Below are 71,058 nucleotides of genomic sequence, written 5' to 3' on the forward strand. Positions count from 1 at the left end.
TGCATATTCGCGCTGGGTGGAGCTCATCCTCATGAGATCCACCACAGCGGAGGCCACGATCAGAGAACTGACTAGGCTTTTCGCCACCCATGGCGTGCCGGACGTCATTGTCTCTGATAACGGGCCTCAATTTGCATCCACCGCGTTCCAGCTGTTCCTGGCTTCTCAGGGTATCCGCCATGCCCCAGTCGCCCCATACCATCCGGCTAGCAATGGCCGGGCGGAAAGGGCGGTCCGCTCGGCCAAGGAGGCGTTGGGCAGGATGGATGGGGCTGACTGGCCTTCAAGGGTGGCTGCTTACCTCTTGGTACAGCATGCCACTCCTTGCCCCCTGACCGGGAAGTCTCCGGCTGAGCTGCTGATGGGCCGGCGCCTGCGGACCACCTTGGATAGGTTGCACCCACTCTATTCAAGTGAACAGCCTGGCAACCTGGGGCCCCCTTCCCGCGTGTTTGTCCTGGGCGATACTGTTTGGGCTCAGGCATTCTCAGGGGCGGTTAGGTGGGTGCCTGCCACCATCACCGCCATAACCGGCCCCTGTTCTTACAGGGTCCAGCTACATGATGGGACCGAATGGCGGCGGCACCTGGATCAACTGAGGCGCCGCCTGCCCAGCACCAGCGACAACACCCCTGCAAGGTCGACCATCAACGTCGCTGCGCCTGAGCCCTCCAACGTTCTGTTCCCTGGTGCCCTTCCACCAGAAAACGTCCGCCCGATCCAGCTGCCCAGAGTTTTTCCGTCCCCGGACGCCGCCTGCCGGCCGTCCATTGTTGAGGGGGTGTCGCCCGTTTGGCGTCCCCCTCCGGGGTTCCAAATGGCCTTCCCCGAGTCAGGCCAGGCCTACCAACAAGTGCCCAGCTCAAGCCCGCCTTCGGCCGCGCCCCCTCGGCCCTGCCTACCTGGTCCTGGGGCTTCTCCGTCTGGGGCGGGCCTCCAAGATGGCGACCGGAGCTCCACTCCCTTGCGGGAGGAGCTTCAACGGACACCACCTTCCTCTCCGACGCCTCCAGTCGCACTGAGGCGTTCTGGGCGGGTCCGGCGCCGCCCAGACTATTTACGTGACTACGTTTGTGCGTCTCATGCACATGCGCAGTCACTGGGGGGGAAGGAGTGTTGTGTCCGGGCAGATGACGTCAGGGAGTTTCCTCTGACAGCCGGCATCTGCACTAGCAACAGCCAGGTCGCGTCTGATTGGCCAAGACGCGACCTGGCTGAGAGCGGGGAAACCCTGGCTTGGGGATTGGCTGGTTCGTCTGACAGCTTCGTATAAATAGCTGTCAGACGAACCCGGCTTCGATTCTCTCCTGTATTTGACTGTGAACTGTCCTGTTAATAAAAGTTGGTTGAATTCTCCTCACGACTCGGCTCGCCTTTCGTTCGCATTTAACAGTTAGGCTAGCTTGGACTCCCATCTGGGGTGCCAATTGTTGAAAGAAATGTCCTTCTGGGTTCGGCTCTAAGTGGGAAAAAAGAGACTGGAGACATGGAGGCTGCTTGGAAAGATGGTTTTAATGGTGGACAGGACCGCATGGCTTGAGTCCTGAACAGAAAAGGTGAACACATGCTTCAATGTTGGTGGAGAAAAGGAGAAGGAAGGACTGAGATGCTGAGTCCCTGGTTTTATGCCCTCTCTGGCCTTTGATCTTGAGCTTGTATTCTGATTGGTTGTCAGACTCCCATGGGGCCATGCAGGGGCAACTCTCTAGGCTGTGTTTTGAATCCAGGTTTGGTTGAGTTCTCAGATGCCATGTGGTGAGTTGGGTAAAGGGCCAATATTATGCCTAAATTCCCCTGGAGCTGAAGGGGAGAAATGTTTATTATGTAAAGGGACTAGCTTGGCCATCTTAATGGCCCATTGAGAAACGGGATGGGGGCAGGAAGCTGCAGGGAGTTATTCTCTCTTTAAAGCATGTTTCTTATTATTTTATTTTATTTATTTTATTTATTTATTATTAGCACTTATATACCGCCCCCTCTCCCGAAAGGGACTCGGGGCGGTGTACAGTCCGTATTAAAAAACACCAAATAAAATACATGTATGCATAGGAGGAGGATAAAATTCTTCCTTTTCACATTCAGGGAAATATTCTGCCTTTTCAATATTTCCTAGGATATTTCATTTTTCTGGGAGAGTGATGCGTTTTAACTTCCTACAACACTTTAGGATAAATATAATTCCATATACTGTATTTCTTTTATACCTAATTAACAGGCCTGCATGAATAAAAGACACTTCTTCTATATTTAATGTATTGACAGACTCATACCATGTGTTTTTTTATTTTGCATGTACTTATATGACTACGGTATGTGCAATACAAAAATATCTCAAATACTGATATATCATTTATAAAACATCCACAATTTTTATAATAATTAGAATATAAGATCACAACTAAAATATATATAGGCTTCTGTTCAACTCAATGGTGCGTTTCAAATTGTTTGGTGGGTATGGCTTGGTGGGCATGGCGTTGCTTGGCCTGGGGTATGTCATGTGATCTAGTGGGCATGGCCAACTCAATGTCACAGCAAGGTGGGGTGGCACTACCCCACCAAGCCACGTTAACCAAACCATGCCCACAGAACCCACAGAACCCACCAAAAAGTTCAGCCAAGTCTTCAAGCGTTCAACCTGACTGCTTCTCGCTTTCTTCTCATGTTTGCTCTGTGTGTATGAGCCCCAGAAGGAGGAGAGAAGCAACCATATTGAATGCTGCAGCAGAGAGAAGCCAAATTTTCTGCCTCCCTTTGCAGTGGAGATACTCAGAAGGCAGATCCTGCTGTTGCCTGTCCCTTTATGGTCCCCCCTCCCTCACCACATCGAAATACCTTAAGGATTAGGCTGGCGGCACTACCAGATCATGGGCAGTGGCTCCAGGGTCTTGGTGTGGGCAGTTGCTCCAGGGTCTTGGGGAATGGCGTGTCCCTGGGGCCTCGACCCCTGACCCAAGGCGAAGAGCAAGCAGGTGGCATGCTTACTTACCTTGGTGAGTTGAGCAGAGCGGGCAAGGCCCAGAGGCAATTGGCGATGTGCGTAGCTGGGCCACGTGGTGAAGCAAAGGCAACAAATATAGGGCTGGTATGGGCAGGGCGAGCATCAGGTGGGCGGGGTGAGTGAGCACTGAGTGAGCATTGAGCATAGGGGCGAGCGAGGAGCGAGTGGTTCAGGGGCATAGTCAACCAGCGGTCACTACCTGCAACTCAGGCCAAATTTCTACTACCAGTTCGCGTGAACTGGTGCGAACTGGCTGAATGCCACCTCTGGTTCAACTGTTCCCAATTCTCAGAGACTTCCTGGACAGGTCCCTGCAGGTTTTTTTGGCTAGGCTTTTTAGAAGTGGCTTGCCCTCGCCTGCTTCCTAGAAATGAGAGAAAATGACCAGCCCAATCTTACTCAGCTGGTTTGTATCTAAGGTGGGACTAGAACACATATCTATCCAATTGTCTAGCCTGATGAATTCACAATCAAGAAATTCCGGATCGTAAATAAATCTTTTATTCACAGAAGTCAGTTATGCATGCAACACCGAGCACCAACAGAAAGAGAATTTGTCAAGACAGACAACAGAAATTAGGTGTATTAAAGAGCACATGATGGAACAGGCAACTGATGACTAACAGCTCTCCTTAACAGTTATTGAAAGAAATGTCCTTCTGGGTTCAGGTCCAAGTGGGGGAAAAGACACTGGATTCATGGAAGTTGCTTGGAAAGAAGATTTATTGATGATGGACAGAACTGCATAGTTTGAGGTCCTGGGAGGGGGCGGGGAGGAAGAGATGCTGAGAATGTCTGAGTTTTATACCCTCTCTGGGGTTTTGAATTTTAGCTGGTATTCTGATAGGTTGTCAGAATTCCATGGGGCCATGCAGGGGCAACTCTGTAGGCTGTCTTGAGTCCCAGGCTTGGTTGAGCCTTTCTGGATGATGTAATCTTCCCAAGTGCCATGTGGTGAGATGCCCAAAGCCAATTCTTACTATGGCTCTGCTTGAAGGGGGTAGATCTTTGTTATGTAGTAATGGTATGTAGACTGGCTCAGGCCTTAATGGCCCATTGACAAAGGTGTGCGTGTGTGGGGGGGGTAAGTTTCTGCCTGCCTTTTAAGGGAAATATTCTGCTCTTTTAATATTTCCTAAAATATTTCATTTTTCTAGGAGAGGAGTAGGTGGTGACTTCCTACAACAACCCTCCCTTTTTTCCCTCCAAAACATGTAAGTGGGATATACATGCTCTTGGCAAAAGATTAAAAATTGATCAGATGAGGGAGACTTGATAGGTGCTTTTAATTTTTCTGATGCAAATGGGAAGGCACAGATAGAGGCAGAAGAAGAAGGATTCCTTCAGTGTCTCCCAAAAGGAGAGCTTCCAACCACGAAAGTCTAGCAGACAGGGCAAAAGTTCTGGAAAGAAATTTTCAGTATCCAATTTTCTATTCCAATTTCAGATGTCAGATATCACTTTCTGTGAGCTTCCAATCAATTTCAAGCAAGCACAACTCCCAAACTTCTTCACAGCCATGGTTTTGCTTTTAAAGCAGGGGTGTCCAAACTTGGGAACTTTAAGACTTGTGGACTTCAACTCCCAGAATTCCCCAGCCAGCTGGCTGGGGAATTCTGGGAGTTGAAGTCCACAAGTCTTAAAGTTCCCAAGTTTGGACACCCCTGCTTTAAATTATAGGCTGTCCATTTCCAAGGGATGGTTTACTAAACCTGCCCTAACTCTTACTTTAGTGCATCCAGGATTTGTGAGTCCAAATTTAGGTTAGCCAGTGTGCAATCCAGGCTATTTAATATTTTTAAAAAATGACACACAATGAGCCTTGGGACTCCTACTAATGAGACCACCATATCCTGCTTTATTGGGCAACTGGGCAGAATCATTTGTGAGTCCCAGTCAGGGCTTAGGAGATCTCTTTTCTGCTATCTCCTCAAGTGAGGGAATTGTTTGAGGGGACGGTCCCCTCCCCCATGGGATTAGCATGGAGTGACTGCTTGGGCTTTAGTGCCACAGAGCAAAAAGGAGAAGGTTTGTGAGGAAGTAGGTGATTAGATAGTTTCAATCTAATTCTGAATGGGGTGTCTCTTTGTGTGTGCGTGTGTATGCAGCTACTTTTACAATACAAACAATTCAAAAATGCTGGACAAATTTCCCTACCACTAGACAGAAATCCAAGGTGTTCAGAGCTTGCTATTTCAACCACTCCCAAATACAATATCTACATTAATCCATTTAACTGATCAGTTACAATTATGAATGAAGAAAACTGCTCCCCCCCCCCCCGGAAAGGTCTCCAGAGCTGGAAATAGGCTTGTTTCTGGACTTCTGGAACCTCTGGTAGGCCTGTTTCCCCACTCCTCGAGCCTCCGTGTGGGCCCTGCACTTACCTGGCTTGATGAATGAGCTGCGTGGAGACTCCTGGGAGGGGTGCAGTGGGCAAGGTCAGCCAGGGGTGGCATTTGGGGGTTTGCCGAACTGAGCTAGAGAATCACCTGAACCCGTGTGAACCCCCAGCAGCCCACCCCTGAATGTGGTGGTAGAAAAGTTATGGGAATTATGGGCCCTGTTGCAAATTTATCAGTGTTGAAAGAAAGACAGATGGCTGTATCTAATGAATATGTCTAATGAGAGTCAGTTTGGTCCAGTGGTTAAGGTACAGGCTAGAAACAGGAGCTTGTGAATTCTAGTCACACTTTAGGCATGAAAGGCAGCTGGATGATATTGGACAAATCAGTAGATGGTGAGTTCTAATCCTGCTTTAGGCATGAAATGGGCTGAGTGGCCTTGGGCCAATCACTCCCTCTTAATCCAACTCTTTCAGAGTTGTTGTGTGAAAAACAGGAGTAGAGTATTGTGTTTGCTGCCTTGCTATTTATAAAAAAAATAAAGGCAGGAAATAAATATAAACTCATGCTTTTGCCTGCTTTCTTATCTGAAAGTAACAACTGGGTATATGGCAGAAATATAAAAGTAATGTTGGAAGAAATGTCCTTCTGGGTTCGGCTCCAAGTGGGGAAAAAGGCACTGGAGACATGGAGGCTGCTTGGAAAGATGGTTTTAATGGTGGACAGGACCACATGGCTTGAGTCCTGAACAGAAAAGGTGATCACATGCTTCAACGTTGGTGGAGAAGAAGAGAAGGGAAGAGAAGAGAAGAGAAGAAGGGCTTGCAGGGCTTTTTATAATCTGTTCGGCCCCACCTATCTGTTTCCTGTTCCTGTGTAAGAAATGTATTCTGATTGGTTGTCAGACTCCCATGGGCCCATGCAAGGGCAACTTCTAGGCTGAGTTTTGAATCCAGGTTTGGTTGAGTTCAGATGCCATGTGGGGAGTTGGGTAAAGGGTAATATTATCATGCCTTAATCCCATCCCCCTGGAACTGATGGGGAGAACTCTTTATTATGTAAAGTGGCCTACCTTGGCCATTTTAGTGTTCCATTGACAAAGTGGGGATGGGCAGGAAGCTGCAGGAATTTACTTTGTGTTTAAAATGTGTTCCTTTTTCACATCCAGGAAAATATAATAATCTGCCCCTTTAATATTTCCCAGGATATTTCATTTCTCTGGGAGAGGACTGGGTGAGTTGAAAGCCAGGTGAATGAGATGTGTATGTGACAAAGTACAACAGCCAGAATGAGTGAATGGATGCTGAATGAATTTAGACTAAATCAAAATAAGTACACCATGTGGTTTGGTGATAATAAAAGAGCGTGAATTATATTAATTGGAAAAATAATTTTTTGAAGATGAAAGCAAAGATTGAGACCAACATGGTGGAATTAAAATTTATCATATTCTGAAAACATTACATCTGTTTAGAAAATGTCTCAAAATCCATTTTGATTTTTCACTAGTCGACTAACATAGTTGTTCTCTTAGAATGAAAATATAGAAGACAGAAAAATAGATTTTAATAATTTATTCCCCTTTCCTTTTCTAGCTTTAAAGGTTTTTTTTTACTATATCTCATGCCTTTTCTGCTTTTTTGATTGTTGCTTTTTCAAAAAAGCGTGATATGCAAAGTAGGTTTATCTCATAAAGTTTCAGAGAAAGCAACACTATCAGGCTGATCGGTCATAACTAAGTTTCATCCTGCATCGAACGGTTTCTTATCTCTCTAACGAGATGTAATAAATCAATTAAGTTAACTCGGAAGCTTGGTTTCTTAACAAAGGAATGTCTCTCTACATTTGCCTTACGTTACGTGCGCGGTGTTAACGTAACCATAGAGAGGTAGAATTGCCCGGATTTCCCTTTCCCGGGCTTATTCTTTCGTTCCCATAGTTCTTTGCGCGTCGGCGATCTCTTCCGGTCTCTTTTTTTTCCGGCGGTGCCGACGCCACCATGGTAAGGGTTGAGAGGGAAGGGTGCGGGGTTGTTGAATCGGTTGTAATCTTCTCCGGGGAAGCCGCCTGGAGAGCAGGTTATGTTGTGTTGGTAAAGAGGGAAGCATACAAGTCCTGGAAGCCCAGGATTGAACCCCGATGCTAGGGAGCCTGCCCGCAGAGGGCGGTTGTTGTTGCAGGATGGAGTTCGGGCCTAAGAAAGCTCCCAGTTTGCGGGCTCTCCTAAAAGTCGGGCAGAGAAAGAGGCCCGAGCACGTGCGCGCGCGGCAAGACAGGGTTGAATTCTAAAATTTCACCTCTGTACTTGTAATAAAGTAGCGTTGGATGAAAAACGGGGAGTCTAATGTCATTAAAGTTTGTTTCAAATATCCTCTAAAGCAGAGGTCCCCAAACTTGGCAATTTTAAGTCTTGTGGACTTCAATTCCCAGAATTTTGGGAGTTGAAATCCAGGAGTTTTAAAGTTGCCAAGTTTGAAGACCTCTGCTCTAAAGCAGGACGTTATTTTGGAAAAATGTAGTTTTGGTGCAAGGTGAGTATTATAAAATAATGGTGGTGGAATAAAGGACCTGGGCCTTTTATTAACATTTGTCTGTTGTTGTTCGAGCAAACTAATTGAGAGGCATAGAATCCGTAGATGTCATCCAACCAGATCTGATAATACCCAGCGTAGTAGCAGTAGGCAGAAAGACACTTTTCTGCATATGGGAATAAATAACAGTATAGAACAAGAGAAAACTCGTTGAAAATCAGTTGGTGAACCTAATGTTGGTACTAAAGTGAAAACAAAAAACAGGGTAGGCCCTTTTGTCATGAAAGGTAGTTAAACATGAAGGGTGGTGATGCACAAAGAAAAGACAGATAACATAGTATATTCTAGTGTACAGGTAGGTCAATTTATGACCATAATTGTGGCCAAAATGTGTACTGCTAAGTATATTTGTTTTGCCCCATTTTATGATTTTTCTTGCCACATTTGTTTAAGTGAATCACTGCAGTTGTTAAAAGTAGTAAAATTGTTGTTATATGAATCTGGTTTCCCCATTGATTTTATTTGTCAGGTTGCAAAGGTGACCTCAGGGCACTGCAACCGTCATAAATGCGAGTCAGTTGTCAAGCATCCAGATGTAGATCATATGACCATGGGGATGCTGCAACAGTCATAAGTGTGAAAAATGGTCATAAGTCACTTTTTTTGTGCCGCTGTGACTTTGAACAGTCGCTAAGCAAACTGTCCTAAGTTGAGAACTACATATAGTTCAGTTTAGTTTATGGCTGTCACCTTCTGTGTGCTTCCTAGGCTGAGAGAATGACAGGGCTAAATCTCTTTTGTACTTAAAGCAAGACTGGATCTCCCGATTTTCCAGATTTCTATCCCAATGCATGAATCGCTACACTAAACTCAAGTACATTTTTTAAAAATGCAATTATTGAATAGTATTGGAATCTTAACAATAATAAATGGAACTACGAAACGCTAAATGTGAATAACATTTTAAAAATGAAATAAAACTGACTAGCTTGACTGGAAAAAAAAGTCCTTTACTTATTGGTATGTTGTGGTACCTAGCTGTATTCATTGAGACAGCAAATGAGTGAAATCAATGCTTCTCAAGCTCATCAATTTTAAGATGGGTGGACTTCAACTCCCAGAATTCCCCAGCCAGCATTTGACTAGGGCATTTTGGAAATTGAAATCCATGCATCTTAAAAGCTCTTGAGGTTGAGAAATAATGGGTTAGATAGTAATGGATATAGATAAAATAAGTCTGAATAACTGACACTTGTAAAAAAAAAACACGATATGTGAAATAGCATAATAATATGGTGCAACTGAATGTTGCTGTTGTGCCATATCTCATTCTGATGCATTTTACATTTTGTTCACATGGTTTTTACATATCCTAACCCTTGTCAGACAGATATGCAAAACAGTATCTGAGAGGGAGATTGTCATTCACAGTTCAGTTTTATAAATGCTTAACGACAGAAGATCTTATAATTACAGATAGTTCTTGACTTACAACAGTTCATTTAGTGACTGTTAAAAGTTACAGCATGTGAGTTATGGATATTTTTCACACTTACGTCTGTTGCAGCATTCTGGTGGCCAAGTGATCAAAATTCAGACGCTTGGCAACTGATTCATATTTATGACCTGTGTCCTGGGTTCATGTGATCTCCTTTTCCGACCTTCTGACCAACAAAGACAATGGGGAAGTCAGATTCACTTAACAACTGTGTTACTAACTTAACAGCAATGATTCACTTAACGATGATGGCAAGAAAGGTCATAAAATGGAGGGAAACGAAGGAAATCTCACAACATAATTTTTTGGCTCAAATTCTGTGGTTTGCTCTCAAAATAAAGTATATATCTATACATAACACATGCTATATACATACACACATATAAATACACACACACAAGTCGAGGCCTACTTGTGTAGGAAAGCAAACAAGTCTTGAGATTTTTCATAGACTATATATAACCTTCCATGTTAGAACCACCAAAAGGCTTCTGTGCTTCGGATCAGGATCAGCCAGTGATGTCACCATTGCCTGGGGGATGCCCAGCTTCAAATATGGCCCTTCAAATTTGTCAACCCAGCCTGCTTACCATGTGACTCAATGTGTTCCTTATAGACTAGATCCATGATGGTGAACCTATGTCATGCGTGCCACAGGTGTCACACGGAACATATCTGAGGGCACGCAAGGCATTGCCCTATGTCAGCTCCAGCGCACCGTGGGGAGGGCTGTTTTCGCCCTCCCCAGGCTTCAGAAAAGTCTTCTGAAGCCTGGGGAGGGCGAAGTTCAGAAATGAAAAGGTTGGTCATCACTTGACTAGATGTTATTGTACTGGAAAGTAGATTTTGATACAAACAGACATTTGGGGGAATTTGAATGCCTGCTCTGGCAGCAGTCCCTGATTTTTTTTTGCAGATCCTGATTAGAGTTTAATTAGAGCACTTTGATTTTGTCCAAGCTAAACTCTTGACACCAGAAGTTTATATAATAAATATAATGCCAAAACACAGTCCTTGACTTATCTCCACAGTCGAACCCAAAATTTCTGTTGTTAAATGAGACAATTGTTAAGTGAGTTTTGTCCCATTTTACCACCTTTCTTGCCACAGTTGTTAAGTGAATCACTGCAGTTGGTAAGCTAATAACCCAGTTGTTAAGTGAAACTGGCTTCTCCATTGACTTTGCTTGTGAGAAGGTCACAGAAGGGGATCACATGACCTTGGGACATGGCAACTGTCATAAATATGAACCAGTTGCCAAGGATCTGAATTTTGATCACATGATCATGGGGATGATGTGAAAAAATGGCTATAACTCACTTTTTTCAGTGTCATTATAACTCTGAACAGTCATTAAATGAATGGTTGACTACCTGTATAAAGAAACAAGATATCTCTTTAGTTGTCAGGGAAAGGTATATATGAGATATTTCCACTAACCTAAATGTTTCTCTTTATTTGTCACAAGGGAATTGATATTCGCCACAACAAGGACCGTAAGGTTCGGCGTAAGGAGCCCAAGAGTCAGGATATTTATCTTCGTCTCTTAGTCAAGGTGAGAGCCAAGTTTTGCATTTACACGAAGAAGTGTAAAGACATATGGGTATTGCGGGGGGGGGAGGAGTTACACTTGACAGCAGTGTGTTGTATATATAAAGGTTCTAGGTATCATTGATCACTTTTGCACAATATGATTCTTAGTTTCTAGGAATCCATTAGCAGCATTTAGATTTAATTTTAGACCATTCATTGCTTGAATCTATATTGGAATATACAGGGGTAACCCAGGGTATGCTGATGCAATTAAGTATTTCAGCTTTGTCTCCTTTCAGTCCAGCATTTTGCATCTGGATCCATTGGCTCTTTCATAATCATTCAGGCGATATTAGGAGATAGTGGGCTGTACTTTGTGGTGATATTTGAAAAAAGGCTGGCCTTTATTTGGAAAGGTCTTGTATTGAATAAGTGAGCTATAAAATGCTCTGGATTTGAGGCTAATTTCCAGGTGCCCTGGGGCAGCAGGAGAGAGTAACATGGCAGTATATTTGGAGGTTTAATTCCCACCTTCTCAGCTCTACAGATTCCTGGCTCGCCGAACCAATGCCAAATTCAACAAGGTGATACTGAAACGGCTATTCATGAGCCGCACCAACCGGCCTCCATTGTCCGTGTCTCGCTTGGTAAGTGCAAGCCTTCAATTCCCTTATTGCTTTTCTCTTTCTTCTTGGTCCTTCAGTTACTCCTCAGTTTTAGTTCTCTCTCTCTTTGCTTTGATACCATTGTTCTTTTCCCTGTTAAAGGAACAAGTGGTCCCCCCTCTGCTGTGGCTTTGACCAAATGGAGAAAAAAGAAATTGGTATCAGTGATGAATTCAAGAGCAGAACCGCAGTAATATCCTAACAGAAGAGATTATTAATAACGGGGATGGTGGTGGTGGTGGTGGATCCTGAGCTCAGTTTCTCTTGCAGACGTTTCATTATCCAACTAAAAATGTCAGCAGGAAAACAATGAAGCTCAGAGAGCACAGCAACATTCCCCTCCTGATTAGCAATAGCATTTAGACTTATATACCACGTCAAGGTGCTTTTACAGCTCTCTCTAAGCGGTTTACAGAGTCAGCAAATTGCCCCCCAACAATCTATTAGGTAGTTTGTAGTTAAAAGCAATGCTGCTAAAGGACCAGTGAAACATTTGTTGATAAAGGCAAATTGGTCAAGACTTGCATGCTAACTTGATCACTCTTTTACTCTCTAGATCCGTAAAATGAAGCTCCAAGGGCGGGAAAACAAAACTGCTGTTGTGGTGGGTACAGTGACGGATGATGTTCGCATCCAGGAAATTCCCAAACTGAAGGTATCCTGACTGGTGGGAGAATAAGTCTTCAGATGGGAGGAGATGTAGAGCAAGGCGACAGGTTTCTTGACAGCTCAGATTTCATAAACTAGAGGAAAATGCTATATATAGGAAGTGTACAGTAAATACAGAGCTGTATCCAAAAAAATGGTGTATCTCTTCAGTAAATATTTATAGTATAAATTATCCATCAGAACATCTGAATTGAGTTTGATGAACCATTGATCAAAGCTTTGCGCTTCAGAAAGAGAATGCTTGTTTTTTTTTTTAGATAAACTGCTTTGCTGTTGGTCCTATCCAAAGCAGAAATGCAATTTTTATGAGTACTTTTCTTGATATTTTTAATATTCTGAACCTTAGCTTCCTGACTAACCATGGAGTTGTCTCATTGTAGTCAATTGATTAAAGGTATTTGATTCCTAGTTACAACAACTGAGATGTAGGTGAGATTGTAAATAAAAATGTCTTTTATCATTTGCATGGGTTCAATACCTATCTGTTACACAAAGGAAACAGTTAAAAAACGTTATTCATGTGCACAAGCTTGTCTGCCATTTTATCTGTATGCAAAATAATCTAACATGAATACATAAAACCCTTTCCTCAGGCAACATGGTCTCATATTTTCCAAATGTGGATAAGCCAGTTTGGTGTAGCAGTTAAGGCACCATGCTAGAAACCAGAAGATTGAGTTCTAATCCTACCATAGGCACAAAAGCCAGCTGGGTCACCCTTTCACTCTCAGTCCAGTCCACCTCACAAAGTCGTTGTGGGGAAAATAGGAGGAAGGAGCATTAGATATGTTCATGCCTTGATTTATTATTAAAGTAATAAAGTTGGGACAAAAATTAAAATAATGATCCCCGTGGCTAATGAGGGCTGCCTGTGCTTGCTTTTTTTAAAAAAATTTGAGCATTCTCACGTTGTAAACTTTTTTTCTCTTCCCCAGATTTGTGCCCTCAGAGTCACACAGGGAGCCCGCCGACGCATCTTGAAATCTGGAGGCCAGATCATGACTTTTGACCAGTTAGCCATGGCTGCCCCTAAGGGACAGGGGACTGTTTTACTTTCTGGTGAGTCAGGAGAGGACATTACACTTTCCTGAGTTGTGAAGTTTTTATTAGTCTTAATGCTGCTGATATCTCAGTCTGACTGAAAGATCTCTCTGAACTTGCCTTCTGCAGGACCCAGAAAGGCCCGCCAAGTTTATCGGCATTTTGGCAAGGCTCCTGGCACCCCCCACAGCCACACTAAGTGAGTATTCCAGACTATTAGGTTTTCTTCTGGGCATTTTGCTCTTACCCTATTCTGTCTCTGATTTTCAAAGTCGTACGGTGGTTCAAAATCATGACTGCTTTATAAAAGATTTAATTTGAGCAGAATTCGTGCTTTTGCTCATTACTTACTCTTCTGCACTAGCATTTTTGCTTTCTAAGTATACAGGTAATCCTTGACTTATCACCACAATTGAGCCCAGAATTTCGTTTGCTAAGCAACACAGTTGTTAAGTGAGTTTTGCCCCCTTTGTTAAGTGAATAACTGTAGTTGTTAAGTCGGTAACACAGTTGCTAAGTGAATCTGGCTTCCCCATTGAGTTTGCTGGCCACTGTCACAAAAGGTGATCACATGAATCCTGGGACACTGAAACCCTCATAAATTCCTGCCAGTTGCCAAGCATACAAATTCTGATCACGTGACCATAGGAATACTGCAACGGTGATGTGAAAACGTTATAAGTCATTTTTTTCAGTGCTGTTATTACTGAACGGTCACTAAACGGTTGTAAGTCAAGGACTAACTTTAATGCTTGCTCCACCTGATCTGGCTCACTCTTTTTCTGATGCTTTTTGTCCACCTTGTTTGGAAAGCATTGAAAGGGGACACACAGCGAAGTGGGGAGGCAGAAGTAAGAAGTGTCTTCCAGGAGACACAGCAGCAGTGCCTTCTGGAAGGGGTGGGGGGAACTATTTTTCCTGCGTATCTGCGAGGTTCATGGTACTTCTGGAACAGTCAGTAACACTGTTGTGCATACACCACATCTAGGAACAGCCACTGTGGGTCAGTTGTGTTAAGCATTCTGAAAGGCAGGGCTGTTTGAAGGAGAGATGCTTTGTGAAGTTCTATTTTCAGGTTTTCAAGGAAATCTTAACTCACATAATGCTCCAATGGTTGTCCTGAAAAGGACGGTTAACCTAATGGGCAGTGATGGCGAACCTTTCAACACTAAGTGGCCAAAGTGGAACATGCGTGTGTGCAAGTGTGTGCATGCCGGAGCCCTGGAAACTTGAAGACCAGCATGCGCACCGGCCACCTGGTCTTTGCATGTGCCAGAGCACCAGAAACATGAAGAGCAGCTGGCGATGGTGCATGTGCCTACAGAGGGCTCTGCGTGCCACCTCGGGCACCTGTGCCACAGGTTCGCCATCACAGCTCTAGGGTAATACTTTGAAATTGGAAGGAATTTTCAAAGTTTCCCCGAATGATTAAATATATTAGGAAGATTTGAGAAAGTGACTCCAAAATAGTAGAATGGCACCAGAAGGTTATTTCTTAGGTCTTGGATATACAGGTGGTACTCCACTTACAACCAGTTGCTGAATGACCATTTGAAACTACAAATTGGTAAAGGACTTCCGGCTGTCAACAGAAGTGGTGTGCCAACACAAATAGGGTCATGTGACTGTATTTCAGGTGCTTGGCAATCAGTTTGCCTTTACCACTGGTTGCACTGTTCCAGTGACATGACCATGATTTGCTATATTTTTTGCCAGTTTCTGGCCCCATTCAGAAGATTGGTTTCACACTTATGACCATGAGGTTTGCATAACAGCTGCAGATCCGCCTAATGATTTTCACAAAAAGATTGTAAAATTGTGTCCCATCACTTGGGCGTCTCAACCATCCTAATGACTTATGACTGGAAATCCAGTCCCAATTACAGTAGTATGTTGAGTGCCATAAATGCAGTCATGTGACTGTTGGCATGATATTTTATGACCGCCAGAAGTTCTTTACAAACTTGCAATTTCAAATGGTTATTTAGCAACCAGTGTAAGTTCATCGTTTTTATAGTGTTATCAATGAGAAATTTGCTCTTAAAGTGAAAGCTGAGGATTTCCCCCCCCCCAAAAATAATAAGTACCTGAATGGAAAAGTCTGCTTTAAATTCCTGAGAAAAAATCGGGTTCTGTAATTTACACCACCAAAGTGTTAGATAAACTAAAGCTTTAATCCTCTGCTCATATTTTTCTTTGGGGACAACATTTGTATTCTATGGGATTAATACCAGGATAGACCTGCTCAGAACTAAGTTGAAAGAGATATTTTTGTCTCTTCGTCTTTGAATCTCAGTATATTTTTAGATCATCTCAGAAAATGTTAGTGAATCTTCCAGCTTTGCTGGAAAGTAGGATGGAAATTTTATGGTATGTTTACATACGCCAGTGTTGCTGTTATTTGTATATTTTGTAGGATCTTTAAAAAGAGGTGCTTAACATAAATTGAAAATCTATGATTTGGAATTACTTGTTTCCTGTAATATATTAAGGGATTTTCCCCCCAATCTTAACATGTGGAAAAATGAATTGTGCTTAGTAATATCTGCAGCCATTGAACCCTCTCAACTTATTAACAGGTTTAGGCTGCAATTCTTACATAATTTTCCATGATCTACTGGCTAAGTGTTTTAGGAATAAGACAAATCCCACCGAACACTTATCTAGGAATTAGAGGAATTCTTAAAGGCTAAAAATTAAATAATTTGAAAGGTAGAAACTATAGTTACTTGTTTTTCCACTTAAGAGAGAATCCTGTTGGATTAGGGTGCTGAAGAAAAATGACTGGAAATACGAAGCAACATTTTGTGGCTTTTTTAGGAATTTCAAAACACATGTTTTTGTGCTCTGCATAAAAGTGGGATGCAACAATAGGCCACTTACATTCCCCCCACCCCCTTTTCTCTTTTTCCAGGCCATATGTCCGATCCAAGGGGCGAAAATTTGAACGAGCTCGAGGTCGTCGTGCCAGTCGAGGCTACAAAAACTAGAATGTTTGATAAAAAAATGTAAAAGCCACATTAAATTTTTTCCGCTCAAATTAATATTCTGACAGCATCAGTTTGTTTTGCTGAGAGTCCAGCAGGCAAAGGTCCTGTTGAGTCACAACAGAATTCGAGATTTCACTTTAAAATACATTCTTCTCCCAAGAAATCCTTACCTTATGTAATTAATAATTCACATGGTAAGCAGGGTCGTAAAAAGGCAGTTATTGTAAGAAGTTTGTGTTAGCTAGTTAAGGACCAGATAAGCATGATAAAAAGTGGCACTTTGGTGGTTCGAAAAACTTGAAATTTCAATAAATTTCAGAGCATAGAGATTTCCTTGGAAGATTTTTTTTTTTAAAAATAGAAATAGCTGATCAACCTAATTTTAAGCACTAATTTGGTAGCCACAGGAGACCCAGAATTAGAGGCAGTATCTGAAAATCAGTGTGAAAGAACAGATTGAAAAAAAAAAAAGGAATGAAATTTATCACGTTTGAACCTGGAAGTTAAAACTGTTTGCTTTAAAAAGAACAAGATGATAAAAAGACCCAGAGATAAAAAGACCCAAAAGACTCTAGTGGTGGAGGTAGCATCCAGGTTGGGTTGACCTTCATCTACTCATTGCGAGGACTGAGCCTGACAGTTAATTGAAACCACGCCCCTGTCACTAGGCAAAGCCCAGTTCCGACTCAGTCCCTCAATGAGGATGGATGCATCATCGCCTTTGTGAGTATTGAGATCGTATTGATTTGATTCCATTATGCAGGAGTGACCCTGGCTGACTAAAGCTCCTCACAGAGTTAAAGAGCCTTCGTGGGTCGGTGCCTTTGAGCCCTTTCAGGGAGTGACTGCTTTATCAGGTGAAGGCTGTTTAAAATGCTCATTTGCGGTTTGAAAAAGCGAGAGTGGCTTGAATTACTATATTGCCTGCAAGGTTAACGTCTTTCAAGTCCACCACTGCCGCGCATCCCTGCCTTCACCACTGATCCCTCTCCGCTTACGCTCTGGACCTGTCAGCTTCCCCTGTGAGCTCTGGACATTCCATCACGCCAGGAAATGCTCCTACGCTCCTGCTTGCAGTAGAGTGGTGAACCGCGGTAGCCTTGATTGATTGGTAGTCACTTGAGCGTCCTTTAGTTACTGCGGAGCAACCCGAGCCTTCAAAAGCAGGGAATTCAGCTTGCGGAGCAGCGCCCGATTAAACGAACCACCTTGCTTTCAGTGACCGGGACTGTTGGAAAAAAGGCGTGAAGCGCCATTTTTGTATTTGCACCTTTTCTCCTGTCAAAATGGCGGCTGCCATTGCCTCTGAAGCAACGGACGTTAATGAGATTACTGGCGAGGCTAGCATTCCCCAGATGATGGAGGAACAAGTGGGCACTCAATCCCCCCCACCTCTGCCTCTGACACCACCAGGGGGCACAAGAAGCTCTTAAAGACCTCAGCAAAAACTGGCAAGTCTAAGAAATCTTCTAAACCTGCTTCTCATTATGAGAAGCAGAAGGAGAAGGCGTTAGAACGCATTTACATAAAGTCTGCTTCCAAGAGGCTTCCCTCCTCTCATCCTACTGATTGGCCTCAGCTTGCCCAGATGCAATTGGCTTTACAGCTCTCCTGGGGATAGACAGGGCAGGGTGGCTTCCTTTAACCCTTTTCCCCATCGATGTGTCAGGCATCTGGGAGCCAAAGCAGGAGATACATTCAGCTGTGACACCTGCAGCATCACTAGCGCCTTCCACTTTGCAGAAGGTAGGCAGTATTCCATCTACTTCTGCAGGCATTGGCCAACCTAATCCCCTCTGCATGGTCAACTTCCAAGACGACATTGCAACTGCCATTTCACAGGGCATTGCAGCTGGTTTGCAGCAAAGGGGGATGCTCAATCCAACAAGCAGCCAGCCCAAACGCAGCCATCTGATTGACCTGCGGTGCCTCCACCCTTGGTAGAACCTTCGGCACCGGATGAGGAGGCATCATCACTCCTCTGAATCCGAGGAAGGAAATTAAAGAGGCCGAAATGTCTGAGGATGAGGGGAGGGAACCGGACCAGAAGACCTTTTCTGGCCTTTTTACACCAACCCTGTTCCCTTCATTACTATACAAGGCCAAAATGGCTTCAAATTTTGGCACACAGCCGGTGACCACCACCCCTCGCCCGGCGACTGTGTCCGCAGACACCCTGTCTTCCGAGCAGGCTCCTCCATCAGAAACAATACCTGCCCCAAAGATCTTCATTGACCTGGTACAGTGTTGGTGGGAAACTCCCACCTCAGGTCCAACTCCATCGGCTTCTGACAAATTCTTCAACATGGCCAATGAATTGGCTCCATTCCTGTCGATCCCAGCTATCGACGCCCCGGTAACTGCCCTTTACACTTCATCCAATATGCCGTAGGGGGAGGGGGGGCAGAAGATGTCCTCAAACCGGAGGACAAGAAAGCAGATTTTGCTCTGCAAGGTGGCCACCAGGCATGGGCAGTCTGGGCCACAACCACTGCTTCATTTTTTCACCTGTTCCTGGCTGCAGGACCTGTAACAGCGTATCCCCACCGCAGACCTCTGTGCCCATTAAGATATCATCAAACTGGTGGCGGCGGTTCAGTTTACGCTACCCTCTCGTCTGCCAGATTCGCCTCCCGAGCCATGGCATCTTCTGTGGCATCTCGCAGATTGTTGTGGGTTTGCCAATGGCAGGCAGATGTGCGCCACAAGTGGCGTTTGGCCTCGGCCCCTTTTAAGGGCAAATCTATCTTTGGGGACGCATTGGATCCTTTTTTCATCGAGAACAAGGAAAAGAGAAAGGTTCTCCCTAGAGTGCCCAAGAAAGGGTTCTCCTGCTCCCCACCCCAGGCAGTCTTCATTTTGGGACCAAGATGGGGGGGGGGGTCGTCCTTTTGGAACCAAGATTATGGTTTGTCCTTTCGGGGGCGGACTACGGCAACCAGGGGTATAGGCAACAGGGAGGATATTCCTCTAGGCAAAGGGGGCAGTCAGACTGCTACCAGAGGGGTAAGACCTACAAGCGCCCCTTTCGCGGGGGCGGGGGACGTTTTTACCGCCAGACCTAATTTACCGGCATCTACTGTGGGGGTTCCCCTTCACTGTCCCAATTACCCACGGTACATCTTTTCCTTAAGGGGGCTTCTAACCTTAAACCACCAGCGGTGCACAGATATCCTTCATGGGATTTACCCAGGGTCCTGGATGCTCTTCTATCAGCCCCATTTGAAGCCCTTCGAGAAACTTCCCTTAGGTTCTTGACTTTGAAGGTATCCTTTCTGGTGGCCATTACCTCCGCCAAGAGGATCTCTGAACTACAAGTGCTCTCGATCAGAGAAGACCTGTGTGTTTTCCATCCGGACCGTATGGTGCTACGGCTGGATCCCTCCTTCATTCCCAAGGTGTGCTCCTGTTTCCACCGAGCACAGGAACTTGTATTACCCAACTTCTGCCCCCGTCCTGCTCATCCTTTGGAACACAAGTGGCACACCTTGGACGTGAGGAGGGCTCTAAAGATCTATTTGAAAAGAACTCAGCCCTTTCGATCCTCAGAGTCACTTTTCGTATCTTTCCAGCCGTCATCTCTGGGGAGGAAGGTGTCCACCACTATAGGCAGGTGGTTGCGGGCCTGTATAGCTACGGCATACCAATCCCACTCTGTTCCAATTCCACGCGGATTGACCGCACATTCTATAAGGAGTGCTGCTGCTTTGGCGGCCTGGGCGGCGATTTGTAGGGCGGCGACATGGCTACCCCATCCCCTTTCATCAAGAATTATAACTTGGATGTTTTTGCATCTGCGGATGCAGCTTTTGGCCGGTGGGTGCTTCAGTTGGTCCACAGGACTGGCACTCTGCAGAACCAATTATCCCACCCGAGGGACGGATACTGCTTTGGTACGTCCCAGCCTGGAAGCTACTTCTACCATTATGGAGAAAGGGCGTTGGTCCTTACCTGAGACGCCTCTTCTCATAGGGTGGAGGTAGCATCCAGCCCCTCCCAAGGCAGGACTGGTTCCTTTGTTTAACTTTTTCCTTGTTATAGTTTTTTATCTCATTGTGGTTTGTTATTATGTACGTTTCTTTTGTGGCTGACTGTTGCTTTAGAATTCAATATAGTACTTAACCTGCATCAGATGATTGACATTTGACGGATTGGATCTCGGGAAGCGATGATGCATTGAGTCTGATTTCCTTCGTCGGAACTGGGATTTGCCTAGTGACAGGAGCATGGTTTCAATTAACTGTCAGGATCAGTCTTTGCCATGAGTGGATGAAGGTCAACCCAGCCTGGATGCTACCTCCATCCTATGAGAAGAGGCATCTCAGGTAAGGGCCAACGCCCTTTTAAGCTACCAGGCTAGAAACAAATAACTGAGTCCTAGTCCTGTCTTGAATAGGAAGCTAGCTGATAACCTGGGACCAGCTAGGCCTAGGAAAAATAATAATAATAATAATAAATTGAATTTATTAGCCGCTCCCTTTCCAAGTAGGACTCGGGGCGGCGTACAATGGAGCATATAAAACATAGAAAATGTATAAAAAACACATAGACATACATACATACCAAACACATATACACATACACGGACACGGACACGGAGGAGGTAACAAATTACATCATATAGACAGTTAAAATTAACATTAAAATACCCCAATTGTAAGAACCCAATATGTAATTAAAAATTTAACGTTTAAAAGACAATTTAAAAAACAGTTAGGAGGAATAAGAGAAAAATTACGATTGAGCCAGGCCAGATAATTGAAAGAGGTGGGTCTTCAGCTGTACACGGAAGGAGCGGAGATCGGACGTAATCCTAATGTCACGGGGGAGGTCATTCCACAGGGCTGGGCCCATCACAGAGAAGGCTCTGCTCCTGGGTGTCGCCCCCCGGCACTGTTTGGCGGACGGCACCCGGAGAAGTCCCTCTCTGTGTGAGCGAATCGGTCGTAGGGATGTGTGGGGCAGGATGCGATCCTGCATGTAACTAGGCCCTATGCCATGAAGCGCTTTAAAGATCATAATCAAAACCTTGAAACGCACTCGGAAGACCACAGGAAGCCAGTGCAGCTCGCGCAGGAGAGGTGTTACAGGGGAGTATCTAGTCCTCCCCATAATCACCCGCGCGGCCGCGTTCTGGACCAACTGTAGTCTCCGAGTGCATCTCAAGGGAAGCCCCATGTAGAGAGCATTGCAGTAATCCAGGCGAGACGTCACTAGCGCATGGGTGACTGTGCGTAGGGCATCCCGGTCCAATAAGGGGCGCAATTGGCGCATCAGGCGGACCTGATGGAACGCCCCCCTTGCCACGGCTGTTACATGATCATCCATGGACAGCCGGGCATCTAGGAGGACGCCCAAATTGCGCACCTGTTCCATGGGGGCTAGTTGGACGCCCCCAATGGCCAGAGATGGAAGCACCTGGTTGAACCGGGAGGCCGGAAGCCACAGCCACTCCGTCTTGGAAGGGTTGAGTTTTAGTCGGTTGCCATCCATCCAGACCCGTACGGCCTCCAGACACCGGGACATCATTTCGACGGCCTCATTGGGGTGGTTCGGGGTGGAAATGTATAGCTGAGTATCATCAGCATACAGATGATATCCCACCCCAAAACCACGGATGATCTCGCCCAGCGGTTTCATATATGTGTTGAACAGGAGAGGCGAGAGCACCGATCCCTGTGGCACTCCACATGTGAGTGGCCTCCGGGTCGAACTCTGCTCCCCTGCCAACACACGTTGCGTCCGATCAGAGAGGTAGGAGCCAAACCACCGTAAAACGGTGCCCCTGACTCCCAGCCCCTCTAGCCGGTGCAACAGGATACCATGGTCGATGGTATCGAACGCCGCCAAGAGATCTAATAGGACCAGGATAGAGGAACAACCCCTATCTCTGGCCCTCCAGAGATCATCAACCAATGCGACCAAGGCCGTCTCAGTGCTGTGCCCGGGTCGGAAGCCGGACTGGCGCGGGTCTAGATAATCATTTTCCTCCAGGTGACGAGGGAACTGCTGTGCCACCACACTCTCTACAACCTTCGCTAAAAAAGGAAGGTTGGAGACCGGACGATAATTGACTAGGTCCGTTGGGTCCAGGGAAGGCTTCTTGAGCAGGGGCCTCACCACCGCCTCTTTCAAGGCGGCCGGTAGGGACCCCTCACCCAACGAGGCGTTCACCAGGCCCAGGAGCCAGTCGCGCGTAACCTCCCAGGATGCCAGTACAAGCCAGGAGGGACACGGGTCCAATAAACATGTGGTGGGTCGCAGACGTCCACGCAACCTGTCCAAATCCTCGATGGCAACCGAGTCGAACTCCTCCCAAAGCGGTCCCTCAAGACTCGCCACGGGCGTCTCTACTGGACCACTGAAAGGGGCCCATCCCGTCCGGATTTGAGCGACTTTGTCCTGTAGATATTTCCCAAACTCCTCTGCTCTGCCCTGTAGTGGGGCTTCCCGTGGTCTCTCAAACAAGAGGGAACGGGTCACCCGAAACAGGGCGGCAGGGCGGTTATCTGCAGACGCAATAAGAGCGGCACAATGTTGACGTTTGGCCGCTCTTAATGCCACGAGGTACGTCTTCAAATATGCTCGTACCTGTGCTCGGTCAAATTCGGAACGGGAGGATCTCCAACGACTCTCTAGGCGTCTCTTGTGGCGTTTCATCACCCTTAGCTCCTCGGTAAACCAAGGTGCCAGGGTGGTTCGTCGCCGCAGGAGAGGCCGCAGAGGCGCCATCCGGTCTAGGGCCCCGGTAGTCGCACTATTCCATGCGTCTACCAGGTCCTCCACCCGGGGGCGGGTCAGGTCCACAGGGGGTGGCCCAAGTTCCGTCTGGAACCTATCTGGTTCCATCAGGCGCTTGGGGCGGAACCATCTAATACCTTCCAGTTCCGCCTCCTCGCGGCGGGGGGTAGCACCAGGGAAGTCCAGCCGGAGAAGTGAGTGATCCGACCATGACAGGGGAATAATGTCTAGATCCCCTATTCCCAGATCACTCGTCCACTGGCCAGAGACAAAAACAAGGTCCAGGGTGTGGCCTCCCTCGTGAGTAGGGCCCTGAATTAACTGGGTCAGGTCCATGGCTGTCATGGAAGCCATGAACTCCCGCACCCCCTCAGACGCTTCTCCCATCGACGGCAGGTTAAAATCCCCCATCACTAAAAGTTTGGGGGTCTCAACCGCCACCGATGAGATCAGCTCAAGGAGTTCGGGCAGGGCCGCTGATGTATAGCGAGGAGCCAGGTATACTATCAGCAGGCCCAACTGCCTCCCTGGGCCCCATCTCACGACGAGGGACTCACACCCGGATGTCTGCGGCACGGTGAACTCTCTCGGCTCTAAGTCTTCCCGGATAATCACTGCTACCCCACCGCCCCTTCCCTGGGCCCGAGGCTGGTGAAATGCTCGATAACCTGGTGGGCACATTTCCACAAGGGGTAGACCTCCCTCGTGGCCCAACCAGGTCTCGGTTATTCCGGCGAGGTCCGGCTCCCCCTCCAAAATTAGATCGTAGATGAGGGGGGCCTTATTGACAACGGACCTCGCGTTGCATAACAGCAGTCTCAGGCCTTGGGTCTGTAGATCCTGACCACCTAGTATGCAGGGGTTGGTACAAACGACCGGGAATGACCAAAAGCCCCGGTCTCCCAACCGACTACGCGTTCTTAAATTGTCCTCACACCTGCCCCTCCCCACGACCGTTGGTATTAAGGAGCCCTGAACAGGAATGCTATCTTCCCTCTCCTCCCCCACTCCGCTCCCTCCTCTTTCGACCACACCTAAGTGCCTGGCTCTACCATCCCTCCTAACCGGTTCCCCCCCCCCACCCCTAGAACCCCTTACAATTTTTAAAAAAGAATTTATTAAAAAACCCCTCAATGTGCGCTTCCTCCACCTCTCTGGGTTAATAAACCCGTCCTCGAGGTGGGTCCTAGAAAGGGCAGGAGGACATAACTGCGAGAGGGGGGATTCCCGCAATAAAATAAGATCAGACCTCGCATACATAACAAATAGTAGATAGTAAATACACCGGGCTAAAGATGGATTCTGGGTGCTGAGGTGTTAAATAAGTCTACACGTAAAAATCATAACAGAACGGCAACCAAAATAACAAAATGGGAAAAGGAGGGATGGAGAAAGAAATAGGTAGAAGTAGCTAAAAATAAGTAGGGCCCATAGTAGGGATTAGGCAGTTCTTAAAAGTCCATAAGAGGGTGAGCAGATGATTCATAGCGGCGGGGGGGGGGGGGAGATCAAATAGTTCCCCGCAGTTCTTCCAAGCCCCAGATGGTAAGAGTTCTCAGAGTCTATACGAAGTCAAGTGAACAATCCCTAATGGGGAGGGTGGTGGTGTCAGCGGCTCACCGTGCACCTTTCAAGCTCCAGCGTCGCCTCCGCGCCATTTCAGGAGGCCTCTGTTATTCATTCCGGCGCCCTCAACAAATCCGACATCCCCGGCGACTCAGATGTTTCACAACAGATGTTTCACGCCCAGCTCCAACCTCCCACGATCTCCACTGGGCTTCTAGAAGGCTCGGGGCTTCCGGCGGGTCCAGCGGGTCGGGGGATTGATGTTTAAAGCCCCCCGATGGTTTTCCGGGCCGCCTCTGCCACCAACACCTCCCCCCACCTTCTCTCGTATGGGACGCCATCGTATGCAGCAACAGACTACTGAAAAAGTTGCAAAGAAACCCTTAGGGATTTGTCCAGGCAGTTACCAATAGTTAAAACTGACCCCCCCAAAATATGTGAATGTTGCCTTTATTTTATCCAAGGTCAAGGAAAGCAGAAAAGTTTTCGCTCCAAGGAATAATTCATCATCATTTCCGAACAGTCCTGTGATCAAAATGTTAAAAGTGAAATGATTATTAAAATAAATGTCCTGAGGGTATAGGAATCCTTGCTCTAGGTTAGACCCATAGGTTCATGTAGCAGACAGGCCAAGTAACAGGAGATGACCCAGGCCCTCCTCACTTGGTCTTCCATGTGCTGAGGGTGAACCAGGCGTAGGAAACGGAAGCCGAGGGCCTTGTCTGTCAGGCTATGTAAACTCAGTACCTGCCTCTTGGCAGCCTCTTGCTCAGCCGTCAGCTCCACAGGTCCTGCCTGCAGGAATGGAGGCAGTGTGAGCAACTCGCGGCCTGTTCCTGCGCTGAAAGTGAGGAAGCCGCTAGGTGCGGCCAGAGCGGAACCATGGATTGAATAGTGGGCCCGAGGACTCCGGGAGCCACATCGTTTGCCTCGCGTCTTTCCTCGGGCTTCGAAAAAAAACTCTGCGCAGTCTAGAGCCACCAGCACCATGTCGTGATGTCGAAGTTGCTGTTGTGGCTTGAAGGCATCTATGTAGCGCTGGCTGAAGGCAACTGGAACCTGCCAGTGGTGAGAAAAAACTCAATTGCTGTAGGCCCACAGATTAAATTGGCATCTATAGTCAAAGATAGGAGAGGAGGTAGTACATGAGCTAAGCTGGGTGGTTAGCAACATGAGCAATCGGGAGTCAGCTAAAAAGTCTAGCCTCCTGTTCCCACAGTGATAAATACTTTGGGGTTATTTTTGTCCCCCACAATGGGGGTTGAGAACGCCAAGTAATCCTTTTGTTGCTGCACCCTAAAGATTAATCGGTGTTTTCCAAACTTGGCAACTTTAAGACGTGTGGATTTCAACTCAACCTGGTGAACTGTAATACATTCAAAGTTGAAACACTCATGTCTTAAAAGTGCCAAGTTTGAAGAACACTTAATTTGATAAAAGGGATATACGAATATAAGGGAGTATGATTTACACTTAATTAAAAGTTTTGTTTTGGCCCTGCTTATTTTGGGGAATATAGTTCTTGTTAAACCAAGGCTTAGTGTCACTGATCAGATGCAACTAGATAGTTTGCAAGCGGTAAGCGGATCACTAGTACTGTATGATCTGTGAATAGGAAACGCTTCACAATTGGAATGAGATTCTGTATTTACCCAATGCCCCAATTGATGAGATGAAAATCTCATCTAAGCTTTCCTCCATCTGATGCTTCTGGATAAATTTGATAGGGACCCTGGTGCAGGATAGAACATATGCTATCCAGGAAAATATTCAATGACATTGAGAAAGTCACAATTTGACCTTGTGCTAAGGAGTATCGATGAAGGTCTTGTTTTTATTTTGACTGATCAAGAAAGATTTGGAAAATGGGCATAAATGCATAAAAGAGTCCGGGGAAAGGGTTTAACTCTGATTGAAATCAATAGAAAACATTTGTGGCAATTTAGTATGCTCCATTAATTTTAAGTGACATTTCAATATAATTCAGATTTGAGACACCCTACAGATCAAACAAAAGAGCCAGTTGGAGACTGGTTAAGCCACTGGATTAGCAACCAAGAGACTTTGACTTCTAGTTTTGTCTTGAGTGCTAAGCTATCTGGTGACTTTCAGCCAGTCATTCATTCTCGGAAGAAGGCAAGGGCAAACCAGAAAAAACTTTGACCAGAAAACTACAGCGTTTTTATCCAGGGAGTTGTCAAGAGTGGAAAACTGACTCAAAGGTGCACACACAAACGGATCAAACAAGAAACAATTTTTATTCATAATTCCAGGGATCGGAGTGTGCTGCAGCCTAAAGTTAGATCTTACACAAGGAAAATAACTATTATATGGAGTTGGGTAAGTAGGATGCTACCTACTTTAGCCTGATCCACTAGAGGGCACTGCATACCTGTATTTAAAAAAACCAATCCCTTCATCTGCCATGAAGCAAGTAAAGATATGGGAACTATATTTAATTCTTAACCTCAGCCCGCCTTCCCTTATACTATTCCCCCCTCCCCAACATTTATTCCTTGAACAAGTTTTTTTTTTTTGAATGGGAGCCAGCAGGACGTATACTGACAATTTGTAAATCTGATAGCATCTTTTCACAGCAGTGTTTCTCAACCTTGGCAATTTTAAGATGGGTGAACTTCAACTTCCAGAATTCCCTAGCCATTCATGCTGGCTGAAGAATTCTGGGAGTTGAAGTCCATCGATTTTAAAAGGTTGAGAAACATTGCTTTAAACTGTCAAAGGAAAAATTAAAGGCCATCACCTATGGGGGGGGGGGGGAGTTTTTGAAGGAGCACATGGAATAAATAAACCGAGTGCATTTAACATCTAAGTATTCTTCCTCAGAGGCCACTTTGCTCACTTTCGTTTTTGTTAACACAAAATTCAACCTTTCAAACCTTTCATCTCCACAGGAAAGACTTTCCTGAAAGAATAATGAAAGGTCGCCTGATTTAAATGAACGACTTTTATGAACCTGAAAGGCAGATAATCCTCAGTATAAGAATTCACCCCAAAAAGGGAGGAAGAAAAGAAAGATAAAATGACGATTTCCCCATTTTAAGGATAAGACCGTTTGAAGGCTGAGAGAAATTCAGGTAAATACAATAAGCAGCCACTGAGGAAGACTGAAATCATCACAGAGAGAGAGAGGCAAGGACAGACAGACAGCCTGAGGTTTTTCTATTGTCCTTCATTTTTTTCTATGCTGCCTCAGTATCTGAACAGTTCCAACCTTTTTCAACTAGGAGACATTAGCTCAAGATGTTTAGGGCAGCTCATCTGGACTGGGAAATGACGGAGGAAAGGAAGGGAGAAAAGAAAAAGAAAGAAACACTGGCAACAGCCACTCACCTGTCGTAGTTTCCGTTCCATCAGCTCCATCCAGCTCAGCCAGTAGCGGCAGGCTGTGGATTCAGAGATATGGAAGCGAAAAGCCAGGTCCTGGAGAAGGAGCCCCAAGCGCAACCGGACAAGCACCAAGAAGAGCTGGTTTTCGGGGCTGAGGGCACAGGGAGGGCCATTTTCCAGATTCTCCCCCTCCAGGAGGAAGTCCAAGAAGGCCCTGAGGCGAGGGTATCCATCAAAGCCTGTGTAGAACCTCAACCACTTGCTGTGGGTGTTGACCCCCTCCAGGGAGAAAACCTCATCTTGCCCTTGGCCCTCAAGCTTCCCCCTCACTTGATCCTTCGGTGAGAGGGTGGTGGCACTGCAGGCATCCTGCTCCTTCTGCAAACATGGCCCCCGAGGCTCCAGCTGGTACTGTTTCCTGGCTTCAAGTTGAGAAACATGGGCTTCAAGATCAGCAAGAACATGACATTTCTTGGCTTCTGCTTTTTCCTGGAAACCAAGGGCAAAAGCCACATTTCAGGGTTTTTTTCTCTCCTCACCATCCCTCTGTTCGTATATTACATGCGGGAAAGGTGCTTTTTCAAGAGGCAACTGGACTCTTTCTGGTTTTTCTTTGAAGACGTTTTGCTTCTCCTCCAGGAAGCTTCTTCAGCTGCTCTGACTGGATGGTGGGGAAAGGGGAAGGATTTAATATTCCTTGCAGACAACTTGCCATTTGCTTTCTTTTAGAGAGCCCTTGAGGCCACTTGGTGGCTTGTCTGTGTCCTCAGGGTCACTGGAGAAGTGATGTGGAGACTTCTTGCAAGTGCTGAGAGGACTGTGTTGTGGAGTTGTGCTTTCTGCAGGGTGTTTTCTGCCCTGTGTCCCTTCACTGTTGAACAATGGCACAGGCTGTTGCGGATGAATCCGTGTTGCCTCCATCTCAAACTGAAGAGCAAATGGTTCCTGCAGTCTGCAATTTTTCTGGAAATCTGTTCATACTCCTGCACTATTCGAAGGGTGCTCACCCCAAAGTGTATAGCTAAATGTCTATGGAGATTCTCAGCCATCCAGGTCATGGTTGTCCCAAAGGTGCTTTTTCAAGAGGCAACTGGACTTTGTTTTCCTTTGAAGATGTTTCATGACTCAGGTGACCCTGAGGACACAGGCAAACCTCCAAGTGGCCTCAATAATTCTCTGAAAGAATGCAAATGACCAGTTGTCTGCAAGGAATATTAAATACAATACAATACAATAGTAGAGTTGGAAGGGACCTTGGAGGTCTTCTAGTCCAAAGCCCTGCCTAGGCAGGAAACCCTATACCGTTTCAGACAAATTGCTATCCAACATCTTCTTAAAGACTTCCAGTGTTGGAGCATTCACAACTTCTGGAGGCAAGCTGTTCCACTGATTAATTGTTCTAACTGTCAGGAAATTTCCCCTCAGTTCTAAGTTGCTTCTCTCCTTGATGAGTTTCCACCTATTGCTTCTTGTTCTACCCTCAGGTGCCTTGGAGAATAGTTTGACTCCCTCTTCTTTGTGGCAACCTCTGAGATATTGGAACATTGCTATCATGTCTCCCCTAGTTCTTCTTTTCATTAAACTAGACATACCCAGTTTCTGCAACCGTTCCTCGTATGTTTTAGTCTCCAGTCCCCTAAATCCTTCCATTCACCGGCATCCAATCAGAGTGGAAGAAGCCTCTTGGATGAGAAATGAAACGTCTTCAAAGAAAAAGGAGAAAGTCCAGTGGCTTTTGGGAAAAGCACCTTTGGGACAACCATGACCTGGAAGACTGAGGTTGGGCATCACATGTGCCAGGTTATGCATGGCTAGCCCTTACCTGAAGTTCATGATACTGGAGTTCCTGGTCCTCTACTGTTTTCTGCAGGCTGAGGAGGAGCTCGCTCTGGTGGGACAGAGTGTCCTGCAGCTTCCTCACCATGTTCTTCAGAGCTGCTGCTTCCCCAGGGATGCAATACAGAGCATGGTCGCGGAGAGCTGTCTGTTCCAATGGGCTGGGCTGGTGGTGGAGAGGCTGCCTGCCAAGGTTTGTCCCCTCAGCTGCTAAGGTCAGGTCACCAAGACATGGGGCAGCTTCTGCTATGGAGAGATGGGGTTCCAAATGCTTAAAATGTCACCCTGATGGCCCGAGGACCTGAACATCTCTCAGGGCTTTGGCCAAACTCTGGGAGACAGTGGAGGACAGGAGGGGCCTGCCGTGCAATGGTCAATGGCAGTGACGGCTAACCTTTTCCAGGCCGAGTAGCCAAAGCACAAGTGTGCCTGAACCCCCAAAATGCAATGCGTCCCCCTTGCGCATGTACTCTGCCCCTCCCCCGCACACATGCACGTGTGACCCCCCCCTACACATGCTGCAACCCCCCATGCATACATGTATGCCCTGCCCCCTTCATGTGCGACCCCCTGCATGTGTGTGTGTGACCCCCATGGACACACCCTGCCCCCAGAGACCCCAAAACTAGATGGCTGGAGGCTGGCACCTGCGTATGTGCGTTGGAGCTGAACTGGGGCGGCGGCGTAGGTGCCATAAGAGGGTGTGTTGCATTCCGCCTGTGATATGCGTGCCGTAGGTCTGCCTTCATGGGTCCAAGGGGTCGTGAAGAGTCGATCACAACTTAGCAAGAATCCACTGACATCCATTTCAACTACCATCACAAGTACTCCTTGATTTGCCATTCAAAGTTACAGGGGCATTGAAAAAAGCGGCTTATGACCAATCCTCACTTGTACACCACTCGCACCATCCCTTCGGTCACTTGATCAAAGCTTGGAAACCAGCATGTGTTTACAACAGTTGCAGGATCACGGGATCACATGGTTGCCATTTGTGACCTTCCCAGCTGGCTTCCGACAAGCAAAAGTCTATGAGGGAAGCCAGATTAGCTTAATCGCAGTGGTTCTCAACCTGTGGGTCGGGACCCTTTGGGGGCCGAACGACCCTTTCACAGGGGTCGCCTAAGACCATCGGAAAACACATATTTTCGATAGTCTTAGGAACCGAGACACCAATTTTATGGTTGGGGGGGGGTCACCACAACAGGAGGAACTGTATTAAAGGGTCGCGGCATTGGGAAGGTTGAAAACCACTAGCTTAATGACTGTATGAGTCACTTAACAATTACAGCTGGTCCTCGGCTCACAAATCCCTTAGTGGACCGTTCGCAGTCACAACGGTACTGAAAAAAGTGACATGATTTTTCACACTTATTTACTGTGGTTGCATTCCCAGGGTCATGTGATTTACATTCGGATGCTTGGCAATTGGTTCATATTCATGATGGTTACAGTGTCCAGGGGTCATGTGATCCCCTTTTGTGATCTTCTGACAAGCAAAGTCAATGGGGAACAATTAACAACCGTGTTCCTAATTTAACAACTGCAATAATCCACTTAACAAGCGTGGCAAGAAAAGTCGTAAAATAGGGCAAAACTCATTTAGCAAATTTCTCACTTAGCAATATAAATTCTGGGCTCAATTGTGGTCGTAAGTCATGGACTACCTGTACAGTGTTTTGTTTAACAACTATAGCAAAAAAGGTCGTAAAATTGGGCATGACTCACTTAACAGACATTACAAACTTAACAAACATTACAATGCTTAGTAAAAGAAATTCTGGTTCCAGTTGTGGTTGTAAATCAAGGACTTTACTTTACTTTTATTTAGATTTCTAGACCGCCCCCTCTCCCGAAAGGGACTCGGGGCGGTGTACAGTCAAATTAAAACACAAATACATAGGAATAAATATAAATACACAAATCCTTAAATTAGATGAGGAGGTTAAAAGACTGTATCTTAAAGTAAAGCTATTAAAACCATATTAAAAATAACCCCTAAAAATACCCCAGAAAGTTAAAATTAACCCAACTAAAATATCTGGCAGGAGGTGAGATAAAACTATGGATGGGCCAAGCCGGCTAGTCGAAACAGGTGAGTCTTTAGTTTTTGACGGAAGGAGCGGAAGTCGGTGGTAGTTCTAATGTCGGGAGGGAGGTCATTCCAGAGGGTTGGGCCCATCACAGAGAAGGCTCTACTCCTAGGCGCCGCCCGTTGGCATTGCTTGGTGGACGGCACCAGGAGGAGTCCCTCCCTGTGAGAGCGAATTGGTCGTAGGGATGTGTGCGGTAGGATGCGATCCCGCAAGTAGCTAGGTCCTGTGCCATGGAGCGCTTTAAAGATGGTAATCAACACCTTGAAACGCACCCGAAAAACCACAGGCAGCCAGTGCAGCTCGCGCAGGAGTTTCCGCAATACGATTCTTTTCAAGAATTATAGAGCTGATGTGATGAATTGGGACAAGGAAGAATCAGAGTAACAAGTCAGAGGTGGTATTCAGCAGGTTCTGACCAGTTCTAGAGAACTGGTAGCAGAAATTTTGAGTAGTTCGGAGAACCAGTAAATACTGGTTCTCCGAACTACTCAACTGGCCCCACCCCCATCTATTCTCTGCCTCCCGAGTCCCAGCTGATTGGGAGGAAATGGGGATTTTGCAGTATCTTTCCCCTGTCACGCCCACCAAGCCACGCCCATAGAACTGGTAGTAAAATTTTTGAATCCCACCACTGTAGTAAGCCCAAAGGCCTGACTGAATAACAGGCAAGTTATTAGGATGATGTTCACACAACACACCTTGCCACAATTGCCCAGGTCTCTTTTAGCCTAGTTTAGTGTGTGAACGAGAGACTGTTGATTTACTATTTCCTGAAAGGGCAGAAAATTGGATTAAAATGAGTGAGCAGGTGATGGAACCAACTCACTCTCATCTTCAGAAATTGTGAAGATAAGACGAAAGAAGCATCCCTGCTTTGATATATGTGCCACTCAGAGCTCCCAGAGGGGAAAAAAAAGAATTTAAATGCATCCATTAATAAATAATAAAAAAACAAGCCATCTTATTGTGACATTTCTCAGTCAGATGAATGCTAAATTGTTGGAGGGAAGAAATAAACCTCTTTGAAATCCTATCCAAATGCATACTTGGTGATCCATTGAGATCTTTGTGCAGCATTTCCCAAATAATTCCTACTGGTAATCTGTTCTTTTTAATTAACTAAAGCTTGTTCTTTATACATCACTTCTATATCTGTTTTAAGAAATCTTATCAGGTGAATTTTAAAAAAATGCTTAGGCCACTAAGATTTATGTGAGTAGTTATCAAGGATTGCACCTCATATTTAAAAAATTGTGTTCTTGTATTCACTTTTATTATGTGGTTTAAAAAAGCAAAATAAATCTATTTGTTTTTAGCTGTTATTCTCGGCAAGTTCCTGTTTTGATTATCAGCAGAGTAGGAAGTTTAATTAATCAGTTGCCTTTCCCAGAGTAGGTAGTTCTGCATTCTGCAGTGGGAGTGACAATTGTTATTTATTGGCTGATCACCAATCTTCAGCAGCTGGTTTGGCAGATGTGCAGAGAAATGAAATTTTGAGATGCACAAAGTCCTTGCTCAAAGCTTAAGGGAGTGACAGGGGGAAGAACAGAGCTACCTTTTCCAATCTGCATCTTCAGAAGCCTTGTGCTCCAGTTCTCATCACCTCCCACTTGATGGCTCTGCTGGCTGATTTTAAAACATTGAAGTCCTCTAACTTATATAACAAAAGTGCACATAGCCAAGGCTATGGTTTTCCCAGTTGCAATGTATGACTGTGAAAGTTGGACCCTAAGAAAGGCTGAGCGCCAAAGAATTAAGGCCTTTGATGTATGCTGCTGGAGAAGACTCCTGCAACTCCCTTGGTCTGCAAGGCGATCAAAGCGGTCAGTTCTAGAGGAGATCAACCCTGATTGCTCTTTAGAAGGCCAGTTGCTGAAGATGAAACTCAAATACTTTGGCCACTGAATCAGAAGGAAGGACTCACTGGAGAAGAGCCTAATGCTGGGAAAGATTGAGGGCAAAAGAAGAAAGGGACAAATGAGAATGAGGTGTCTGGATGGAGTCACCGAATCAGTAGGCCTGAGCTTAAATGGACTCCAGAGGTTGGTAGAGGACAGAAAGGCTTGGAGGAACGTTGTCCATGGCGTCATGATGGGTTGGACACAATTTCACAACAACAATTCCTTAAGAAACCCAGACTTACTGCTTTGAGAAATTTGTTTGACACCTATACTAATATAGAAGTAAATTTTGTTTAATAAAAAGGGGAAGATATACTTAAATCATGGATATAGTTTGGAGTAATGTTTAAGATACTGGTCTAGAAATGAGAAGACTGACTTCTAGTCCTGCCTTAGACATGTAAACCAGCTGGGAGACTTTAGGCCATTTACTCCCTCTCAACCCAATCCACCTCACAGGTTTGTTGTTTGTTGGAAAGTAGGAGGAGGAAGGAGTATTATGCATATTCACTACCTTGTGTTACAGATAGTCCTTGACTGACTACAAATTGAGCCCAAACTTTCTGTTGCTAAGCAACACAGTTGTCAAGTGAGTTGTGCCCCATTTTAAGACCTTTCTTGCCATGGTTAAGCAGTAGGCCTGAGTTTAAATGGACTCCAGAGGACGGTAGAGGACAGGAGGACCTGGAGGAACGTTGTCCATGGGGTTGCGATGGGTCGGGTATGACTTTGCAACTAACAACAAACCTGGCAGAGAATTGTGATTTTGGGTGGTGGTGGTGGTGAAAGAGAGGATGAAAGATGAGAGAGCCATAGAGTTTTTTGGGCCAGCCTAATTTTTCTTCTTTGGATACAACTGGAATCCAATTTCTTTCCTTTTCCCTTATTTCTGGCAGATCAGCAAAATCAAGGTTGGGGTAGGCAACTATGGCCCCTTTATGACCTATGGACTTCAACTCCCAGAATTCCTGAGCCAGGCTGGCTCAGGAATTCTGGGAGTTGAAGTCCATAGATTGTAAAGAGCCATAGATGCCCATCCCTGATCAAGACGGAGCCACAACTATGCAATCAAAGCCTTACCTCTTTTTGATTATACGGTTGCTGCTGCCATCTTAAATTTTTTGACAGATGGATCCAATCATGCTAACCCAGTAATTCTTTAATCTCCACCATTCTGGGTGAAGATAATAGAAAGAACAGATGCTCCAGTTTGTGCACTCCTGAACATATAAGTAGTCAAGTCATGACCACAACTGGGATCAGAATTTCCATTGCTAAGAAAAGGAGATGTTAAGTGAGTTGTTCCCAATTTTGGCAATCTTTTTGCCATAGTTATGTAAAACACAGCAGTTAAGTCAGGGGTGTCCAAACTTGGCAACTTTAAGACTTGTGGACTTCAAGTCCCAGAATTCCCCAGCCAGCAGCTGGCTGGGGAATTCTGGGACTTGAAGTCCACAAGTCTTAAAGTTGCCAAGTTTGGACACCCCTGACTTAAGTGAATCTGGCTTCCCCCATTGACTTTGCTTGTCAGAGGCAAGCTGGGAAAGTCACAGATGGCAATGATATGACCCTGGGACACTGCAACTGTTGTAAATACAAGTGTCCGAATTTTGATCATGTGACCATGGGCATGGCGCAATGGTCATTAGTGCGAGGACTTTTTTTCAGTTCCCTTGTAACTTTGAGCGGTTGCTAAGTGAATGGCTGAAAGTTGAATCTTTATCTGTCAAATGAACTCCAGATTAGCCTATAAATATCATTTTACTTGTCCTATGATCTGCCCCTTATAATTGGATTTTGTGAAATACTCAATGGTGCATTTGTTGGAGGTTCAGCATTATGCTTTTACCCAGCCAATTATGGTTTATTCAATATGCCATGGTTATACTTAATATGATGCATAAACCAGGTCAGTTTAGCTCAGGGACAGTAATCCATTCTCTGGTCATGGAGATGGCTTGGAATCTGCTGACTATGCAGAATATGTGATGCTTGATATTTTACCTCACATTAGTTCTATGAAAACTACAGTAGTTGCCTAGACACTTCTGGCTGGCCCTCTTTTTATAGTAATGATGTTCACGGCCTTAAACACATGTATACATACTTGGTTGAACTAGACACTGAGGGCCATGAGTTCTAGTCCTCCCTTAGACATCAAAGTTAGCTTAGCTACTTTGGGCCTATCACTCCCTCTCAGGCCAACTCTGAGAACCAGTTTGGCCTACTTGTTAAGGCTAGAAAGCAAGAGATTGTGAGTTCAGATTCTGCCTTAACCACAAAAGATATCTGGGTGACTTTGGGTCGGTCAATCTCCCTCTGCCCAACCCACCTCTCAGGGTTGTTGTGGGAAAAATAAGAAAGTGTACTGAAAATGTTTGCCACTTCCAGTTGTTTTAAAAAATAATAAAGGTGGGATACAAGTAAATGAATAAACCCACCTCATAGGTTTGTTGTGGAGAAGAGGTAGGACTATTATGTACAAATTATAGGTAGTCCTCAACTTACAACCACAATTGAGACCAAAACTTCTGTTGTTAAGTGAAACATTTTAGTTTTGCCCCATTTTACATCCTTTCTCGCCATAGTTGTTAAGTGAATCACTGCAGTTGTTAAGTTAGTAACATGGTTGTTAAGTGAATCTGGCTTCCCTATTGACTTGTCACAAAAGATGATCCATGACACAGCAACGGTCATGAACATGAAGCAGTTACCAAGCGTCTGAATTTTGATCAGGTGACCATGGGGATGTTGCAAGAGTTATAAATGTGAAATATGGTCATAAGTCAATTTTTTCAGTGCCATTGTAATTCCAAACGGTCACTAAATGAACTGTTGCAAGCCAAAGACTATCTGTAAGGGTGGGAATAGTAAGAATGCTTGAGATTCTCACAATGACCAAATCTGAAGATTTGCAGGGAAAGGACTGCTCGGTGTCCCATGTTAGAAGAAATCTGTGGGCACACGGGAGGGAACCTTCATTTGCTGTGGCACCCTAGTTTGAGAAGCCTCATTCTCTAGGCTGGCACTGTCCAGGTAAAGATTTGGCTTTTCCTTCTGTTTTTTGAGACTTAAGCATCTGGGCCTGACAGCTCCTTTTACTCCTTCGTGTGTGTTTCAATCAGTTGTACTGTGGTTATTATTCTGCATGTTTAAAGTAAGTTATAATTGATTTTGATTTCCCTTTTTGCATGAGCTGCGAACTGCCACAAGACCTCCTAGACCGACCATAAATATTTTAAATGAAAAATAAAATCAATGAGGATGGGAGTGGGGGAGAGACGACGGCACAGATCGTATGGCTCCAGCCTTGGCAGATCAAGGTAGCTCAGGGATAATAGCTACATTGACAAAGCCTCTTGCCTAATGTTTCACAATCTTGGCAACTCCAAGATGTGTGGGCCTCAACTCCCAGAATTCCCCAGCCAGTTGGCTAGGGAATTCTGGGAGCTGAAGTCCACACATCTTCAAGTTGTGTGGGAAATCCTGTTGGCTGGCAAATTCTGGGAGTTGAAGTCCACACATCTTTAAGTTGCCAAGCCTGATAAGCACTGTTCCTGCTTATTATTTCTTCTTATCTGTGCAAAAAGATCAGAGGAGATACCAAAGCCATCCTGAAGCTCACAGCTCAGCTTTTTCTTCTTCCTTCTAAGCGGAGAGGATCTAGCAGACACCTTTATCTCTGGCCCAGAGTGTGCGTCACAGTTGCTTGGTGCACCCAAGGGAGCCTGGGGGATTTGGATATGAATTAAAAGTTAGATAGCACTAATCTCTCAGGTGGCAAAAGTGCTCTAATGCTCAAGATAACTTTGATTTTTGTGAATGGCTACTGTCAATTATCACAGTCAGCATGTGCTCCATTTTATTTCCTATTCCCACCTCCCACTACAGACCAAGGTGTTTAATATACACCTCTCTCTCTTCTCAAGATGTCACGCCTCTGATGAAGAGGACTTGCATGGTAATAAATGCATTGGTGGTTGTTTTTTTTTTAGTGTCACAAATTTCTGCAAAGATTTCTTTACAATTGCTTAATCGACCTCAAGTCCCGAGGAGTTGCTTTGAGGCGGGTTATAAGCCGAATACAAACGGCAGCAACTTTGCAAGGTTCCCAGGATCAACCGGCGTTCCCTAATCTGTGACTGAATTACGACTCCAGTAACTGGCTGAAAATCATGGGAATTATAGTTAATGCATCAGGAAGGCCTTCTTATAATTAATGCAACAGAAAGTCAAATATGAAACTGCATGCCTAACCCATGCTAGGACACCACGCACTCTCGCCAACAAATACCTGCGAGAAAATACGGCTGCAGTCGCTGCTGCTGCTGCTCTCCATTGGCTCCCGCAACCTCGTTTCCGATCCAAAATGGCGATAGACGTGAAACTGCCCTATCTGTTTTAGTGGCACGGTTAAAGTTGGAGCGGGTTGCAGTCGAGGTTCCCACAACCAAGATGGGGGATTGCGCTTGAAAGCATTGAAACCGAAGGAAAGTGGTAGACGTTCCGCCCGAAGTTGGGCCCTAGTTGCTGCATAGAAATACTTTTCCTTCAGCGAGGTTCTGGAAGAGAGTCGTGCTGGATAAAAACGCGTTTTAAAGTTAGCAATTTTACTTTTCTTCCAATATTTTAGCAGAAAGGGCCGGCATCGTTACTATATATACAAAACAAAGGAGGAGACAATTAGATAAGAGGACAAATTAGGAAAAGAATACACTTTTTCTTGGGCTCTGCAAAAAAAATTACAGTAAAAATTGCAAAACAACAACAAAACCTTAGGCCTACGTGTATATAAAATTATTTTTTCCAGCAGCAAAAAGATGGGTTTTTCAATTACAATATTTTTCCAATGTCTTTATTTTCAGGAATATATGCTAGCAATAATATACAATACAATACAATATAGAGTTGGAAGGGACCTTGGAGGTCTTCTAGTCCAACCCCCTGCCTAGGCAGGAAACCCTATACCGTTGTTCAGACAGATGGCTATCCAACATTTTCTTAAAGACTTCCAGTGTTGGAGCATTCACAACTTCTGGAGGCAAGCTGTTCCACTGATTAATTGTCCTGTCAGGAAATTTTCTCCTCAGTTCTAAGTTGCTTCTCTCCTTGATTAGTTTCCACCCATTGCTTCTTGTTCTACCCTCAGGTGCCTTGGAGAACAGTTTGACTCCCTCTTCTTTGTGACAACCCCTGAGATATTGGAACACTGCTATTATGTCTCCCCTAGTCCTTCTTTCTCTTAAGCTAAACATACCTAGTTCCTGCAACCGTTCTTCATATGTTTTAGTCTCCAGTCCCCTAATCATCTTTGTTGCTCTTCTCTGCACTCTTTCTAGAGTCTCCACATCTTTTTTACATCGTGGCGACCAGAACTGAATGCAGTATTCCAAGTGTGGCCTTACCAAGGCATTATAAAGTGATATTAACACTTCAAGTGATCTTGATTCTATCCCTCTGTTAATACAGCTTAGGACTGTGTTGGCTTTTTTGGCAGCTGCTGCACACTGCTGGCTCATATTTAAATGGTTGTGTTGTGTACTGAGCCGGTCCACCAGTAGGTGGCGCTGCGGAGACCTTCATTGGCCCATACATCCGGCAGGAGAATCCTGATTACCCTATTGGTTCCCCGACTGACGGCATTTGTATAAATTGCTGTCAGCCGGGGATTGTGTATCTTGGTTTTAGTCAGTTACTGTTGTTTTTAAATAAAGATTAACGTCCAGCAGCCTACTTCTACTTCTTTGCTCGGAACACAAAACTGGCGACGAAGGTGAGCGAACCTGAACCTCAAATTACAAGAACCATGGCTAATACAGCTTTCTTCGCTTCATTCCGTATTGAGGCCGAATCCTGGGAGGCGTTCATAGAACGGTTTGAATGTTTTCTTCAAGCCCATGACCTGCTGAATCTCTCGCTTGAACGTAAGAGGGGTATTTTCTTGAATTACTGTGGCCCAGAAATGTTTGCCACGGCAAGGGCACTATCTGCCCCCACCCCTGTTCATACCATGCCATGGGAGCTCCTCATGGCAAAACTTAAAACGCATTACGAGCCAGCGCCCTCATGTTTCGCCAGGCGCCAAGATTTTTGTCACTGCGTTCAACGAGATGGACAATCTATCAGTCAGTACGTAGCTGCGCTTAGAGCTGCCGCTATTACGTGTGAATTCGCCGACCTAGACGAAGCGCTCCTCGAGCAATTCATCTATGGTTTAAAGGATGTTAATCTCCACCGGCGCATTCTCTCCCGTTCGGACCTCATGTTGAAGAATGCTGTCGATGAGGCTCGCGCTTACGAAATGGCAGGTCAATCCACCCCTGACCAGAGGCGTTTTCCTCCAGCTACCTTCTCAGCCACTAACCAGCTTGTCGCCTCTAACTCTTTTCAAACTGACTTAGATTTGGCGATTGACCGCCTGCAATCTTTGAGCCATGAAGATACACGGAATTGCCTCAGCTGCGGCGGCCGCCATTTGCGCTCAGCCTGCCGTTTCCGCACTGCGGTGTGCTGAAAGTGCGGTAAACGGGGCCATTTAGCAAATGTTTGCTGCTCTACCGTTCCTGATTCCCGTCCTGCTACGGTGCCTTCTACCTACCGGCCAGCCCCGCCGCCTCTCCCTGCCAGGCGCCAAAATTTTCTCTCCCTAGGTGACATCGACGACTCTTGTCCGGAATGGGTCGTTGACGCTTCCTCCTCCTCCCAGGGAGAACGTGGTAAGATCCATCTCTCGCTTCAGATCAAAGGCAGCCCGTGCTCCATGGAGCTGGACACTGGATCTGCCCGTTCTATCATGTCCTGGAGCACCTTCTCTTCTCTTCTGCCTAACTTCTGAACACGTGACCTAACTCCTGCCTGCTGCCGTCTTCGAGACTACCAGGGCAACCCAATTCCGCTGCTGGGTTGCGCGACGCCTACTGTTACCTACAGTTCTTTCAGTGGGCGTCTGCCACTACTAATCGTAAAAAAAAACCTAGCTTCTCTACTAGGGATGGACTGGTTCCGTGCTCTCGGTCTATTTGTTTCAGGGATTCACTCCACCCGGTGTTCTTCTTCCTTTGGGGATGACCTTTCTTCCCTTCTTTCTGAATGTTCTGATGTTTTCTCTCCTTCTCTGGGCTGCTATACGGGCTCTCCTATTTCCCTCAACCTTGATCCTACTGTTGCTCCTATCCGTCTTAAAGCCCGACGTCTGCCTTTTGCCTTAAGGGCAAAGGTAGACGCTGAAATTGATAAGCTTCTTGCCCAGGGGGTGCTTCAATCTGTGGACTTTTCTTCGTGGGAGACTCCTATAGTAGTTCCCTTGAAGTCCGACGGTTCCGTAAGGATCTGCGCGGACTTTAAGTCAACTGTCAATAAGGCCCTTCAAGCCCATCCCTATCCTGTTCCAGTTGTGCAACATGTCCTGCACACACTTGGCCGGGGCAAGATTTTTGCTAAATTGGACCTTGCGCAAGCGTATCAGCAGCTCCCTGTTGACGACGCCATGGCGCTTGCGCAAACAATCGTGACTCACCGTGGCGCTTTTAAATGCGAAAGGCTCCAGTTTGCCATTAGTGTTGCTCCTGGCATATTTCAAAGTCTCATGGAGCGGTTGCTCCATGGGATCCCTGGCATCACTCCCTACTTTGACGATGTCCTGATCGCTGCCCAGGATCGATCAGGACTCGCCAAAGTCCTTCGCTCTGTCCTACAGCGTTTCTGTAAAGCTGGCCTCCGCCTTAAACCCTCCAAATGCCAGCTGGGCGTTCCCTCTATTGAGTTCTTAGGTTTCCTCATTGACCGGCATGGCGTCCATCCCTCTCCCTCCAAAATAGACGCCATTCTCTCCGCCCCCACTCCCTCTAACAAGGTTGAGTTGCAGGCCTTTCTTGGCCTCCTCAACTTCTATTCCTCTTTTATTCCTCATAAAGCTTCCCTCACAGAGCCTCTCCATAGGCTTTTAGACAGCTCCGCCGCCTGGACATGGACTAGCCGCGAAGCGCATGTGCTTGCGGCTGTCAAGGAATCCCTCACGTGCCCACCCGTCCTGGCACAATATGACCACTCCCTTCCTCTGCTCCTTGCTTGCGATGCCTCCCCCTTCGGCGTCGGGGCTGTCCTGAGCCACGCTTACCCTGATGGCTTGGAAGCCCCTATTGCTTTTTACTCCTGCACTTTGTCCAAGTCTGAGCGAAATTATAGCCAGCTGGACAAAGAGGCGCTGGCCGCCGTTGCGGGGGTAAAACGTTTTCATCACTATCTCTACGGCCGTCCTTTCTCCCTTCTTACGGATCACAAGCCTCTTTTGGGCATCCTCGCAGGGGATCGCCCTACTCCTCCCATCCTCTCCCCTCGCATGTTGCGCTGCGCGGAATTCCTCTCTGCTTACAATTACTCCCTCATCCATAAGCCCGGCCGTCACATGGGCCACGCGGACGCTCTTAGCCGCTGCCCGCTTCCCCTGCTTCTTTCCGACCCAGCTCCCATCGAGTCCATCCACCTCCTGGACGAACTCCACCTGCCCATTACCGCCTCCGATATAGCCCTGTCCTCTCTTTCTGATTCTATTATTTCTGCTGTCCTTGACTATGTTCGCAGGGGATGGCCCCCCTCCTCTGTTGAACCCCGTTTTCTCCCCTTCTACCGGCGCCGCACAGAGCTCTCCGCGCTTCAGGGTTGCTTCCTATGGGGCCATTGCGTGGTCATTCCTGACCGTTTGCGCCAGTCTGTGCTTGCACGCCTCCATGAGGGGCACCCAGGCATAGTCCAGATGAAATCCCTGGGTAGGGGGTATGTCTGGTGGCCCTCTATGGATGCAGACATTGCGGCTTGGGTGCAGCGCTGCACCCCATGCCAACAGGTCCATCCCGCCCCCCCTTCCGCCCCTGCTCGCGAGTGGGAACATCCTAGGGCTCCGTGGAGCCGCCTCCATATAGATTTCATGGGCCCCCTCGCAGGCACTTCCTTCTTCCTTGTTATAGATGCCTGGTCTAAGTGGGTGGAACTTTTTCCTATGCCCTCTACCACCTCCGCGGCCACTATCCGCATCCTTAATTCACTGTTCAACACCCATGGGTTGCCGGACGTCATTGTCTCGGACAATGGGCCCCAGTTTACTTCCCAGGAATTTCAACAATTCCTTGCAGTTTTGGGCATTCACCATGCCCCAGTTGCTCCCTTTCACCCTGCGGGGAATGGCCTGGCTGAACGCGCTGTGCGTTCCGTCAAGGAATCACTTGCCCGCATGGTTAATCTTCCTTTATCCTCCCGGATTACCACCTTTCTGCGTTCCCAGCATTCCACCCTGTGCCCCCTCACAGGAAAAAGTCCCACTGAACTCCTCTTTGGCAGAAAAATCCGGACCACCCTGGACCGTCTACACCCTCTGTATTCTTCTTCCCCTTTTCCTACCTCTCCCCCTCCTAGGGCTTTTTGGGTGGATGAGAGGGTTTTTGCATGGAACTTCGCGGGTGATCCGAAGTGGGTACCCGGAAGTATTGCGGACATAACAGGGCCCTGCTCTTACAGGGTCCTACTCGGCGACGGACGAATGTGGCGGCGCCACATAGATCAGCTGCGGCGGCGAACTGACGATGGGTCTCCGGATAGACCATCAACTCCAAGTAGATTAGGCCCTAGCGATGCTGCCTGCCAGCCCAACGACAACAACGCAGCTAGCTCCGAACCCGTGTCCCCCACCACGTTTAGATCTGCAGACTTATCTCGTAACTTTGGTGCACCTCCCAAGGTGGGGCCTCTAGAACAGCTCCGCCTGCCTTCCGGACCGAGCCATCCTTCTACGTCGATCACAGCCACTCCTGCCCTGCGAAGATCTCTGCGCGTGCGCCAGCGTCCCGGGTATTTACGGGACTACGTCTGCGCGAACCAGGGGAAAGGGGTGTTGTGTACCGAGCCGGTCCACCAGTAGGTGGCGCTGCGGAGACCTTCCTTCATTGGCCCATACATCCGGCGGGAGAATCCTGATTACCCTATTGGTTCCCCGACTGACGGCGTTTGTATAAATTGCTGTCAGCCGGGGATTGTGTATCTTGGTTTTAGTCAGTTACTGTTGTTTTTAAATAAAGATTAACGTCCAGCAGCCTACTTCTACTTCTTTGCTCGGAACACAAAAGGTTGTCCACTAGGACTCCAAGATCCCTTTCACAGTTACTACTACTGAGCAAAGTATCATCTATACTCTACATGTGCATTCCGTTTTTGTTGCCTAAATGTAGAATCTTACTCTTTTCACCATTGAATTTCATTTTATTAGATAGTGCCCAATGTTCAAGTTTGTCAAGAGCCTTCTGTATGTTAAGCCTATCTTCTGGAGTGTTCGCTATTCCTGCCAGCTTGGTGTCAGGATATTATAATATATAATTGACATTTTAGAAAAGTATGAGTCATGTGATCTATAGACAACAGTGATCGTAAATTTGAAGGGGATGGAATAAACTGATAGCTGAAATCAGGATATAAATTAAATTATGTAAATCTAGATTTCCAATCCTATTGACAGTTGAGGGAAAGAAAGAAGCAGACAATATACAAGGTTATAATAAAGCTGAACAATATTTGATTTTAATGCCATGCTTGTCAGTCCTGGTATATGAGGACAAACAGGAAGGCGTGTCTTCCTTTTGTTGTATGTCTAGTAGCCCTAAACTTCCCTTAGTCTGTTCTGAGGTTGTGGGTATTGTTGATGCTGATATCTGGAAAGCATCAAGCTGAGTACCCTGCTAGTGAAATGTGAAGATGAAAAAAGACAGTATTGATACCCCATATTTGTACTTCCCCCTTCACATTGTGGAAAGTTAGCACCCATCCCTCTCCTAGAAGAATGAAATATTCTAGGAAATATTAAAAAGGCAGAATATTTCCCTTAAAACAGAAATAGAAATCTTATGGGACAGAAGCCGAATTCCAGCAGATATTTTGGTGCCAGCTTATTTATAAGACAAAAGACCCTCAGCTCTTTTTATGTTCTTACGATCGCTTAGTAACTGAGGAAGCAGAGGGTTCTAATAACTCTTTATTAACCATGAACAGCAGGTCGTATCTCCGAGGACACAACAGCTCCAGAGTAATAGGATTAGCCCTCACTCAAGATCCAAACCAGGACAAAGACATTAAGCCATAATAGGAATTCCCATAATAAGAATTACATCACCCAGCAAGCTTCAACCAAAACTGGGACTTTAGAAACCTACAAAGTTACCCCTGCATAGGAGTCTGACCATCAATCAGAATACATTTCTTACACGAACAGGAAGCAAGTTCAAAGCCCAAGAGAGGGCATAAATCTCTCTCTCTTCCTCCCATGTGCTCGATTGGCCAGGGCCTCAAACCATACTGGTCCACCATTTAACCATCTTTGTTTCCAGTGTCTTTCTCCCCATTTGGAATTGAGCCCAGATGGACATTTCTTCCAAAAACATGTTCAGCAAAACCTTAAAGGAACTTGATTAAGCAATCCAATGCTACATATAGAAGGAGGTTGTCTGTGATCCAATCTTCTACACTCATGTTTGTGTGGAAGTTTGGTTCCTAGTAATAAAGAGGAAAGATGCTCTTAATTCATCTTTCCAAAAGTTATTGCTGGGAAGGAAAGATAAGGTAGCATATGGGGGGTAGGGGTGGGGAATCAAGGCCCAGTGAGTTAAAGCCTCATTGGTCATCAAATCCATGTTCAGATAATGTCTTCCTTTAGATAATTCAGTGCCCAGAATTAGTTCTGTTAAACTAAAGCCAGGAACATTTTAAAAAGGGGAGCTCTACAAAATAGGGCACTCTTGAGACAGTTGCTGCATGTTCTGATTCAGAAAAAAAAAACCCTACCATAACCCCCCAATTTCATCAAAAATTTGTACACACAGTATTTTTGAATGTTAGCTAACACTAAGGAAATCAGTAGGATTAGTAGACAATAAGATTTTTATCTCACAAACCTTTCCCCAACTTTTTTCAAAATTATCATCAGCAAGATCATGTTTTCTCACCTTACGGACAGGTGTGGCCTAGTACACGAGTTGGTTGCTCTCCAAGAGAATTGAATCATACAAATTCTGGTTCTTCAATTTTACTTTAGCATCTCCTTTTAAGTTCTTTGTTAAAGAATGGTAGCTTTCATTTCTTGCAACTGGGTGACCTTGGAGATGGAAACATTCCTTGATGATTTCTGAATGTTGCCACTTTCAGTGTTGGATTTGTTTCCATTTATTTATTTTTTTGGCCCAGAGAATGACCCTAGGACTGTGCAGAGGGCTGAAGGGATAAGAAATTTCATTCTGTAAGAGAGTAAAGTGATTTGGGGAGCACTGTTTGAATGTATATACAGTCCAATCGTCTAATTTGCTTTAGCAGCTGGAAATCATAAAGAACAGAGGCAGCATGGAAATATGATATGGAAGAGGGATGTCCATTATGACTTTTAAACCAAATTAAAGGTAAGAGTTGTTTTTTTTAAATGACATTATTATTTTAACACGTATTCAAATACACGACAGTTTCACAGCTGGAACTGATGGATAGAATGGATATTATGGGGGGGGGGGGTGTAATAGGTGTTGGGTGAGGGGGAAACTATCTCGGACTTGAATCAAGCAGGAAAATCTGGAAAAAGGGAGAGGGATTCTAATCTGTCCTTACATATTTTTAGAACTCTATTTTCTTTTTCTCTCCATTTATCTGCATTTCTCTAAATTCATTTCTCTAAATTTCTCAATGCTTGACAAGGAAGCATTTCGATGGAAAATTACAGTAACTATAAAAGAGACTGAATCAACCACTCCAAGAACAGTAATTTTTGTGATAGTTTTAAATCTGATACCAGGTTTACCAAATACCAGCTCCCCCCTCCCATTTCAATGGCAACCGAAAGCAAATAGCGAAACAGAGGCTGACATCAGGCCCTCCTTCAGGAAAAGAAGTCATCCCTGCAAGGAAATAAAACAATAGAAAAGACAACATAAGACATGTATGATTCAAATATGATCAAGGCTTATCAGGCTACTTAGCGTAGAACCTCTATAAGAGTCTAGGAACACTAACATGAGATTTATCAACCCACTCAGCCTGGGAGGGGGGGGGGAAATGCTTCCAGGATTCCAGATAGTGAATTCGATTCCTATGTTTCCTGGAGTCCAAGATTTCCTTAACCTCAAAGTGTTGCTTTCCCTCAATAAGAAGAGGTGCAGGAGGTGCAGGTAGGGGCACATGAAAAGAAGAAGTGTACTCTGGTTTCAACAGGTTTACATGAAGCACAGGATAAATCCACTTAAGTTGGTTTGGTAACTCCAATCGTACATAAACAGGATTAATGATTTTCACAATAGGGAAAGGACCGACATACTTCAGCCCCAATTTCTTTGATTTCTGGATGGTTTATAGAAACTTGGTGGACAAAAACACTCAATCTCCTACTTTGTACTCCCTTTGCTTCACCCTCTTTTTGTCAGCCTGCTTCTTGTGCGCCCGGTGAGCAGCCTCCAATGCCCTGCGGATCATGGGCCAAATTTGACGAAGCTGGTCCCTCCACATGGAGAGGGACAAAATTTGTGGTTTTTCTCGAGGCAACTCAGGAATTGGTACAAAGTCCTGTCCAAACACAACTCTAAAAGGGGTCAAGCCGGTACTGCTGTGCACAGAGTTGTTGTATGCCACCTCAGCATGTAGTAACAGTTCAGCCCAATTATCTTGTTGATAATTGATGAAACACCGGAGGTACTATTCCAAAACAGAATTAGTCCGTTCACAAGTCCCGTTAGTCTGAGGATGGTGGGCAGAGCTTAGCCCCTGGGCAGAGCCAATTAGCTTCAGAAACTCCTTCCAGAAGAGGGGGGTGAGCTGGACCCCCTATCCGAGATTATGTGTTCAGGTACTCCATGTAACCGGTATACATGTGAAATAAACAACTTAGCTAACCACTTAGCTGATGGGATTTTGGAACAGGATACAAAATGAACTTGCTTGGAAAACAGGTCAGTAATTACCCAAATCACGGTATTTCCTAGACTCTCTGGCAATTCGACAATGAAGTCCATCGATATCTCCTTCCATGGGGCCTCAGGGCGGGCCACACCTTGGAGAAGGCCCTGGGGTTTTCCCGGTGGGTGCTTTACGGCAGCACAAATGGACAAGTGGCTATGTAGGACTCAATGTCTTTTTTCAATGAAGGCCACCAAAATTGTCTCTTAACCAAAGGTAAAGTCTTTACAAATCCAAAATGGCCTGCCATTCTTGAATCGTGGGCCCGTTGAAGAACAATAGTTTTCAGGTCAGCAGGAACATATAATTTAGCCCCTACCTAAGTCAGTCCATCCTTCATAGTGCATTCGTTTGAATGTTCCTTGAACCAGTCATCGGACTCAAGGCCCTCCTTGAGTTTGCATATGAGGTCCATCATGACCTCTAAATTAGAAATGCTTTGGCTACTAGTAATCACTGGGGCAGCTAGACTTTTTGCTGGGATGACTGGGTGAACTACACTCAGCTTAGAGCTGTTGTATTGGGGAAGCCTAGACAAAGCATCAACCATGACGTTCTTCCCCCTCAGAATGTACTTGAGGGTAAACGGTTGAAATGTTGCGCCCAATGTACCTATTTAGGAGATAGCTTACGTGGAGTCTTCAATGCTTCCAAATTTTTATGATCAGTCCATACTTTAAAAGGGTGTTTTGCCCCTTCTAGGAAATGTTGCCAGGTCATCAAAGCCCATCTGCCCTCAAAAGCTTCCTTTTCCTATATAGCCATCGTCTCTCCGTCTCTGTCAGTATGCGAGAGGTATAAGCACATGGCTGCAATTTTCTATCAGCATTTGTTTGAAGTAATACTGCCCCCACATCACTGGCATCAGCTTGAATGATAAATGGTGCCTCCATATCTGGGTGTTTCAAAACGGGTTCAGTTGCAAAGAGTAGCTTTAATTTCTTGAAAGTGGCTTGACACTCCATAGTCCAATTCAAAGCTTACTGGTCTAGGCTTGGCCTCCCCTTTTGACTTTAGGAGATTTGTAATGGGCAGAGCAATGCTGGCGAACAAGGGGATAAATTGACAATAAAAATTTGCGAATCCCAAAAAACTTTGTAATTGTTTGCGGGTGCGAGGAGGTGCCCATTCAGTTACAGCCTGGACTTTTGCTGGGTCCATCTCGATGCCATTGTGGAAGATGCTGTAGCCCAAGTAATCAATTTTCTCTTGATGAAACTCACATTTAGACAATTTGGCATAAAGTTCTGCGGCCCGGAGTTTCTTGAGTACTGATCGTACTAAAGTCACGTGTTCATCACGTGTTTCCGTGTAGATAAGGATGTCGTCAAGGTAGACCATCATGCCCTTGTACAGCTGTTCATGTAAAACATCATTTATTAATTGCATGAAAACAGCTGGTGCCCCCTGTAGGCCAAATGGGAGTACTCTGAATTGAAAACATCAGAGTGGGCAGTTGAAAGCAGTTTTCCATTCATCTCCCTCTTTGATTCTGACTCTGTAGTAGACCTCTCTTAGGTCCAATTTCGTGAAGATCTTCCCTTTACCCAATTGGGCCAACATATCCTTCATCAGAGGGAGGGGGGTATACATTTTACACACTATTAAGATTTTTGTAGTTAACACAGAGACGAAAGGAGCTATCTTTCTTTTCTCTAAACAACACAGACAGACAACAACACACGTGGCCTAGCAGATTCAATAAACCCCCTTTTCAAATTTTTGTCAATAAACTTCCGTAATTCCTCCATTTTGCATGGGGTCATTGAGTAAATCTGGGGTTTTGGAAGTTTTACTCCTGGGAGGATCTCAATAATGCAATCCGTCGAGCGGTGAGGGGGTAATTTATGAGAGGATTTTTCACTGAAAACGTCCTTTAGGTCCCAATATTCCTTTGGGATTTTCTCCTACCCATCAATTTTTTCTTGCACCGCAGCCGCTAGATTAGGTTCAGCGTTGGTAATATTGGAAACCCTCCCTTCTCCCTCCTTTCTTCCAGTTGATGTGTGGGTTCCATTTGTATAGCCAGGGTAAGCCCAATATGAGAGGCCGGTCCATCCCCAGTGCCACAATGAAACTTAATGTTTCCTGGTGATCTTCCATCCACATGTCTATAGGTTCAGTCACAAAATGGGCAGGAGCCCCCCCAGCTATAGACCAATCTAGCTGGCAAAAAGCAATGGGGACTTTCAAAGTTCTCAGTTTCAAGCCCATTTTTTCCACTACTTCCAGACTAACAATGCAATGTGTGCATCCCAAGTCTAAAAGGGCTAGCATTTTTGCTTGGGCGCCAGTAGAGGGCACTTTAAGTTCTACTGGGATGGTCATGGAGCCCGATCAGGAATTTACCAGATGGTCATCATCGGATTTGGTTTCACTTTCCCCCGATGAGGAGGACGGTTCTTCTTCTCTTGGGATGGGAGGGAATTGCCCAACAGGTTCCACCCCTTTTATGGCGGTGTCTCTTGTCTTCCCAGGTTGTTTATCTGGCTTCCACTCCACCCCCCCAGCAGAGGGCTTTGGGCCAATCTTGGAGTGGCAATTTGCTGCCTGGTGCCCCTCCTTTCCACAACGGAAGCAGGTGGTAGTCCGGGGCTTGCTTGTAGACCAACTTTTCCCTCCTTTCAGAGTTCCTTTGCAGAGGGTTGGAAGGAGGAGCTTTCTCTTTCTCACTGTCTTCGCGGTACTTGTTTCTGGCTAGATCGATCTCCACGTCTGCTGCCAATTCGTACCAGCATTGGGGGGGGGGGTGTTTACACAGTTTTGGTATGTATCTTTGTTTAAGCCATCCATACAACTGTCCATTAAAGCTTCTTCCGACCAACCCCGCATATAAACAGACAATTCACGAAACTCTTGTATGTAATCAGCCACTGGGTTCTTCCCCTGGGTAAGGGTTTTCATTCTGGTTCTGGCCTTCCGCTCCATGAGCGGGTCATCAAAACGTTTCCTCAGGGCGGCCATAAACCTATTGTAGTCTCTCAGCAGGGAGGAGTCATCGTTATGCAGGGCAACCATCCATGCCGCTGCCTTGTTCTCCAGCTCCATTGTAACAACTCTTACCTTGGCTTCTTCTATGGGGAGATCCTCTCCGAACTGTTGCGTGAAATTCCAGACTTGGACTTGAAAAATCCTAGTTCCTTTGGGTCACCTCCAAATTTCACACCAAATGGAGGAACCTTTGCCATCTGGCATCTGCAGGGGCCCCCTCCTCTTCTTGGAAGGGCTCTCGCGGCTGCTGCTGCTGCTGCTGCCGGGGCTACCCCATCCTGATGAGCTCCACTGTCTGCCCCTAGGGCCCCCCTTGGGCGGAACAGGGCTTCTGCAGTTCTCTCCTCTAGGCGTGGGAGATCATCTTCTCTTTCGGGACCACTCTCGCGTAAACATTGCCTCTCCCAAGCCTCTTGAAAGAGTTTTATAGCCTGGGACGTCATAAGGTTCTCCTTGTCGGCGTTCTCCCAAGCAGCTGCCGGCTGCTGATGTCGCCTTGTGGTAAATCCAGCCAGAATTTCCTCAGGGTCATACTTCTGTCCCATCCCCAATGATCACCTGGGATGGATCATCCCTCCAAATTCAGATCCGCCATCCGCTCCATCTCCAAGGGACATGAGGATGCAGCCGCCCCCATGTCGTCTTCCTGGTTGCTGCCAGGGTAAGACATTCCTTTGAAGGTTTTGGTTTTATTTACACTCCCCTCAGAAGGTGTTAGCTCCGGGATGAGTGTGAAAGTGAGATTTTGCTTAATGCCAAGCCGGCCTCTCTCAGCAATCAAGAAAGAAATCACTTAACTCCATTTTGCAGAATTAAGAGTACTTTTACTGTTTATGAAAAGATAGCAGCTAAGCAAAGCAAGATCTGAGGCAAAAGCGTGCGAAATCATACATATCAATATATGACCAACCCCCGTCCCCCTGGTAACTCTCATCCCACTGTCCAATCTGTAAATCCATTAGGTGTCATGTGAATCCCATCTTCAAGGAGCATCATCAGGTTGGTATGCAGGACGGTTGGCCTTGACCGACACCAAGCATTAATCTCCAACATGCGCAGTAGATGGTGAGACCAAAACTCCCTTTTTACAATCTCTCCTGTACTAAAGCTTCCCCTCCCAAATATCAGCTCCCCCTCCCTGTTTCAATGGCAGCTGATAGCAAATAGCGAAACAGAAGCTGACAGTTTCTATCTGGTTAGTTATCAGATGAAAAATGGGTGGGGAAAATGTTGGGTGTGATTCAGAAGAAATTATGAAGTCATATAATCAAGATTAGACAAACATTTGTTGGCTGGGGGGGCACACCTAATCTTTTGGGAGGAACAAAGACTACAGTGGGTGCATTGGTGTTAATAGTGCAAGGTTGCACATGTAAGTGGGGCTAGGAGGGTTTTGTGGGAAGAAAAAGAGTTTAATTTTGATAATAACGGTGAGACAACCTTAGAACAGCAGAAAATAATGCCAAAATTCAGTAGTTATGATTAAATGGATTCTATAAGGCTACAAGCTCAGTGCTGTAAAACTCTAAAGAGGTCTCTTCTGAGAGAGGGGCGGTCTAGAAATTGAATAAAGTTAAGTTAAGTATGTATTTGTGAGATGTTATCTAGTGGAAATCTGGATTTGTGCAGTCCAGATCTACAGCAGAGCTCGATTTATGACCAGTTAAAGTTACAATGGATCGTGAAATGGAGACTTACAATCCAGATGCAAAGTTCTGATGTCCAGGCCTCTACCTGTGACTGCAATTTGGTTGCATGGAACTGACCCATGTTTACAGCAGTTTGCAGCACCCCATGTTCATGTGACTGCAATTCACATTTTTTTCTGAAAACTGGTGTTTACTTCTGGTTTCTGGCAAAAATGGCCCATAGCAAACAGTGTCTTTGCTTAACAATTGTGGCATTTGCTTAACAGCCATGGTGTTTACAATTGCTGCATTCACTTAAAAACAGCTGAAAATAGGTCGTAGAATCATGTGATGATTTGTTTTATGGCCATCATGATTTACAATCAAAATTGTGGGTTGTAAGTCGAGGACTATCTGTGCTTCTCCTAAGGTTTGAGGTACTCAACAATTTGGTCTGAGAGCCAAATGATGTCATCTTGTATAGCAGGGCCTTACTTTTACATAAAATGTGATGAAGAAAGCATTGGGCAGGTTATCACCTGCTAAGTGCAAAGTAATGTCAAGAAATATTGAGTCAAGAAGTAATGCTGTCTTGTTGGAAAGAAGGAGGTTAAAATATATATATAGAGAGAAGATTATATATACATAGTGTGTGTGTGTGTGTGTGTGTGTGTGTGTGTGTGTGTGTGTGTGTTTAAGAACTCCTTACTCAGACCTGTCACTTGGTGAAAGAGAGAGCAGTAAAAGAAAATGTGATAGCATCTTGGGATATTGCAGCCACAATAACATCTCTCTTCCAGTAGCTTTGGTGTAGCTTAAATTCTTCTTTGCTCTTATTTAATTAATTTGATTCTTAAGACTATTACAAACTTTCTGCATTCAGAGTCCCATTTTAAATGCTTTCCTGTTCCTGTCCCACTATTCTCTTCTGTTTTGCCGAGGATTTTTGTCTGAAGACAAAACTGTAGGGTCCAGCCTTTCAATCTTGGCTTAAAGAGAAAATATAAGAAGAAAACCACTTCAAATTTGTCCATTCAAAGTCAGCCCCTGTGGAGAAGACTTGGGAATTCAATGTTTACCGTCATGTATATTGCATTTGTTTTTAAATGAAAATCATTCTTCCTAAATGAGCAGGTACTGACTTCATAGAATTGAGTTTCCTTTTTTTAAGGGATGCCTTTTCAGGCCTTTGAGAGACTGGAAGAGGATCGAAGGTGGATGGGAGACAGTCCATTGGAGCTCCTCCCCCCCTTCTCTGTGCAATTGGTGCTAGAGGATTTCTGCTCCACTGAAGTCAATGGGAATGCTGGGAAATACATTGAAATAATTTTCGGCACTTATTTCGGTCGCGTAGTTCAGGGGTCCCTAACCTTGGGAACTTTAAGCCTGGCGGACTTCAACTCCCAGAATTCCCCAGCCAGCAAAGCTGGTTGGGGGGTGGTGGTCAGAGAGGTGTGTGACCCCAGCCGCCGGGGTGGGTCAGAAGCTGAACTTTGCAGGGGTCCCCAACCTTGGGAACTTTAAGCCTGGCGGACATCAACTCCCAGAATTCCCCAGCCGTGGCTGGGGAATTCTGGGAGTTGAAGTCCACCAGGCTTAAAAGTTCCCAAGGTTGGAGACCCCTGGCATAGTTGATCTACTCTGAATGGGAATTATGGCCCTGTATGAGTAGTTCCAAACACGAAACTGGGTGGATGAGTAATCCTTGACTTCCAACCAGTCATTCAGTGACCATTCAAAGTTACAGCAGCACAGAAAAAAGTGACTTACAACTGGTCCTCTCATTTGTGACCATTGCAGCATCCCCATGGTCACATGATCAAAATTCACTGCTTGGCAATCAGCATGAATTTACAATGGTTGCAATATTCAACGGTCATGGGATCGCCATTTGTAATCTTCCAAGCTGGCGTCTGACAAGCAAACTCAAAAGGAGAGGCTAGATTTGCAGAATTAGGATAGGATGGGATAGGACAGGATTGGGTAGCATAGCAGAGCTTAGCATAGCAGAGTGTAGCAGAGCATAGCATAGCATAGGATAATGGATAATGGATAGGAATAGGGATGGGGATAGGGACAGAATAGAATAAGAATAGAACAGACTATTCCTTTTATTCCTTTATTGGCCAAGTGATCACTTAACAGCTGCTGTGATGTGCTTAACAACTGTGGCAAAAAAGGTCATAAAATTGGGCTCAACTGACTTAACAACCAACTTGCCTAGCAATGGAAATTCTGATCACGGTTTTGGTGGTTAGTGGAGGACTACCTGTATGTATGTTTGGGGCTGTAGCTAATGCCAGCCTTCCCTGAGAGGATTTAATTTCCTAGGTTTACCAAGTCACCATGGCCCTTTTTGAGAATTTGAGTCCAAACCTCTGAGGGATGATCAGATTACTCTATGCTTGTTTCCCCCCCCCCCCAATTTTGGGGCAAAAGTATTTATTACCCATCAGTTCCCCCAAAGGTTTATAGAAGAGAATCCCAGCCAAAGAATTACAGGTACTCCTCATCTTACAACAGGACTAAAAAAAGTGACTTATGGCCATTCACGCTTATGACCATTGTGGTCACATCATCAAAATTCAGATGCTTGGCAAGTGGCTCACATTTATGATGTTGCAGTGTCCTGTGTTCATGTGATTGCCCTCTGGCACCTTCTGACAAGCAAAGTCGATGGGGAAGCCAAAGTCACTTATAACCATGTTACAAACTTAACAACTGCAGTGATTCACTTACCAACAGTGGCAAGAAAGCTCGTAAAATGAGGCAAAAGTCATGTAATAAACTGTTTTGCTTAGCAATGGAAATCTTGGGCTCAAGTGTGCTTGTAAGTTTAGCATTACCTGTATTTTGAAGTACTGAACTAGTTTTGTGACTTTCTGACTTTCAATGTGTTCAGCAATTTCAGGCCAGCATCTCCCTTTGATGTTCCATAGTTGAAGAAGAGTTACTTTGACATCTGCAGATATCTGAAATCTTCTGGCACTGGTTCTTGAATGTTGCTATTTATGATGTTGGTTTTGTATCTGTACATTATTTTCCGGCATAGAGATCTGCAATAAAGAGGGTAAGTGGGGTGAGAAATCTCATTTCTGAGTGGACTAGGAATTTTAGGGCATCTTATAAGTGCACATGCAGTTATATTCTGACCTTGTGACTTTCTTTGTCAACTGCCTATCTTTCCTAGCATGGGTAGGAGTTAAATCTTGGAATCTGGGATACATGTCTGAATCAATCATGGATTTGAAAGTAAGAAGATAAAAGGAAGTCTGCATGATATTGCACGACATCACTAATGGTGTACCTGTATAAGTGAGACATTTCACTTAACTTGATGGCAAGTCTAAATTTAACCATCTATGCTGCTTCTACATATTTCTTTGAAAGTCATGGACAGAAAAGAAGAGGCAGAAACGTATTTTTAACCATTTGATATTCAGAAAGAAACGCATCATTCTGGTCTGATAGGAATCAGAAGTGATCAGATTCACACCAAATACAGCTTTGGAATTAATGTTGGGATATATGAGATGCGGTGGCTCAGTGGCTAAGACACTTAGCTTGTCAATCAAAAGCTCGGCAGTTTGGCAGTTCAAATTCCTAGTGCCGCGTAACGGAGTGAGCTCCCATTACTTGTCCCAGCTTCTGCCAACCTAGCAGTTTGAAAGCATGTAAAATGCAAGTAGAAAAATAGGAACCACCTTTGATGGGAAGATAACAGTGTTCCTTGCCCCTTCGGCGTTTAGTCATGCTGGCCACATGACCATGGATACGTCTTTGGACAGTGTTGGCTCTTTGGCTTTGAAACGGAGATGAGCACTGCCCCCTAAAGTCAGGAACGACTATCATATATGTGCTAGGGGAACCTTTTCCTTTATATGTTGACAGTGATAAGAATCTTACATGCACAAAGATGGAAAGGGCCACTGATTTCAATAAAGGAAGAACAGATGGTAAAGAGTTGCTAGAGATGGCAAAATTGACTGTTTTATTATGGATAATAATTTATCTAGTTCAGTTTCCATTTGGAAACCACTTGGTGATTTTGTACTCAAAGCTGAAAATAAAATAAAATTGTAATTTTAGGCTTTGATGATTAGAATGGCTTTGTTGTTATAGAAATGGCTTGAAACATTTAGAAATGTAAAGCAAAGTATTGAGGCTGTAACTTTTTTGCATTCTACAAAAGTTGCTACTTTTTTCTTTCTGTTTTACTTCTTTCTGCACTTTTCTTCTGTCTTCTTCAACTTTCTTAATTTTTCTTTGAATTTTTATTTATCTTATAATCAACTTTAATAAAAATTCAAAGAAAAGGAAATAATATTGTGCATTTGCCTAGTTTCTACTAGGCACTGTTACACTTCCCTTAAGATGTGAACCTCTCCTGAAGTTCCTCCCACCAATATGTCAGAAAAAAAGGAGGAATTTAACTTAGGCCCAGAGTAATAAAAAACTTTATAGGTAGTCCTCAACTTGCAACCATTCCTTCTTTGGCTGTTCGACTTTATAACGGCACTGAAAAAAGTTGACTTATGACCATTGCAAAATCCCTGGTGGTCATGTGATCAAAATTCAGATGCTTGGCAACTGGCATGTATTTATGACTGTTGCATTGTCCTGGGGGGGAGGTCATGTGATCGCCTTCTGCGACTTCTGATAAGCAAAATCAATGGGAAAGCTAGATTCCCTTAACAACCATGTTGCTAATTTAATAATTGCAGTAATTCACTGAACAACTGTGGCAAGAAAGATTATAAAATGGGGCAAAGCTCACTTAACAACTGTCTTGCTCAGCCACAGAAATTTCAGGCTTAATTATGATTGCAAGTCAAAGACTAGCCTGTATAGATTTTGTCCCTTCAATCTCCTTCAACATCACCAAGAATTTCAGCAGGTTTCCCCCCTTCCCCTTAATTGAGTGTTTTTCGGTGCATTAAAACATGGTATCTCCCTTTCTTATGATTGGATCTGGCAACTACAGTGCCATTGACCCTTTCATCTACCTGCTCACCTACCTCTATGGTATGGGATGATAACCAACTAATTTATTTCCAAGAAGTCAACACACCCAGCGCTGAATTAGTCTCTTGGTGCAAACCTCTACAGTCAATCAACTGTATTACCTTGGGGAAAATGCTCGAACCATAAAATCTCCTAGGTATCAACTGGGCAAACAGTTGTGCACAATCCAGGTAAGCAGGAAAGAGAGCCTGTGGGTGGGATAGGCAACCATATCAAAGCTTGAAACAAGAGTATAAAAAGAAAACACCTGACTTCAATAGACCTGTTTGTGATTCAGAGAGGTGAGTACCTGTAGGAAGCAGCAGAAGGCTGGATCAGGTTCCATTGTGGATCAGGTGAAGATTGTGATGGGTTGATTGTACCTGGGTGTGCAGCATCCAAGACTTAGTGAAATCCAAAAGTTAGGTGCAAGAGGTAGGTGTGTGTGTGTCAATGCTCTTGGAATGACTGCTGAAAGGACAATAGATAATGTCTTCTTTGTCTCTAGAAGGCTGGTACAGGGAGGTGTTCTTTGAGAGGGAAGGGGAGATGGAAGCAAAGAATAAAAAGAAGTGAGAATAGGCTAGAGGAAAAGAGGGAAGAAAAATAAAAACAATGAAAAATGGAGGAGAGGGAGATGGGGAAAATCCAGAATAAAAACAAGACAAGGGTGGAGGGAGAGAGAAGGGAAGGGAAGGGTAGAGAGGGGAAGGGAGGGGAGGGGAAAGAAAAGGAGAGGAGAGAAGAGGGCACTAGTATCAAGTAGGATAGGAGACTTTTGGGGAGGGTAAGCCATGAATTCTGGCTTTTCTCACCACTAGCCAGGTAGGATAGTTTGGATAAGAAAGTTGTTAGTTTGCAAAAGCTGGAGGTGATGATGGATTCCCAGTTTCTATGGTATTTTAAAGAAAGGTGAGGAAATTTGCCTACAGAAATGGATTGATGAGAGGAAACTATTATTTACATGCTGTAGATAAATTGAAATTTCTTCTGTATCCAGCTATTCATAAAAATTGATCTGGACCAAGAGTGGGTGGTAGCAAGGAGAAACATGACATTTGAACTCTTTGCACAATCTCCCTGTTGCCTAAATTTTGTAGCTGTGACAGGATAGCCTTTTTCAGGGGTGGGGGACATCTTTGAGCAATTTCTATACTTGTTTTCGGTATATAAAGACCCAGTATTAGTCATGGCATAGTGGCCTCATCTGAAAGAACACAGAATTTTCAGCCTTGAAGTTTCTGGGATGGGAGAGGTAGTTTAGAAACATAAATGCATTATACTTATTGGCGTTTTAATTTAGACTGCTGTATCTTGGTTGGATGGGAGTATAGGGCATCTCTGCATGCCCACATGGTGATTCTTGGGGTGGGGGTGGGGCTCCAGATACATCTATACTGTACATGATCTATTTATAACCCCACTTTTAGTATTTTTTATAAAAAAAACCTGAAGGTGGCAAACACACCTAATATTCGTTTGCTTTCCTATTTTCCTCACAACAACAACTCTATGAGGTAAGTTCAGCTGAGAGAGAAAGACTAGGCCAAAGTCACCTGGCTGCCTTTTATGTCTAAGATGGGACTAGAACTCACAGTCTCCTGGTGATTGGCCCAAAGATAGCCAGCTGGTTTTCATGCCTAAGGACGGGATAAGAACTCACCATTTCCTGTTTTTTAGCCCAGTTACTTAACCACTTGACCAAACTGTCCTTAGATTAAGATCACTTTTCATTCTGGCTAGGGAATTAAGATGGCTTCTCTAACCTTACCATATTGAGTGGAGATTTAACATAACCTTTCCCCAAACATCTCCAGTGCAAGCTGTTTGATATGTCATTTTAGTAGCCTGAATCTCTTCTCAGGACAAGGGAATATTTCAACTATTTTGGTAGCAGCACTTGATTATCAAGGGGAAGGCAAGTTGGTTAGAAATGTCCATCCTCTGGGACTACAGAGATTTGGGTTGCCAAGACATCTAGCCAGCTCACCAAATGCATGGATCTCTTTCTCCAGGCAAGTAACTTTGGGAAATGCACTAATTGCTGTACATTTAGAGCGGCAAAGCTGCTAGAGTGGCAAGGACAGAAATAGAGCTGGAGTGTTTATTTTGACTACTGTAGGTTCGCTCTTAATTTCTCCAGAGAATAGCCTGTGGGAGAAAGGGTTGCCAGGTTGTTTGAGATTTGCAGCCTCTTCTGGGGGTGTGGGAGGTTGATGCATTTGTTTCAAGAAACCTAGGTTTCCCCCCCCCTCCAGGAAAAAAATTGCAAGTCCCTAAGTTATGGGGGGGGGGGAGGACGACTGAGGAGGGGGGATTGTCAAACCAAAGAGCAAACAGAGATAAATTAGGCAGGAAGAACAGCACCAATAATGATTATGCTGATATACCAATTCCTTTGTTTATCCTTGTGTTACCAGTGAAATATGTTGGATTAGATTCAGATTGAACATGCTCCCTAAAGGCACTAGTAATCAAAAATCATCATGCATTTATTTTGTCTTTCCTTCTTTCTCAATTTTTCTCTACTAAAAAGAAAAAAGATGGAATATCTGGTGAGCAAACCCAGCAGTTTTTAAACTGATCTGCTGGGCATTAGTTCAAGAGGCCTTCAGTGAAGACTTTTATTGTCGACAATGTAGTTGGTAAAATTATAGGGAAGAGAATGGATGATTGCATGATACAAATTGCAGTTGTTTGCAGTAGTTGCTAGAGGAGTTGTTCTTTTAATCCATTATAATAATGAAACAGGTTAATTGCATTAATATCTTTGAAGATGTATTTTGTTTGATAACTTGAGGCATCCTTCCTCCTTCATATAATTTTAATTTAAAATAATTAACAGGAAGATTAAAAACTAAGATAAAGTAATTAAAAGAAGAGAAAAAGTAAGAAAAAAATCAGAAAAGGCTAAAAGTGCAAGAAAAAAGAAAAAGAAAAACAGAAAATAAAGAAAAAGATACAAAGAAGGGGCTTCCAATCCTATTGACAGCAGTTATAAAAGCAATTATAACTTTATCTATTAATCTGTGGTTTTAACACACCTCTCTTCTTTCTGTAATGTATCCTATCTAATCATCAATACCATAAATCGTAAATTCACTTTTTTTTGCTTTCCCCAAAATAGTCCATATGAGAATCTGTGACATAGTTCCTGAGATGAAAAAAAAAGAATTATCTGTCTCTCCAGGATTTATTTAATTTATTTGTATTCATTTATTTGTATCCTGCCTTTATTACTTTTACAAATAACTCAAGGAGACAAACATATTCAATGAGCATTCCTCCTATTGTCTGCATAACATAAATCCTGTAAAATGACTTGGGTTGAGAGAAAGTACCCAGCTGGCTTTCATAAAGCAAGACTTGAAGTCATAATGGCCCACTTTCTAGCCTGGTGCCTTAACCACTAGGCCATGGGGATGAGGGCTTTTAAGGGAGTTGATTATGAGTCAGTGATTCAGCATTCATCCCTTGTGGGAGTGGAATGGGACTGTTCAGACCCAGCTACCCAAACACGATAACCCTCCGAAGTTAACTCAAAGATTCCTTCAGGAACCCTGGCAAAAAGTTTCTTTCTCACCACAGACTAACACGTCTGGGAGATGAATAGTTGTCTGCCACATTTAGTCATATCTGCCCCCTGCCTTTTATCCCCAGAGCTAGGGTGGGGCTTCCCTAGCAGCGGTGGCTCTTCCTTCCCAAGGATCGGCCCACAGATTTCCACTGCTCTCCTCTCCTCTGCCTTCTGCACATCCATGGACCCACCTGTTCCTCCTCTTCCTCATCAACCACCTCCAAACCTGGGAGCTATTGACTCTCTATCTGAGGTCTGATGGATGTCCCAGGTTCCGCCTCTGTCGCTCTCTGTCTGCCAACTCCATTCCTTCTTCCCTCTCGGAGCTCTCAGGTTGCCTTGATACTGACCCTGACTCCCACACATCCTCCTCCTCTGATATGGCTGCTGGAGGGGCCGGTGGCTGACAGGCCGCAACAGGGACAAATTGCTACAGCCAACTTGCTGTTGCCACCTCAAAACAGCCACCTCTCCGTGGCCAACTCACCACAGCCAATTCGCTGTGGGACAACTCTCCATGGCCAACTCGCTGTGGGACAACTCGCGGCAGGACAATTGATCAATTTAATTAATTGTTTAAAATAAATAAATAAAATGTTTTCATTTTTGTCATTCAGATTTCATTTTGCCCCTCCTTTTGCACTCTTTTGTTAACAATTCTATTCCACAATTTCTTTGATATTAGTGTAACTCTTGCCCTGCAGCGAGTTGTCTCGCGGCGAGTTGGCCATGGCAAGTTGTCCCATAGCAGTTAGCCGTGGCGAGTTAACCGTGGTGAGTTGGCCATGGTGAGTTGGCTGCACCAAATTGTCATAGATGCTCTGACCTTGGCTTCCCAAGGGCATGAAGCAATTCCTTGTCCCGACAAAAAACCCCTTTTATATTATTTACTGTGAATTCTGCTCATTCACATCCAGCAAAGTCTTTCAAGGGAGGATTTATAGTCACAGACCTTATCTGGCTTGGAGAGCTGCCAGGCTGATATCTACAAAACTTGGCAAGGAGAGTCACAGGCCAATTAAGTAAACTAATTTTCTCCTGCAAACTCCACTCCCCTTTTGCTCCTCTTTTATTTCCTCTGGGAGGGCCATTCATCATCCACCTATGGCCTTACTCCCAAGTCAACCCCTGTTCTTTAGCTGTTCCCTTTGCCTGGCAACTCTGTGCATGCGCACACTGGGAACAGGCTCGAGCTGTTTGTCTGCCTCACTGATGTCTGCCTCTGAATGCAGCTCTGGTATACGGCTCTGGCCCCCTTTCTGCCTCCGACACAGAGCCCTCATCGGAGCCTTCCCCAGACTCAGGATTGGCCCATGTTCCTCCTCAACCTCCTCACTGTCCAAATCTGCTGCCAAATCCATTGGCCACTGGCAGGCCACAGCAATAGACCCTTGTGGGAGGCACTTTGGAAGAAGCCACAGAGAGACACGTGAATTGATCTAAGTACTTGGCCTATTGAACCACCCAAGTCCAGACATGCAATGGCTGGATCAGAAGATGACAATTTGAAGAACTAGAGGCCCTTTTTAACAGTTTGAGGAAGGATGAGAGCTGTGGTTAGTGGGTATGCATTATGCTTAACAGCCAGTTGTTAAGTGATCATTTGAAGTTCAGACTGACCCAAGAAAGGGGACTTGCAACCTGGATTTGAAGTTCCGATGTCAGACCCCCTCCATGATCAAATGATTGAACTTTGAACATTCGGTAACATGGCCACATTTGCGGCCATTTGCAGCATCCTGTGGTTTATGACAGTTTTGCACCAAACTGCTACTTACTTCCAGTTTTTGACAAAACTACATCCACAGTGAACCATTGGTTCACTTGACAACTTCAGTGTTCACTTAACGACTGCAGCATCCACTTAACATCTGCAGCATTCGCTTTAAGACCACTGCATAAAAGGTAGGCGGGCAGGTTTTCTTAGTGTCATATGTCAAGGAGAATTTGAGGATTTCTGCTTGCTTAAATGTAGATTAAGTCTTTTGGGAGGAGATTTTCCTGAGTCAAAATGGGGAAAAGATCATGCCAACTATTTTCATCATGGGTGGCTGGAAATGTACCCAGAAGCCTTGAAGAAGGAGTTAATGGGTAACCCTTTTGCTCACCTCTTGGTTAGAAGAGACCAGGTTCAAATTCTCACACTACTCTAAATTCCACTAGCTTATCTACAATGATTGCTATGAAGATAAAAAATTACTTTTGGGAGAGAGGAATCTGTACTTTCCCCCAGTAGGTATTTAGTGTACGTATAGTTGTTTGTTTACTGTTTGATTGTTTGAGTTGATAGTTCCTTGATTAGTGCATTATTTACTGCTTGATTATTGGTCTAGTATTAATCTTGGTATGAACAGCATCCAGTATTTGCTTAGAGCCATCTAGATAGTTGGCTTCTTCTTTCAATAAGCTCTTTATCTCTTAAGTGTTGGCATCTGCTGTGGGGCATTAAGAAAAGGTGGGGGTTGCTTTCTGCCTCTAAAAACACGTTTCTCCATATTCTCCCTTTTTAATATTCCTCAAAATATTTAATTCTTCGGAGTGGGTGAGTGGGGCTTTCCACACTGGTGAACAAAACTCCTTTTTTCTTTTGACCTTTTATTCTTGCAGTCCTAGAGGATGCTTCCCTCATGTCTGGCAGTGGCTCTTGAATGGTTTCCCCTTGCTTTGATGGTATTCCCCCAGAATAGGGGGAAGGAAGTTTCTGATGGCTGCAGATCTAGTCTCACCTCAGATAACCATTTTCCTTCTGCCCTCCATCCCAGGGCAAGGTGCAGTTGAGTGAACAAATATTGTTTTCACAAACGTATTTTACTTTGATCTATTTACTTTATGCTTTATAACCACAAACCTGTTTTGAAAAGTAACATGAGTTTTGAAAGGGATGTCAAGGCAAAAAAAAAAAAAAACCCCACTTTTGATTTTTTTTTGCTTATACAAAGGAGAATAGTCATACAATAGTCTGGCTCATCAGCTCTGTGGTAAACCAGAATGTGGTTGACTAGGTCTGGTTTAAGTTTGGGTGAGCTTAGCCAATTTTAGTTTATTTGGTAAACCATAATTTTAAAAAGCTTAATGAAGTGAGTTAATCCAGTCAATAACTCATTAGTATGTAAAAGCCTTGGGATTCAGAAAGAAAATATGCCCCGTGGTAAGTTTGCCTGTTTTTCAACCAATCTCTATAGCTCTGCTTCTAACAGAGCAGCCTTTATCTCAGGCAACATTTATTTAATCTCCTATCATTGAAGGTTGGCAGATAATCGTGTTTTTCTTCCTACCAGAATAAACTTTAGTTGCTGAGATATGCACCTTAAGCCATAGTTGCAGCCATTGGAAGTGGCACATCTAGTTCTGATATTCCCCATCAGTTGATAATGCTGCCTGAATGCATATAAGACCTATAGCATTATGTATTCTAGCTGAATTTCAGCTCCAAGAGCACGCACCGGAGGCAAATTCATTGTGTGTCCCATCACAATTGGCCAATAAAGAATTCTCTTCTCTCCTCTTCTCTTCTCTTCTCTTCTATTCCCACTCCCACTCCCACTCCCACTCCCACTCTACTCTATTCTACTCTATTCTACTCTATTCTATCCTTGTCCCTGTCCTATCCTATCCTATCCTATCCTATCCTATCCTATCCTATCCTATCCTTATTCTATCCTATTCTTTCTATTCATTTGGAAGAACTGCTGCCTGACTCCTGTCTGAAACCAAAGTGGATGAAAATCCCCAGCCACAATGGGAGGAGAGTAGTAGGTTTCCTGCAGTGACTGCAGGATGGATGGAGTAACTCCCTGCTCAACAGTGGAACTGGGTTTGCACTTCACATTCAGTTAAAACAAGTCAAGTTTAGTTCCAGTTGAATATGTTGTATGGACTCAGCCCACTGGGGTTTATGGCACCACCTGTTTTGTGAATCCAGCCAATTTTAATTTAACATAATAAATCATAAACAACAAAACTGCTTATCTATGGAGATTCTCAATCATCCAGGTCAGGGGTCGGCCAGCTTAAACATTCAAAGAGCCACAAAGGTCCTAACTGGAAGCCTCCCCCTTTCAATTCTGGAACCGACCGGAAGTCCGGTTCTCCCATCATAGAGTCTCCTCCTAGTGCAGCGTCCTTTTTCCTTTTACCAACCAGTGATAGGGAGTTGCAGCAGAGTGATGAAAGAGCCACATGCATCTCCAGAGCCATGGGTTGTTGACCCCTGATCGAAGTCATGGTTTTTCCAAAAAATGTTTTTTTTCCAAAAGGCAACTGGTCATTCTCTGTGTTTTCTTTGAAAACGTTTCACTTCTCATCCGAAGCCTCTTCTTCGGAATTGAAGAAGTTTCTTGGAGGAGAAGCGAAATGTTTTCAAAGAAAACACAGAGAAAGTCCAGTTGCCTTTTGGGAAAAACACCCTTGGGACAACCAAACTGGTTGTTGAATGAACCAGTCAACAGTGCTATGATTCTATTTACATTTGGCTAATCTTATAAAAGAAGTTGATTAGAGCCTGATTCAGTTTAATGCTCGGATGGAAGACATTTCAGCTCTATAATCTAATCTGGGAAGTTGGAAAAACACCTTTGAAAAAGACCATGGGAAGCACTTCCATCTTCTTGTTGAGAAAACTGCATGAGTTTCTCCATGAAGATTAATTTAAGGAAAGGAAGGTCTAATAACCATGCTTAAATGATTCTGGCTATGAATACAACTTCAAAGGGTAATTAATATCAATTAGATAAGTGTGGAGCCTCCCTCTTTCTGATTCTTGAATCCTCTAATTGTCCTCAAGCATATTTTTGCATCTCTCCATCTAAGGTCCACCTATAATCCCTCACAACCTTGTTGTGTATTGGCATTCTGTCCTTTACTTAACAGTGTGACTAATGGGTGAGAAAAAAAAACAGAAGACAGCTTTGCTAAGCAGCCGAATCTTGAGAGACATCAAAAAATTCCTCTGTGTTCTGTAGCTTCGTTACTGTATGGGGTGGGTGCCCAAACATATTAATGGCATTATCACAGAAGCTGCTTTTTGATTTGCCAAGAGCTGCCTTAATACCCAGTTTGGGAAGTTCAGATGCATCTCCCATGGAAGTCATCACTGTCCTGGTATTACTTATGACAACGTGTAGGAAGAGACCTCCCCAGGTCAGGTCCAACTGGCAGGGCAGGTTCCTCCTAAGTATTGCAATATTGATGCCTGCTTTTTCCTATGCCACTCCAGCGCTTGTTTTGGGTGAGAAGGAGGGGAACAACCCTTCAGGAAACCCTACTTGATTACAATAAGTAGAAACAAAAACCTTTTCCAGTGCTGAGTGTGCTTTCATCCCACATGCGGTCTTTGACGATCAATGATGCAGATGGCAAAGGATCTTCTCTCTCTCTCTCAACACTAGAAGATAGGGTCATTCAATGAAACTGGTTGATGCTCAGGTTCAGATCATAAAAAAGTAAGTACTACTTCGTGTTACAGAATGTGGAAGTTATTTCAGGTGACTTTAGAGAAAAAGAATGAAGCAAAAAAAAAAAAAACACCCATGTTTTTTAAGTGACTCCAGTTGACTTCCATTTCCAGAGCAAAATAACTTGTAGGACAAGATGCAAGTGCAAATAAGGAACAAGTTGAAGCATTATGCTGGATGGATGCACAGTCACTCAGATTTTTAGACTGGGTTTGGCATTTTTATCCTTACCAAGGACCTGAGATAGGCAGATCTTGTTGTTTGATGGTATTAATGGTATGTCTATAAGCTGTTCTGAGTAACGCTGCCTTTTGCAATTTTCTGAGTAAAGCTGCCTTTTGGTGATTTTGTCAATGCCGATGGCATTCCAGATGTTTGGAATTGGACCCAAGGAGATTTTTTTTTACTATTGATACTACCTTTGCTTTCTACAATCATTCCACTTCTGTTTCAAAGTCTTAGCATTTTGTGAACTTCTCCATTCCTTTCTCTTCTAGTCTCCTATTTTCAGCTCTGCCACATCCACCGTCTAGACTATTTTGTCTTTCTTATCAACAATTGTTAAGTTGGGGGTGTGATGTGACAGGTACTTTTCCGTTTGTATTCTAAAGTCGCAGAGAACTGTAGCTTTTTCATTTTCTATTATTCTGTCTTCCGATCAGTTCTTGCTTTCAGGAAAGTGAAATTTTTGCTATTACATTACATTACATTACATTGATGCTCTTTTTGTCATGCCACCACCCATGTTTCCCCCAAAATAAGTCCGGGTTTTATTTTTTGGGGGGACCCAAAATAAACACTAGGGGTTATTTTGGGGGACGGGGTTATTTTCTCCCCCCCTCAAATGTATGGGAGGCCCACTTCTTCTGCTTGCTCATGCTGGGGCAGGAAGCCACATGGCAGGCTGCTGCCGCTGTCATGAAGTAGAGGATGGAGCTGCCCCACACGCCCCACACTGGTTTACCTCAGGGCCCCTGCAGTCAGGCCACCCATGCCCTGATACCTGCTTTGCCTTGCGGGTGCAGCACCAGCACGCCACTCAGCCTCCTGCTCCGTTGCGGCCGTGAACAAGCAGAAGAAATGGGACGGCAGGCATGTGGGCTACTGCTGCAAATTGTTATTGGTGCTGCCGCCGCAAGGCTGATGTCGGGGCGTGGATGGTCCGACTGCGGTAAGCTGGTGCGAAGCGCATGGGGCAGCTCCACCTCCCTGCCTCACCTCGTGGCCATGGTGCCGCAAGCAATCAGAAGAATGGGTGGGCAGCCAGCTGCACAGGGTCTTAGGTAGAGCTTTTTTTTATGTGTGTGTGTGGGGGGATAGGGGCTATATTAGGCGTATGCAGAAAAACATGCTAGGTCTTATTTTGGGGATCGGTCTTATTTTCAGAGAAACAGAGTATTTGTAGTCAGTCTGTACAATCTTCTCAACTAACACTGTTTCTTCAGCTTCTTTGCAGGCATTTGGTGCCTGTTGCTGTTTTCTCAATTCTGGCTTTATACGCATTTGTTCTTAAGTCTTACTGCAGTCAGAATTAGCCCCTCCGTTACTTTCTTCAGCTTTCCCGCTCTTAGCATTGTTAGGTTTTGCTTTTATCTCCTTTGCCTGTTAAGGTTTTTTTTTTTGGGGGGTATACTGGCTTGTAGTAGTTTGCCTTGCCATGTCTCTCTTCATTTCTTCATTTAGTCTTTCTTAAAGGCCAGCCTGGTTTCTCTGGAACTAGTAAGCCTTCATGGTGTATCAGGCTCACTGCATGTTCTTCACTATCCTTCAGATATTCTTCCCATGCCCTTTTTATTTCTTTAGCTATCTGGTGTACTTGAAACATTTCATGCCCACATATACTCCCTGGTAAGTTGTAGAGTCTGTCAACATCGCTGCATTAATGAAGGGCATGATTCATTGTCATTATTTTTCTAGTCGTCTTATCCAGAGCTTTTAGTTCTGCATAAGTCCAGTCCACTCTTCCAGCTGCGTATCTAATGCTTGGAATTTCCCAGGTTTAATTGCCTTGATGGTACTTCTTGCACTAAATTTGGAGTTTCAGACCTTCTTCACTCTCACGATGCATTCATTTCTAACCTTCTTCTTGATTTACGTGTGCTTGATGTCAACCCAGATACAGGTAGTCCTTGACTTACAATGGCTCATTTAGTGACCATTCAAAGTTACAATGGCATTGAAACCAGTAACTTATGAACTTTTTTCACGTTTATACATTTGCAGGATTCCCTGCTCAAGTGATCAAAATTCAGATGCTTGGTAGCTGACTCATATTTATGACTGTTGCTGTGCCCCAGAATCATATGATCACTTCTTAAGATCTTCTGACAAGCAAAGTCAATGATTCACTTCAAAACTGTGGCAAAACTCACTTAACAAATGTCTTGCTTAACAACAGAAATTTTGGGCTCAATTGTTGTCATAAGTCAAGGACTATCTGTCTTTTTAGTGAACATCTTCATCTATACTCTTATTGTTATTATTATAGATGACTGCACAATCAGCCAGATGTTTACACTGAATTTGGCATTTTTATTCACCTATTGCAGGGATGTCAAACTCAAGGCTTAGATCTTGCCCGCGGGGCTGCCCTGGGAACAGCGAAGGACTGGCCCACCGTGCCTCTGATAGTTAAAACGGAGCTCGCGAGGGCTGCCCCCCCTGAGCTCTATTTTCACTGGTAGAAGGTTGCAGGAGGCTGTCAGAACCGAAAACGGAGTCCAGGAGCCCGTTTTCACTGCCAGAATGCCTGGAGCACCACAAGCGCCCCCGACACAAGTCATGTCATGCTGGCCATGCCCACCCCAGCCACACCCACCCCAGCCCCTCCCTCCTGAGGTTAAACAACCCTGATCCAACCCTCAATGAAATTGAGTTTGACATCAAAGTCTTAACATGGGCAGAGGTTGTTGTTTGATTATATTAAAGGCATTATTGTTATTACAATTAATATTCTAATGCTATTAAGTACCCAGTCAAGGTCTTTTTCTTGTCTGTTTAAGCTTTCTAGAACTATCTACTCTAACAGCATCCTGCCTAGAAGACAAGACATAATTAGTGCACCAGTGTAGTTTAGTGATCATAATGTTGGATCAGGATGAGGAAACCAACTCAATATTCTACCTAGTGATGAAACTCACTGAGTAACTTAGGGTTAATTGCTACTTCTCAGGCTAACCTATCTCACAGAGTTGTTCTGAGGATAAAGCAGGGAAGAGGGAATTCCTGTCTTAGTTCCTTTCAGGAAAAGAAGGAAGTACAGATATAAATACAAAAAAACATGAATTAATCTATTAATTTTGCTTTCTCCTGTTTTTTTTTAAAACAAGCTAGTATTTTCCATCTTGCACTGTAATGAAATATACCTAAAACATTACTTTTGATCCTGTTTATAAATAAACTTGTGAGTTTGTTTTGAAGCACTTATTTTAAAAACAAACTTAGCAAAATTCTCATTAACCCCCAACAGCCAAAACGCAATAGATAAATGTATTTCTAGCACAGAGTATGGAGTACGTTGTATCTAACAGCTTCCTAACATGACCAGACGCTGCTCAGAAAAAGAAGCTTAGAGTTTTTGTCCCCCTTTTAAAAGGAGTTGCCAATTCTGTAATTTATTAAAACAACACCAACTATAACCCACACGTGAATGAAATTCTCATTATATCCTAGATGAGATTTTAATTCGTTCCAGTAGGGATTTTTCTGCTATTTTTTTTAAACGAAGCCTGAGAATTACACATAGCATCTAAGCGCTGGAGAGAAGCTGTTCAGGAGTCCCATTGTGTGTGCGCGTGCGTGCGAGAATGCTCAAACAAACTCTTACTGCCTCAAGACAGCAAATAAAAAGAAAAAAGCTAATGAGGGAGAAGAGATACTTTGCTACATCACATCAGCTTTCCATAACCTCCAAATTGAAATTCTGGCTGTTATAGCTGTAATTGGACATATCTGGAAGGTCTGGAGGGTTTCCCCCCCCCCCTCCTTCTTCAAGTCGCAAATAGACCGTGAACCAAGACGATTTGAGTTCCAATTTTCTGTCTGCCACTCCATGCTGCTGATTTTTCTCTTCCTCATTGTCAAACGTTCATAAATCTGTTCTCATTTTCAGAGGACACAACTAATTCTCCTGGCTGAAAGGAAGAATCCTTTGATTTTGGTTTTGCCGCCAAGTTTCACACTTATTTTCAAATACTTTCCTGTTATCTGCTGGGCCTCAGGATGTTCAAAGAGTATTTCCAATATAAAGGGATCAGTTTTCCTCAAGTCATCTATGCAGAACCTGTGTTGCAGATGGTAGAAAAGGATTTCCAAGTCCGAGATGACGATATTTTCAATGTCACTTATCAGAAATCAGGTAGAATTTTTTGAGCTACTTGTGGGGAGGGAAAATGCTTCAGATTAGTGGGTGATAGCAAGTTGAATAGATTCTTTGTGTGTTTTTTTAAAAGAAAAATAGAATTAGTGTTCCATTTAGTTTCCATATGGGGACCTAACTCTTATTAATAGCATAAACAATTTTTACAAAACACTGCTTTTGGTAACAACAAAAAACCAACAGTAGACAGCACTAGGAGTTAATATGTGACATTTAAAAATAGCTAAAGCTTTTTACATTTGTTTTCATTTATTGTAGTTTGTAAAATATTTTGACTTGGAACTTCTTAATAAAGCAC

General features: G+C 44.6%; 3 protein-coding genes across 8 annotated transcripts in view; 2 read left to right on the forward strand and 1 right to left on the reverse strand.

Annotated features, from left to right (window-relative positions):
• The first annotated feature begins 7,276 nt into the window (after positions 1-7,276).
• RPL18 (ribosomal protein L18) lies at positions 7,277-16,327 on the forward strand. Its single transcript, XM_081971120.1, has 7 exons — positions 7,277-7,348; positions 10,844-10,930; positions 11,448-11,555; positions 12,130-12,228; positions 13,178-13,301; positions 13,413-13,482; positions 16,198-16,327. The coding sequence occupies exons 1-7, from the start codon at positions 7,346-7,348 to the stop codon at positions 16,271-16,273; spliced, it is 567 nt and encodes a 188-aa protein (XP_081827246.1). The 5' UTR covers positions 7,277-7,345; the 3' UTR covers positions 16,274-16,327.
• Positions 16,328-25,021: 8,694 nt separating this feature from the next.
• Positions 25,022-38,170, reverse strand: LOC309400919 (uncharacterized protein). 3 transcript variants are annotated; one of them, XM_081969665.1, is made up of 5 exons: positions 38,056-38,170; positions 37,387-37,489; positions 29,751-30,010; positions 27,932-28,417; positions 25,022-25,639 (listed from the first exon to the last, which is right to left on the reverse strand). In XM_081969665.1, exons 1-5 carry the CDS (start codon positions 38,098-38,100, stop codon positions 25,175-25,177), a joined length of 1,359 nt encoding a protein of 452 aa, XP_081825791.1. In that variant the 5' UTR covers positions 38,101-38,170; the 3' UTR covers positions 25,022-25,174. The 3 variants fall into 3 exon arrangements, with proteins under 3 accessions (XP_081825791.1, XP_081825790.1, XP_081825789.1); XM_081969664.1 differs by having other exon boundaries at positions 29,751-30,007; positions 37,366-37,489; XM_081969663.1 differs by having other exon boundaries at positions 25,023-25,639; positions 37,366-37,489.
• Positions 38,171-57,307: 19,137 nt separating this feature from the next.
• The window catches only part of SULT2B1 (sulfotransferase family 2B member 1), a 23,234-nt gene continuing 9,483 nt past the window's right edge, over positions 57,308-71,058 (forward strand). The window contains exons 1-2 of one of the 4 annotated variants that reach the window (XM_081969678.1): positions 57,308-57,543; positions 70,494-70,739. In XM_081969678.1, coding sequence (XP_081825804.1) covers positions 70,604-70,739 — 136 coding nt within the window. In that variant the 5' untranslated portion in view covers positions 57,308-57,543; positions 70,494-70,603. Of the gene's footprint in view, positions 57,544-57,658; positions 57,788-58,127; positions 58,265-59,277; positions 59,368-70,493; positions 70,740-71,058 lie in introns of those variants that run through there. The other 3 variants (XM_081969680.1, XM_081969679.1, XM_081969677.1) reach the window with 3 other exon arrangements.

This window comes from Natrix helvetica (genome assembly GCF_964273705.1).
Source record: "Natrix helvetica genome assembly, chromosome: Z".
NCBI lineage: Eukaryota > Metazoa > Chordata > Lepidosauria > Squamata > Natricidae > Natrix > Natrix helvetica.

What these genes read in the sequence shown, in the direction of transcription:
- LOC309400919 (XM_081969663.1), bottom strand. Translation starts at nt 38,100, where the DNA reads ATGGAGAGCAGCAGCAGCAGCGACTGCAGCCGTATTTTCTCGCAG. An exon ending in GCAGCCGTATTTTCTCGCAG is followed by an intron (nt 37,490 to 38,055) that starts GTATTTGTTGGC and finishes CAAATCCCCCAG; the next exon opens with GCTCCCTTGGGTGCACCAAG. An exon ending in TGAGCTTCAGGATGGCTTTG is followed by an intron (nt 30,011 to 37,365) that starts GTATCTCCTCTG and finishes ATCTCTCCATAG; the next exon opens with CAGAAGCTGCCCCATGTCTT.
- RPL18 (XM_081971120.1), top strand. An exon ending in CATTGTCCGTGTCTCGCTTG is followed by an intron (nt 11,556 to 12,129) that starts GTAAGTGCAAGC and finishes TTTACTCTCTAG; the next exon opens with ATCCGTAAAATGAAGCTCCA. An exon ending in AGGAAATTCCCAAACTGAAG is followed by an intron (nt 12,229 to 13,177) that starts GTATCCTGACTG and finishes TCTCTTCCCCAG; the next exon opens with ATTTGTGCCCTCAGAGTCAC.